Source organism: Myodes glareolus, chromosome X, assembly GCF_982192425.1.
Source record: "Myodes glareolus chromosome X, mMyoGla1.1, whole genome shotgun sequence".
NCBI classification, from domain to species: Eukaryota; Metazoa; Chordata; class Mammalia; order Rodentia; family Cricetidae; genus Myodes; species Myodes glareolus.
The window spans coordinates 124,882,766-124,954,854 of NC_142053.1; the positions used below are offsets into that span (position 1 = coordinate 124,882,766).

The window sequence follows — 72,089 nt, forward strand, 5'->3', positions numbered from 1 at the left end:
GGCTCATCAAGAGACACAATATTCCAGGACATAAAATGCTCCATCTTACAGGAAAGCTTCCTTTAGGAAATAAGGAACTCAATAGCCTTGTAGGGTCCCTGAAACTGACCATATTCACTATGTCTGTCCTTTGCCCAGCATACATAAGGACTGCTGAGAGACATTCACAGATATGCACCTGCCTGAAAGGGACACTTTCTAGTCCATGGAGCTGCCTCCTTTTGGGAGTAGTCATTTATGCTAGGGTGATCTTTGGGTGATATAGCTATCTTGCAGTCACATCTGGTCTAGTAACTAACCTCTTACCTATAGTCCTAAAAATCACTCTGATCAAACTCACTGGTTTAACAAACTAAACTTTGGTGGCATCCTTACTTTGGCTTCTCATTGGTTTTCTATCTGGGATGAGTGGGGGATTCCAGACAAGCCTGAGCCCCAAAGTAAGAGCTTGTCTCACAACAAAGTAAAACAAAACAACAAAACCCAAAGGTCTGCACGTGTGCAGTAGAGATGCAGTATTTTCTGAACATGTCAGAAACGTGGTTGGTAGATTCCACAGCTGTAGAATCCCCAGCTATGAAGGGATGACTGTAGTTTTTTTATACAACTAGGAACAACCTCTGGTATTCCACGTGTGCAGCGTGATGTGAGAAGTCCCGACAGCGGTTCAGCAGTAGCATGATTGGACTAGGTTTCCAGAGGCAGAATGAAAGAGAAAGACACCTGTGGGCCAGAATCTGGCTCGACCATCACTTCTATAGTAGTCACCATGGGCATGTACTGTGAGACTCTGTCACTGCAAGGACAGGGAATTTCCTCTTATCCATTCAATGAAAAGCCACAAAAACTAGGGAAACTTATGGAGGAGTAGAGCGCATTGCCAAATATTCATTTGGACCCTTTCATCACATCTACTTTGAAAGGTATTAAGCCTGTGTTCAAGATAACACTATTCCCAGGGGATACAGGCATGTCTAGGAAGTGAAAAGGTGAGATTTTTCTCTCTATCAATGCTGTCTACTTGATTTCAGGTGCTTTGCTGGAAGTTGCTGAGTAAATGTAGCCACAAACTCTACACAGTGGAAGCCCTTTCTCTTCTACCTCAGCAATGAACTCTCATCCTGGCAACTGGTAGGTCATAGGCATTCTAGCTGAGTTCCCAAAGGCTATCTAGAAGCAGCGGTACATTCCCTTCAGAATGGCCTCTCCTGCTAGAATTTTTCACACCTCATTATGGTAGGGCCTAATGGGATGGATACTATTTGGGGCAAGACCAAACATATCTCTCTGGAAACCAAATTCACTGGAAATGCAGCCACAGCCCATGCTTATAATCCCAGCACTAAGAAAGTTAAAGCGGGAGCACAGTTGTTGAGTCTGAGATCAGCCAAAAACCAAAGCAAAACATTGGGGGTTGGGAGCTGCAGTAAAACCCTTGAAAGTCCAGGCATGAGGACCTGAGTTTGAGCACCAGAACCATATAAAAGAGCTGGGTGTGGCACCGAACACCAGTAATCCCAGTCCCAGGGAGACAGAGACAACAGGATCCCTGGGATTGCTGGCCAGCCAGCCAGCTAATTTAGAGAGTTCCAGGTTCAGGTGGAGAGTGACTGAAGACATTCAACAGTGACTTCAACCTTCCACATGCATGTGCTCACATGTGCATATAAACATATATGCACACAAGCCAAATAAGAATAACAACAATAAAATGTAAGTATGGTCACTCTCATTGAATTAGGCCTATTTTAGCACAATATAACAGCCCTCTATGTCTCTGGATGATTTTAGCCATACAGTAGCCAACTAAGAATCCAACTAAGAATCATGGTGTACTTAAAATGAGGGTTTCTGCCCTAGTCTTATTGTAGCTTATTATGCTGTGTTCAGTTGGTATCTCTGGGAGACCTGCTCTTTTTTTTTTTTTTTGAAGGGAAATGGGAGAAGTGGATCTGGGGAGATGGGAGGTGGAGGGAAGAACTGAGAAGGGTAGAGGGGAGGGAAACTGCCATTGGGATGTAATGTATGAGAGAAAAAAAAGACCCATGCTGTAGAGCTGAATGTTCAGCAGTCGAACTGTATTAAAATCCGTCTCTTCTATTATTATTAATGAATGTTTTTAATGTAACTGTTTAGTCACTTTCTACATAGAAACTCATTTAATGTGTATAACAACCTTATGAGGAAGGTACTATTGACAAAAATTAAACACACCTTTAACAGAGAACGGAGATTTGAGCCCTGGCCTCCCTGACTTCAAAGCCTCCATTCTTTCTGTCATTATCTGAGAGATTCTACTTCCATGTCTCTATCTCATATATCAGGAGCAACACACTGGGCCTGAAATAAATGAACAATGATTTCCAAATGCATGGCACAGGTTACCTTCTCTGAATCTTGAATTATTTTGACATTTTCAGTACCAAATTTTTCACCATAAAGTTTCACAAGTCTCAAGGAAAAATCTGAAAGGTCTGTGAGCTTGGGTTCTTTATTGATGTATTCTTTTCCATCTTCTCCTTCATAAAAAGACTATTAGAAAGGTAAACAAGGTTTTAGTGCTGAGGAGTTTCATCCAGACAGGTGAGTGTGTGCTATTCCGGGGCAGACTGTCCCGGAAGAGAGCACAGCCCACCTACCCCAGCTCCTGCTACAAGGGCTCCTGTGTTCCACTCGATCCTGCCCTGCCCCCACATCCGCCCTTGTTTCTGAGGTATCCTTGGAATACTAGGTATCCCTGTTTCAGTGCTGAGGAGTTTCATCCAGACAGGTGAGTGTGTGCTATCCTGGGGCAGACTGTCCCGCAAGAGAGCACATCTCCCCTACCACAACTCCTGACGCAGGGGCTTCTTTGTTACAAGAACCCTGCCTTCCCCAAGCCTGCCCTATTATCTGCAAGGTCCTTGGCCCAGGAACAGTTCCTGCTCCTGCACTAAGGCTATCCACCCAAAGAGGTGAGTGTCTGCAGGACAGGCAGGCCAGAAGGTCCCCGCAAGGGAGTGCAGGGTACCTTCAGCTTGTGCTGCAGGGTCTTTTGTGTTCCACTCGACACTGCCCTGCCCCCACATTTGCCCTTTTGTCTGCAGTATCCTTGGACTACCAGGAGACCCTGTGTCTGTGCTGAAGATTTCCATCCAGACAGGAACAGTCCCTGCTCCTGCACTGAGGAGATCCACCCAGAGAGTCAGTCACAGCAAACTGGACCAAGACACCAAGATTTTCCAGGCTCCTTTTGAAGGAAGAGACGGGCAGGTGTCAATGCAAGAATTCCTCCAACAACCTGAAAGGCAACATGACATCACCGGAATTCAGGGATCACGAAACAAGAACTGAACACCCTACTCTAGAAGAAATAGAAAAAAATCAACTTTAAATGGAACATTATGAAAATATTAGAGGACCTTAAACAGGAGGTAAAAAAACTGCAATAAAGAAATACAGATGACAAACAAAAAGGTAGAGGAAATCGATAAATCACTCAAAGATACCCAAGAAAAACAAGAAAAAGCAATCAAACAGGTAAGGGAAACAGTTCAAGACATGAAAAATGAAATGAGGGTAATGAAGAAAACACAAAGCAAGGAAAGGCTGGATATGAAAAATCTGGGTAAAAAAACAGGAACTTCAAAGACAAGTATTACCAACAGAATACAAGAGATAGAAGAAAGAATCTCAGACACTGAAGATACTACAAAGGAAATAAGCTCACTGATGAAAGAACAAAACAAATCCAAAAAAAATCTTAACACAAAACATCCAGGAAATCTGGGACAACATGGAAAGACCAAACCTAAGAATAATAGGGGTAGAAGAAGGAGAAGAGTTATAACTCAAAGGCCCAGAAAATATATTCACCAAAATTATAGAAGAAAACTTTGCCAAATTAAAGACGGATATTCCTATGAAGGTACAAAAAGCATACTGAACAACAAAGACAGTGGATCAACTCCCCCCCTCGCCATATAATAATCAAAGCACAAAACATACAGAATAAAGAACAAATATTAAGAGCTGCAAGGGAAAAAGGTCAAGTAACATATAAAGGGAAACATATCACAATTACACCTGACTTCTCAATGGAAACCATGAAAGCCAGAAGGTCTTGGATAGATGTACTGCAGACATTAAGAGCCCATGGATGCAAGTACAGACAACTATATCCAGCAAAGCTTGCATTCACCATCGATGGAGAAAACAAGATATTCCAGGGGAAAAAAACAGATTTAAACAATATTTATTCACAAATCCAGCCTTACAGAAAATACTAGAAAGAAAATCACAAACAAAGGAAACCAACAACACCCATAATAACACAAGCATCTGACAACCCTCAACCAGCACAACTCAAAGAAGGGAAACACACAAACACTACAACCAGGAAAAATGACCAGAATCAACAATCACTAGTCATTAATATCACTTAATATCAATGGACTCAATTCACCTATAAAAAGGCACAGGTTAAGAGATTGGATGAGAAAACAGGATCCAACATTCTGCTGTTTACAAGAAACACTCTTCAACCACAAAGACAGACATCTACTCAGAGTAAAAGATTGGAAAATGGTTTTTCAATCAAACGGACCTAAGAAACAAGCAGGTGTGGCCATTCTAATTTCTATCAAAACTGAATTCAAATTAAAATCAATCAGAAGAGATGGAGATGGATATTTTTTACTCATAACAAGAACAATTCATCAGGAGGAAGGCTCTATCCTGAATATCTATGCCCCTAACATAAAAACACACACTTATGTAAAAGAAACACTACTAGAACTCAAAGCATACATCAACCCAGACACTACAATAGTAGGAGATTTCAACACTTCACTCTCACCAATGGATAGGTCAACCAGACAGAAACTTAACAGAGAAATAAGAGAACTATCAGTTGTTATGAACCAAATGGACCTAGCAGACATCTATAGAAGATTCCACCCAAACAGAGAAGAATACACCTTCTCGACATCACATGGAACTTTCTAAAAAATTGATCACATAATTGGTAACAAAGCAAACATCAATAGATACAAAGTAATTGTACTAACAACCTGTGTACTATCGGATCACAAAGGAATAAAGCTAGAATTAAACAACAATTCTAACCCCAGAAAGCCTACAAACTCATGGAAACTGAGCAGTCAACCACTGAACCACTCCTGGGTCAAGGAAGAAATAAAGAGAGAAACTAAAGTCTTCCTTGAATTCAGCAAAAATAAAGACACAACATACCCAAACCTATGGGACACTATGAAAGCAATGCTTTCATAAAGCAATGCTTTATGTGTGCACTAAGTGCTCACATAAAGGAAACGGAGACAGCACACATTAGAGACTTAACAGCACACCTGAAAGCTCTAGAAAAAAAAAGAAACAGACTCAACCCGGAGGAGTAGAAGACTGGAAATAATCAAGCAGAGGGCTGAAACCAACAAAATTGAAACACAGAAAACAATCCAAAGAATCAATGAAACAAAAAGCTGATTCCTGGAGAAAATCAACAAGATTGACAAACCCATATCCAAACTAATCAAACGGCAGAAAGAGAACACTCAAATTAATAAGATCAGAAATGAAAAAGGGGACATAACCACAGACACAGAGGAAATTCAGAGAATAATTAGATCTTACTACAAAAGCTTGTTTGCCACAAAATTGGAAAATGTGTAAGAAATGGATACTTTTTAAGATAAGTACCATATGCCAAAATTAAATTAAGACCAGGTGAACAGTTTAAACAGACCTGCAAATCGTGAGGAATTAGAAGCTGTCATCAGAAAACTCCCTACCAAAAAAATCTCAGGACCAGATGATTTCAATGCAGAATTCTAGCAGAACTTCCAAGAGGAGCTAATATCTATACTTCTTAATGTGTTTCACAAAATAGAAACAGAGGAGTCATTGCCAAACTCATTTTATGAAGCTACAGTCACCCTGATACCCAAACCACACAATGACTTAACCAAGAAAGAGAATTACAGACCAATCTCACTCATTAACAATGATGCAAAAATTCTCAGTAAAATACTGGCAGACAGAATACTAGAATACATCAAAAAATTATACATTATGATCAAGTAGGCTTCATCCCAGAGATGCAGGGCTGGTACAACATAAGATAATCAATCAACGTAATCCATCAAATAAATAGACTGAAGGAAAAAAAATATGATCATTTCATTAGATGCTGCAAAAGCATTGAACAAAATTCAACACCCATTTATGATAAAGGTGTTGGAGAGATTAAGAATACAAGGTTCATACCTAAATATAATAAAAGCTATTTACAGCAAGCCGACAGCTAATATCAAACTAAATGGAAAGAAACTCAAAGCCATTCCACTAAAATCAGGAACACGACAAGGCTGTCCACTCTCTCCATACTTCTTCAATATAGTGCTTGAAGTTCTAGCAATAGCAATAAGACAACATAAGGGGATCAAGGGGATTCGAATTGGAAAGGAAGAAATTAAACTTTCGTTATTTACAGATGATATGATAGTGTACATAAGCAACCCTAAGAACTCTTCCAAAGAACTCCTACAGCTGATAAACACCTTTAGTAATGTGGCAGGATACAAGATCAACTCCAAAACATCAGTTGCCCTCCTATACACAAAGAACAAAGATAGAGATGGAAATCAGAGAAACATCACCTTTCACAATAGCCACAAATAACATAAAAGATCTTGGGGTTTCTCTAACCAAGAAAGTGAAAGACCTATTTGACAAGAACTTTAAGTCTTTGAAGAAAGAAATTGAAGAGGATACCAGAAATTGGAAGGATCTCCCTTGCTCTTGGATTGGGAGGATCAACATAGTAAAAAGGGCAATTTTATCAAAGGAATCTATAGATTCAATGCAATCCCCATCAATATCCCAACAAAATTCTTCACAGACTTTGAGAGAACAATAATCAACTTTATATGGAAAAACAAAAAACCCAAGATAGCCAAAACAATCCTATACAATAAAAGTACTTCCGGAGGCATTACCATCCCTGACTTCAAACTCTATTAAAGAGCTACAGTATTGAAAACAGCTTGGTATTGGCATAAAAACGAGAAATTGACCTATGGAATCAAATAGAAGACCCGGATATTAACCCACAAACCTATGAACACCTGATTTTCGACAAGGGAGCTAAAAGTATACAATGGAAGAAAGAAACCATCTTCAACAAATGGTGTTGGCATAACTGGATGTCAATCTGTAGAAGAATGAAAATAGAACCATATCTATCACCATGCACAAAACTCAAGTCCAAATGGATTAAAGAGCTCAATATCAATCTGAACACATTGAACCTGACAGAAGAGAAAGTGGAAAGTACTCTGCAATACATGGGCACAGGAGACCACTTCCTACGTATAACCCCAGCAGCACAGACATTAAGGGCAACATTGAATAAATGGGACCTCCTAAAACTGAGAAGCTTCTGTAAAGCAAAGGACACTGTCATTAGGACAAAAAGGCTACCTACTGATTGGGAGAAGATCTTCACCAACCCCGCAACAGACAAAGGTCTGATCTCCAAAGTATATAAAGAACTCTAGAAACTAGACTTTAAAATGCTAATTAACCCAATTAAAAATGGGGCACTGAACTGAACAGAGAATTCTCAACTAAAGAAGTTCAAATGGCCAAGAGACACTTAAGGTCATGCTAAACCTCCTTAGTGATCAGGGAAATGAAAATCAAAACAACTCTGAGATACCATCTTACACTTACAGAATGGCTAAAATCAAAAACACTAATGATAGCCTTTGCTGGAGATGATGTGGAGTAAAGGGTACACTCATCCATTGCTGGTGGGAACGCAAACTTGTGCAGCCACTTTGGAAATCAGTGTGGTGGTTTCTCAGGAAATTTGGGATCAACCTATCCCAGGATCCAGCAATACCACTCTTGGGTATATACCCAAGAGATGCCCAATCATACTACAAAAGCATTTGTTCAAGTATGTTCATAACAACATTATTTTTAATAGCCAGAACCTGGAAACAACCTAGATGCCCTTCAGTGGAAGACTGGGTAAAGAAAGTGTGGAATATATACACATTAGAGTACTACTCAGCGGTAAAAAATCAATGACATCTTGAATTTTGCATGCAAATTGATGAAATAGAAAACACTAATCTTAGTGAGGTAATCCAGACCCAAAAGGATGAATACGGTATGTACTCACTGATAAGTGGATTCTAGCCATAAATAAAGGTCAGTGAGCCTATAATTCGTGATCCTAGAGAAGCTAAATAAGAAGGTGGACCCAAAGAAAAACATATAGATATCCTCGTGGATATTGGAAGTAGACTAGATTGCCAGGCAAAAATTGGGATCTTGGGGTTGGGGGTAGAGTGGGGGTAAGGGAACATTTGGAGAGAAAAGTGAGGAGGGGAGGATGGAGAGACCCTGGGGGAATGGGATGGTTAGGAGGAAGGGTGGATATGGGATCAGGGAAGATATCTTAATTAAGGGAGCCATTTTAGGATTGGCAAGAGACTTGACTCCAGAGGGGTTCCTCGGTGATGTCCCCAGCTAGTTCCTTGGGCAGCTGAGGAGAGGGAGCCTGAAGTGGCCCTATCCTATAGCCACACTGATGAATATCTTGCATATCACCATAGAAGCTTTATCTGGTGATGGACAGAGATAGAGACAGAGACCCACATTGGAGCTCTGGACTGAGCTCCCAAAGTCCAAATGAAGAGCAGAAGGAGGGAGAACATGAGCAAGGAAGTCAGGACCACGAGACAAGGAGTGTGTCCACCCACTGAGACGGTGGGGCTGAGCTAATGGGAGCTCACCAAGGTCAGCTGAACTGGGACTGAAAAAGTATGGGATCAGACAGGACTCTCTGAACGTGGCGGACAATGAGGGCTGACTGAGAAGTCAAGGACAATGGCACTGGGTTTTGATCCTACTGCATGTACTGGCTTTGTGGGAGCCTAGTCTGTTTGGTTGCCCACCTTCCTGGACCTGGATGAAGTGGGGAGGACCTTAGACTTCCCTCAGGGCTGGGAACCCTGACTGCACTTTGGACTGGAGAGGGAGGGAAGGGAGGGAGGGGGAGGGAAGTGAGAGGTAGGGAGGAGGCGGAAATTTTTTAATAATAAAATAAAAAAATAAACAAATCTTACCTGTGGTTTAATCAAATCAGCAAGAGTAGGTGCAATAACAGTTGCCTGCGAGTAGGTGGCGTGTGCACCTGTATCCACGTGCTTGATATTAGATGGCAGAATGAAAGAGGAAAAAAAAATCTGAAAAATATACTCAAATCAAGAAGTTAAAAATCACAGAGCGTGTGGTCTGTTTATGCGTTTCTGCTTCTCAGAAGTTTCTCACTTTGGCAGAGTGGCAGCTGTAGCTGGACCCAAAGCCGGCACTAGGCGCACGCACCTGGAGGTCCGGAGCCCTCAGCTGCCAGGAGCGAGCCCAGAGAAGCCCAGGGGAGCAGCCCACGTCTGCAGCGGACGTGCATGGAGCACGCGAAAGGCTGCTCAATAGTTTATTGCTCTAGCAGAGTGGCAGCTGTGACTGGACCCAAAGCCTGCAGCACGGTCGCGGGCACAGGGCACACATGCCTGGAAGTGCTCGGGTCCGGAGCCAAGGCGGCTGCGTTCGGGCGCCAAGTGTAAGTGACAGCGTATTCGATAAGTACGCTAAAATAACCAGACCTGCTCAAAACAACAGATATAATTTAATAATTGAAAACGGGGAAACTCACGTGACCAGAGAAGATTTGAAGTCCAAACAGGCCAGGCGAGGACAGCGTCCAGAGAGCGTGTGCTCCTATCTCCACCAAATTATCTACCTGGCTCCAGAAGTGATTGGCTGAGCTTCCCCATCAACAAGCAGCAATATTATCTGGGACCAAAAAGCACGGAGGCTGATCCCAGAATTGGAAATCTTGAATGAGGAATGCAGAGCCATTGATGTTCTTTGAGGGCCTGATGCCCATTAGGTGTCACTGCATAAAAATGACAGGGACAGCTGTTGGTGAAAGATGAGGAGGGGAACGAAGTGATCTGCCTGTATTACGCAGAGCTTCTCGTGAGCCCTAAGAAGAATTTAATTTGTGGCAGTCATCCAGGGAGATAGTCTTGGGAAATAAACATTGGTCATCAGGCCCAGCCATGTACTATTTAACTTATTCTTGTAACCTCCTACAGAAACCGAAGCCAAAAATGAGCAATCCAGCTTTCTTTTATAACAAAGTCTGTTCAGGACTGAATGAGGCTGAAGGTAAACATATTTCAAAAAGCCCCATTCTAGTCCATTCACAATTGGAAGCTGCAAAGATAAAAATTATTTTGCCAGTTGAGAGTCCTCCCATCTCAAAACAGGAAGGTCTTACTCTTTCAGAAAAAAAAAAATTCTGCAACGAGAACCGCGACATGGACATAGCACATTGCAACCTGGAAACAGATGACAAAGAAGTGTCAGAGCGTGTTCAAAGGAGTTTAAGGAGTCCCAGGGGAACACGATTTTAAGTAGTCACCTCAGAAAAATCTCCATTTTTTATATGAATTTTGGCCATGCTGTCGAGACAGGTTTTTCTCAGCTCTGGTATGCTGGCATAAGATTTAGCTATGCTATACTGGAGGTCAATCAGCATTTCCAAGTCTTTCTCATGTTCCTTCATTTGGGCAGTGGCCATAAGAACAGTTCTGATCCTCTTGGTCAAATCTTTGACTTCTGTGGGAAAAGCAGTTGCCTAATTTCAAAACAAAACAAAACAAGACCCCTATGTTTAGCAGCCTTATCAATAAGATCTAAGCGTGATCATCCAGTCCTGGGGAACATACTATGGTTTCTATTCCTTGTTAACTGTTCATGGTACTGCATTGGATGTGGCAAGTCTAAAGGGGCTTTAATTAGTTATTTTAAAAAAATATGTAACCAGCTAGGCTTCAAAAGCTTTTGAACTTGAGGGCATTATACTTAAAGCACAATAAAAACATGACCTTTGGAGCCACACTCTCTGACTTTAGATGCTGGCTGCTCCAAAGTATATGCTAGATGTTTATGGTTTACTTATAACAGTAACTGACAGTTATTGAGAGCACATCGGTACCAGGTACTAAGATGGATACATTATATGTTTTAATTTCTACAAGAATCCTATATATATCAAGTAGTCTTTCCATGCACTTCTACCAAAGGGAAAACCGAGGCACAGAGCAGCTGAGAGTTTCAGCCAATGTGTCCCGGTTGGTAAGTCATGGAGACAGAACTTCTATCCAGGTGATCTGGCTCCAGAACTAGTGCTTTACAGGCATTTTTCTGTACTTCTAAGTGTGCCCATCTTGCCCACCGACTATAATGCACACCTCAGTGAAAACCTTGCTGTCAATTTTCCATTTCCACAAATGAGAGGTTGTCAGTTACATCACATTCCAGAGAGATTCAACTCTGAAAGAGTTTCTGACCTCAAGACAGGGATGGAACTTAATATGATTTTAATATATGGTTCTGCCTTTCTGTCTGCTTTAACAAATGTCTGCTTTAAAAATAATTAGTACAATAATTAATACACATGCATCTTAGCCCTTTCTGCTTATTAACAGAAACTCTCCTTCCTGAAGGAAAGGCTTACCTTAATTTACCAGGGTTTGTCAGTAATGGTGACCTTAGCAGATGCAACTAAGTCATTCACAAATGAATCAAGGGAAAGCAAAGGAGATAGTCTCAAGGAGAACTAGCATCAGCCCTATTCAATTGGAAAACGTCACTAGCTACCTGTCTAATATGGCATTGAGCATGGTCACAACTGGGAGGGGCATGAATTATTGGAGCGTGAGTAGAATAGCTGAAATAGTATACATTGCTTCTGTGCTCACGGGATTAGTTGGACTGTATACTGATCCCCTGGGAAACCAGCTTCGATGCTTGAAAAGCAAACTTTCCCAGCCTGTGAGCAGCTGACACAGCTCCATGTTGTCCTCCCTGTAAGCAGCATTCCTATGGGAATGGGGTTTTGGTACACAGATTCCACACATCCCAAGCATCAAGTATGTTGTGACTGAGAGCTTTCAATTTTTTTTCAGATTTTATATAATATTGTCAAATATACTAGAATATAACCTTTCCCAAGAATGAGGACAATTTATCTCCCTGGGAGGATATCAGGACCTGTCCTCCAGGCAACCCAACAAGAGATGCACTTTTACACTGCTCTAGTTTTTAGGCATTTGTGAAAGAGCCATGGTGGTAAGAATCTTCGGTATGATTCTGATGAACTGGTGCTGAAGAATGCCAGCTTTGGATTGTTCCAACAAGTCACACAATCAGTTACCATAACTTTCAAAAGTCATAGAACTGACAAACAATGAAACCCTTTTGTGCCATTTCTCCTCTGCTGTCAGTGGATCTGTTAGCTAATCTGAGATTTTTTTTACATTTCAGTCACAGAATTTATTTAGCCAGTATTACAAATGGTAACAATTGTTAAGAAAGAAAAATACTTGTATCTTCTGAGTAAGTTTAGATGCATAGCAGAGAAAATGACACAGATTCGATTACTACCAGATGCTCATGTGTTTAATCTATTCAGTTAATGCTGAATATAACTGCTAGAAAGCTGGTGGCATGTAAAAGCCAGCATCTCACAAAGCTCACATCCTATACCTTCCATACTAACAATAACTGTGAATTCCATGACGGTTCCATGGTATAAACTCCCTTTGTTAGTTAAAGGGGTTCTTATTCATTATTTTGGTGTTGGGGATCAAACTCAGGACATTCACCATACAAGGTAAGCACACATTCTACCAGTGACTCAAAATCCTGGCCAAAGTGGCTTCAGTTTACTCCATACCTTCATAGGTCTGTCACTGTTTGTAAAATTATTGATAATGAATAAAGACTCCTGAAATCTTGATCTTCCACTTAGCGCAACATCAGCTGTCAGCTGACTTACACCAATTATTATCTGTGGGAAGAAATAAAGATTATTTTTTCAAATGTTTTTTTTTTAAAAAAAATCTTGCTTTGGGAGGTGGGAAGGGAAATCAATATACTGTGTCCAGGCTAGCATCTAACTTCGTCTTCCTGCAGACTTTTGCTGCCATGCCCAACATTTAATTGCTCCTTTGAAAGATTTTGCAAAGGCATGGGTTGTGGTGTTTGCTTTTAATTCCTGTACTCAGGAGGCAGAGGCAGAGAGGAGTAGAGGCATATGCAACAATAGGATCACTGTGAGTTTCAGGGCATCAGGATTATATGATGAAACCCTGTCTTTAAAAATAGAGTGATGAGGATTGCCCTTTTGTCTCTGGTGTCCTTGGACTACCAGGAGACCCCATCTGTTCTGAGTAGTTCTGTCCTGGAAGAGAGCACAGCTCCTGCCTCAGAGTCTTCTGTGTTTCACTTGACCCTGCCTTGTGCTGCCCCCATGATTGCCCTTTTGTCTCTGGTGTCCTTGGACTACCAGCTATCCCTGTTTCAGTGCTGAGGAGTTCCATCCAGAGAGGTAAGTGTGTGCTATCCCTAGGGGACTGTCCTGGAAGACAGCACAGCCACCACCACCCCCAGCTCCTGCTGCAGGGTCTTCTGTGTTCCACTCGACTCACCCTGCCCTGCCCCCATGATTGCCCTTTTGTCTGTGGTGTCCTTGGACTACCAGGAGACCCTGTGTCTGTGCTGAGGAGTTCCATTCAGACAGGAACAGTTCCTGCTTCTACACTGAAGAGATTGACCCAGACAGTCAGTCACAGCAAAGACTGGACCAAGACACTAAGAATCTCCTGGCTCCATGTGAAGGAAGACGTGGACAGGCGCCAAAGCAAGAATTCCTCCAACAACCTGAAAGGCAAGAGGACATCACCAGATTCCAGGGATCACGAAACAAGAAGAATTGAACACCTCAGAAGAAATAGAAGAAATCGACTTTAAACCAAACTACATGAAAATAATAGAGGGACTTATACAGGAGGTGGAAATCCAACATAAAGAAATAAAGATAACAAACAAAAAAAGTAGATGAAATGAATAAAACTCTCAAAGATACCCAAGAAAAACAAGAAAAAGCAATCAAACAGGCAAGGGAAACAGTTCAAGACTTGAAAAATGAAATGGAGGTAATGAAGAAAACTCAAACTGAGGGAAGGATGGATATGGAAAATCTGGGTAAACGAATAGGAACTGCAGAGAAAAGTATTACCAACAGAATACAAGAGATAGAAGAAAGAATCTCAGACACTGAAGATACTATAGGGAAAACAAACACACTGATCAAAGAACAAAACAAATCCAACAAATTCTTAACACAAAACATCCAGGAAATCTGTGACACTGTGGAAAAACCAAACCTAAGAATAATAGATATAGAAGAAGGAGAAGATTTACAGGTCAAAAGCCCAGAAATTATATTCACCAAAATTAATGAAGAAAACTTTCCCAACCTAAAGAAGGATATTCCTATGAAGGTATAAGAAGCATATAGAACATCAAATAGACTGGATCAAAAAGAATCCTCTCACCATATAATAATCAAAGCACAAAACAAACAGAATAAAGAACAAATATTAAGGGGAATAGGTCAAGTAACATATAAAGGGAAACCTATCAGAATTACACCTGACTTCTCTATGGAAACCATGAAAGACAGAAGGCCTTGGATAGATGTGCTGCAGAAACTAAGAGACCAAGAATGCAAGCCCAGACTATTATACCCAGCAAAGCTTGCATTTATCATCAATGGATAAAAAAAGGATATTCCAGGACAAAAACAGATTTAAACAATACATAGTCACAAATCCAGCCTTACAGAAAATACTAGAAGGAAAATCACAAACCAAGGAAGCCAACAACACTCATAAAAACACAAGCAACCATTGTTCTTTAAAAAGATATGATGGTGGGATGCCCCGAGCGGCCTGCAAGACAGGCAGAGGCTGCCGCCAGAGCACTGCAGGGTCCCCGGGCGAGCGGCAGTCAGGCGGCTGGATGCAGTGGATGGCAGAGTAAATGGACATAAGGCTATACATAAAGCTAAACATTTATTACTTAGAGAAGAGGGAGATATTTATTACTTAAAGAAGAGAAAAACAGAGAGACATAAAGAGAAACATAGGGAGAGACAGAGACACGTGTATACACACCAAGAGACAAGGGACAGAGAGAGGGAAGATGGAGACTAGGGAGATCAGAAATGGCTGGGGAGTGGGCGTGGTCAGTTCTTAAAGGCACTGCAAAAGAATAACAGCATCTAACAACCCTCAACCAGCACAACTCAAAGAAGGGAAACACACAAACACTACAACCAGGAAAAATAACCAGAGTCAACAACCACAGGTCATTAATATCACTTAATATCAATGGACTCAATTCACCTATAAAAAGGCACAGGTTAAGAGAATAGATACGAAATCAGGATCCAACATTCTGCTGTTCAAAGAAACACACTTCAACCACAAAGACAGACATCTACTCAGAGTAAAAGATTGGAAAATGGTTTTTCAATCAAACGGACCTAAGAAACAAGCAGGTGTGGCCATTCTAATTTCTATCAAAACTGAATTCAAATTAAAATCAATCAGAAGAGATGGAGATGGATATTTTTTACTCATAACAAGAACAATTCATCAGGAGGAAGGCTCTATCCTGAATATCTATGCCCCTAACATAAAAACACACACTTATGTAAAAGAAACACTACTAGAACACAAAGCATACATCAAACCACACAGTCTCATAGTAGGAGATATCAACACTCCACTCTCACCAATGGATAGGTCAACCAGACAGAAACTTAACAGAGAAATACGAGAACTATCAGATGTAATGAACCAAATGGACCTAACATACATTTATAGAACATTCCACCCTAACAAAAAAGAATTTACCTTCTTCTCAGCATCTCATGGAACTTTCTCAAAAATTGATCACATAATTGGTAACAAAGTAAACATTCAGAGATATAAAGAAATTATAGTAATCACCTGTGTACTATTGGATCACCATGGAATAAAGTTAGAAATCAACAACCATGCTACCCCCAGAAGGCCTACAAACTTATGGAAACTGAGCAGTCAACTAATGAACCATCTCTGAGTCAAGGAAGAAATAAAGAGAGAAATTAAAGTCTTCCTTGAATTCAACAAAAATAAAGACACAACATACCTAAACCTATGGAACATTATGAAAGCAGTGCTAAGAGGAAAGTTCATAGCACTAAGTGCCCACATAAAGGAAACTGAGAAAGCATACATTAGAGACTTAACAGCACACTTGAAAGCTCTAGGAAAGAAAGAAGCAGGTTATTGTATAAAACTGATGGAGAAAGTGGGGTGGTCACTGAAGGGGGCCAATCTCAGGGGTCATTCATGCAGGTTGCATCTGTAGGGGAATATGAAGCTGTGGTTGATACTTCTGCACACACTGTCAACCTCTGTACTATGGCCAGGGAAAGGTCTTGCCATTACCTGAGCCTGGCCCAGGAAAGGCTCTGCTATTCCTATGGGTCTGCATCACTGGGGTCTTTTGACATGCTGTGCTTATGCCATGAATGCTCATACATACAGGGGTGTACTCAATTCCCACAGTTCTTACCGGGGAGCTGGTTTTGTATTGAAGCACACAAGAATTCTAGACTCGCAGAAGGGAACACAAAACAGGTGTACACTATAAATCACATTGTTTGTAAAAGGGCCTAGCAGACTGGCACCAAGAATACAACCTTATCACATAGGGAAAATTTCAAAAGCCCTTCTCTCAGAAGCCAGCCAACATCAGTGTTGCAACAGCCCTTTTTAAATCTGTCATTCTTGGACTGGCTATGTTAACCCTTTCCTGGACAGATTGCACCTGCCTGTAGAGTTTGGAAGATAAACACATTGGGAATTTAAAGATTTTTTTTCTTCATCAAAAAATAAATACCTACAAAATGAAATACCAAAAGGGCAATCGTGGGGGCAGGTCAGGGCAGGATCTAGTGGAACACAGAAGACCCTGAGGCAAGAGCTAGGGGGAAGGAGGGCTGTGCTCTCTTCCAGGACAGAACTCCTCAGCACAGACATGGTCTAATGGTAGTCCAAGGAAACCAGAGACAAAAGGACAATCCTCATCACTCTATTTTTAAAGACAGGGTTCCACCATATAATACCAAGCTGTTAACAATACTGTAGCTCTGTAATAGAGTTTGAAGTCAGGAATGGTAATTCCTCCAGAAGTTTTTTTTATTGTATAAGATTGTTTTGGCCATCCGAGGTTTTTTGTTTTTCCATATAAAGCTGATTATTGTTCTTTCAAGGTCTGTGAAGAATTTTGTTGGGATTTTCATGGGGATTGCATTGAATCTATAGATTGCTTTGGAAGAATTGCCATTTTTACTATGTTGATCCTCCAAATCCAAGAGCAAGGGAGATCTTTCCATTTTCTGGTATCCTCCTCAATTTCTTTCTTCAAAGACTTAAAGATCTTGTCAAATAGGGCTTTCACTTCCTTGGTTAGCGTTACCCCAAGATATTTTATGCTATTTGTGGCTATCGTGAAAGGTGATATTTCTCTGATTTCCCTCTCTGCTTCTTTATCCTTTGTGTATACTAGGGCAGCTGATTTCTTGGAGTTGATCTTGTATCCTGCCACATTACTAAAGGTGTTTATCAGCAGTAGGAGTTCTTTGGTAGAGTTTTTGGGGTCACTTATGTACACTATCATATCATCTGCAGATAACGAAAGTTTAACTTCTTCCTTTCCAATTCGAGTCCCCATGATCCCCTTATGTTGTCTTATTGCTATTGCTAGAACTTCAAGCACTATATTGAAAAGGTATGGAGAGAGTGGACAGCCTTGTCTTGTTCCTGATTTTAATGGAATGGCTTTGAATTTCTCTCCATTCAATTTAATGATAGCTGTCGGCTTGCTGTAAATAGATTTTATTATATTTAGGTATGATCCTTGTATCCCCAATCGCTCCAACACCTTTATCATAAAGGGGTGTTGAATTTTGTCAAATGCTTTTCAGCATCCAATTAAATGATCATATGGTTTTTTCTTTCAATTTATTTATATGATGGATTACAATGATAGATTTGCGTATGTTGAAACAGCCCTTCATCTTTGGGATGAAGCCTACTTATTCATAATGGATAATTTTTTTAATGTGTTCTTGGATTCGGTTTACCAGTATTTTATGAGAATTTTTGCGTCGATATTCATGAGTGAGATTGGCCAGTAATTCTCTTTCTTGGTTGTGTCTTTGTGTGGTTTTGGTATCAGGGTAAGAGTAGTTTCATAAAAAGAGTTTGGCACTGTCTCTTCTGTTTTTTATTTATTTATTTTTATTTTTTAAAAATTTCCACCTCCTCCCCGCCTCCCTTTTCCCTCCCCCTCCTCACCTTCCCCTCCCTCTCTTGCATTAAGAGCAGTCAGGGTTCCCTGCCTCATTGGGAGTCCAAGTTCCTCAGCTCTCTATCCAGGTCTATAAAGGTGAGCATCCAAAAATCCAGGCTCCCACAAAGACAATCCATGCAGTAGAATCAAAACCCAGTGCCATTGTCCTTGGCTTCTCAGTCATCCCTCATAGCCAGCCACGTTCAGAGTGTCCATTTTGATTACATGCTCCACAACTCCCAGTACAGCTGGCCTTGGTGAGCTCCCATTAGATCAGTCCCACTATCTCAGTGGGTAGATGCTCCCCTCGTGATTCTGACTTCCTTCATGTTCTCCCTCCTTCTGCTCCTCATTTAAACTTTGGGAGCTCAGTCCAGTGCTACAGTGTGGGTCTCTGTCTCTATCTCCATCCATCGCCAGATGAAGGTTCTATGGTAATATGCAAGATATTCATCAGTGTGGCAATGGGACAAGGCCAGTTCAGGCACCCTCTCCTCTGCTGCCCAGGGAATAATCTGGGGACCTATCCTTACACCTGGGAACCCCTCTAGAGACAAGTTCCTAGCAAACCCTAAAATGGCTCCCTTAATTAAGATATTTAATTCCCTGCTCCTATATCCACCCTTCCTCCATCCCACCCATCCCATTCCCCCAAGCTTTCTCCAATTCTCCCCTTCTCCCCTCTTTCTACCCATCTCCCCTTACATCACCCCCATGCACCACCCCCATGCACCCAAGTTTTGCCTGGAAATCTTGTCTACTTCCAATATCAAGGAGGGTAACTATATGATTTTCTTTAGGTTAACCTTCAAATTTAGCTTCTCTAGAATCACGAATAATAGGCTCGAAGTCCTTAAATTATGGCTAGAATCCACTTATGAGTGAGTACATACCATATTCCTCTTTTTCGGTCTGGGATACCTTACTCAGTAAAGCGTTTTCTATTTCAATCCATTTGCATGCAAAATTCAAGATGTCATTGTTTTTCACTGCTGAGTAAAACTCTAATGTGTATATGATCTACACCTTCTTTAACCATTCTTCTATTGAGGGGCACCTAGGTTGTTTCCAGGTTCTGGCTATTACAAATAGTGTTGCTGTGAACATAGTTGAACAAATGCTTTTGTAGTATGATAGGGCATCTCTTAGGTATATTCCCAAGAGTAGAATTGCTGGGTCGTGAGATAGGTTGACTTCCAGTGTCCTGAGAAACTGCCACACTGATTTCCACAGTGGCTGCACAAGTTTGCATTCCCACCAACAATGGATGAGAGTTCCCCACTCTCCACATCCTCTCCAGCATAGGTTAGCATTGGTATTTTTGAGTTTAGCTACTCTGACAGGTGTAAGATGGTATCTCAAAGTTGTTTTGATTTGCATTTCCCTGATTGTGAAGGAGGCTGAGCATGACCTTATGTGTCTTTTGGTCATTCGAAGTTCTTCTGTTGAGAATTCTCTGTTCAGTTCAGTACCCCATTTTTTAATTGGGTTAATTAGAGTTTTAGTATCTAGTTTCTTGAGTTCTTTGCATATTTTGGAGATCAGACCTTTGTCTGATGAGGGGTTGGTGAAGATCTTCTCCCAATCAGCGGGTTGCCTTTTGGTCTTAATGACAGTGTCTTTGCTTTACAAAAGCTTCTCAGTTTCAGGAGGTCCCACTTATTCCTTGTTGCCCTTATTGTCTGTGCTACTAGGGTTCTACCGAGGAAGTCCTCTTCTGTGCCCATGTCTGTAAACTACTTCCCATTGACTCTTCGTTCAGGTTCAATGTGGTCAGATTAATGTTGAGGTCTTTAATCCATTTGGACTTGAGGTTTGTGCATGGTGATAGATATGGATCTATTTTCATTCTTCTACAGGTTGACATCCAGTTATGCCAGCACCATTTGTTAAAGATGCTTTCTTTCTTCCATTGTATACTTTTAGCTCCTTTGACGAAAATCAGGTGTTCATAGGTTTGTGGATTAAGTTCTGGGTCTTTGATTCGATACCCTTGGTCAACATCCCTGTTTTTGTGCCAATACCAAGCTGTTTTCAATACTGTAGCTCTTTAATAGAGTTTGAAGTCAGGGATGGTAATGCCTCTGGAAGTACTTTCATTGTATAGTATTGTTTTGGCTATCCTGGGTTTTTTGTTTTGCCATATAAACTTGATTATTGTTCTCTCAGGTCTGGGAAGAATTTCGCTGGGATTTTGACTGGGATTGCACTGAATCTATAGACTGCTTTTAGTAAAATTGCCATTATTACTATGTTGATCCTCCAAATCCAAGATCATGGAAGATTTTTCCATTTTATGGTATCCTCCTCAATTTCTTTCTTCAAAACCTTAATGTTCTTGTCAAATAGATCTTTCACTTTCTTGGTTAAAGTTACCCCAAGATACTTTATACTATTTATGGCTATCGTGAAAGGTGATGTTTCTCTGATTTCCCTCTCTGTATCTTTGTTCTTTGTGTATAGGAGGGCAACTGATTTTTTGGAGTTGATTTTGTATCCTGCCACAGTACTATAGGTGTTTATCAGCTGTAGGAGTTCTTTGGTAGAGTTTTTGGGGTTGCTTCTGTACACTATCATATCAAGTGCAAATAATGAAAATTTGACTTCTGCCTTTCCAATTCGAATCCCCTTGATCTCTTTATGCTGCCTTTTTGCTATTGTTAAAACTTCAAGTACTATATTGAAGAGGTATGGAGAGAGCAGACAGCTTTGTCTTGTTCCAGATTTTCGTGGGATGGCTTTGAGTTTCTCTCCATTTAATTTAATGTTAGCTGTCGGCTTGCTGTATATTGCCTTTATTACATTTAAGAATGAACCTTGTATCTCTGATCTCTTCAACACCTTTATCATAAAGGTGTGTTGAATTTTGTCAAATGCTTTTTCAGCATTTAATGAAATGATCATATGTTTTTTTTCCTTCAGTTTATTTATATGATGGATTATATTGATAGATTTTCGTATGTTGATCCAGCCCTGCCTCTCTGGGATGAATCCTACTTGATCACAATGTATAATTTTTTAGATGTGTTCTTCCATTCTGTTTGCGAGTATTTTATTGAGAACTTTTGCATCAATGTTTATGAGTGAGATTGGTCTGTAATTCTCTTTCTTGGTTAAGTCATTGTATGGTTTGGATATCAGGGTGACTGTAGCTTCATAAAATGAGTTTGGCAATGACTCTTCTGTTTCTATTTTGTGAAACACATTAAGGAGTATAGGTATTAACTCTACTTGGAAGATCTGATAGAATTCTGCATTGAAACCATCTGGGCCAGGGCTTTTTTTGGTAGGGAGGCTTCTGATGACAGCCTCTATTTCTTCGCGACTTACAGGTCTGTTTAAACTGTTCACCTGGTCTTGACTTAATTTTGGTAAATTGTATTTATCTAAAAAAGTGTCCATTTCTTCCACATTTTCCAAATTTGTCGCATACAGGCTTCTGTACTAAGATCTCATGATTCTCTGAATTTACTCTGTGTCTGTGGTTATGTCCCCCTTTTCATTTCTGATCTTATTAATTTGCGTGTTCTTTCTCTGCCGTTTGATTAGTTTGGCTAGGGGTTTGTCAATCTTGTTGATTTTCTACAAGAACCAGTTTTTTGTTTCATTGATTCTTTGGATTGTTTTCTGTGTTTCTATTTTGTTGATTTCAGCTCTCAGTTTGATTATTTCCAGTCTTCTACTCCTCCTGAGTGAATCTGCTTCTTTTTTTCTAGAACTTTCAAGTGTGCTGTTAAGTCTCCAATGTGTGCTTTCTCCGTTTTCTTTAATTGGGCACTTAGTGCTATGAACTTTTTTCTTAGCACTGCTTTCATAGTGTCCCATTGGTTTGAGTATGTTGTGTCTTTATTTTCATTAAATTCAAGGAAGACTTTAATTCTTTATTTAATTTTAAATAAAATTAAATAAATTTAAAGACTTTCTTTCTTTATTTCTTCCTTGACCCAGGGGTGATTCAGTAGTTGTTCAACTTCCATGAGTTTGTTGGCTTCCTGGGGGTAGCATTGTTGTTGAATTCTAACTTTAATCCATGGTGATCTGACAAGACACAGGTGGTTACTAATTTTATTTGGATCTGTGGAAGTTTGATTTGTTACCAAGTATGTGGTCAATTTTCGAGAAGGTTCCATGAGCTGCAGAGAACGTAATTCTTTCCTATTTGGGTGGAATGTTCTATAGATGTCTGTTAAGTCCATTTGATTCAATACCTCCAATAATTCTCTTATTTCTCTGTTAGGTTTCTGTCTGATTGACCTGTCCATTGGTGAGAGAGTTGTGTTGAAGTCTCCTACTATTAGTGTGTGTGGTTTGATGACTGCCTTGAGTTCTAGGAGTGTTTCTTTTACATAAGTGGGTGCCTTTATATTAGGGACATAGATATTCAGGATTGAGACTTCCTCCTGATGAATTGTTCCTATTATGAGTAAAAAATGTCCATCTCCATCTCTTCTGATTGATTCTAATTTGAAGTCAGTTTTGTTAGAAATTAGAATGGCCACACCTGCTTGTTTCTTAGGTCCGTTTGCTTGGAAAACCTTTTCCCAACCCTTTACTCTGAGTAGATGTCTGTCTTTGTGGTTGAGGTGTGTTTCTTGTAAACAGCAGAATGTTGGATCCTATTTTCGTATCCAATCTCTTAGTCTGTGCCTTTTTATAGGTGAATTGAGTTCATTGATTTTAAGTGATAATAATGACCAGTGGTTGTTGACTCTGGTTATTTGGGGGAGGTAGTAGAATTTGTGTGTTTTTTTTTCTTTGAGTTGTGCTGGAGGAGAGTTGTTAGATGTCAGAGATATTGTGGGGGTTTTTGTGTTACCTGGATTGTAATTTTCCTTCTATTACTTTCTGTAGGGCTGGGTTTGATGCTACGTATTGTTTAAACTTGTTTTTATCCTGGAATATTTTGTTTTCTCCATTGATGATGAAGGAAAGCTTGGCTGGCTATAGTAGTCTGGGCTTGCATCCATGGTCCCTTAGTTTCTGCAGCATATATATCAAAGACCTTCTGGCTTTCATGGTTTCTATAGAGAAGTCAGGTGTAATTCTGATATGTTTCTCTTTATATGTTACTTGACCTTTTTCCCTTGCAGCACTTAATATTGTTTCTTTATTTTGTATGTTTTGATTATTTTATGGCAGGGGGAATTTTTTTTTGTTCCATTCTATTCAGTATTCTGTATGCTTCTTGTACCTTACTAGGAATATTTTTCATTAGGTAGGGAAAGTTTTCTTCTATAATTTTGCTGAATATATTTTCTTGGCCTTTGTGCTGTAATTCTTCCCCTTCTTCTATCCCTATTATTCTTAGGTTTGGTCTTTTCACTGTGTCCCAGATTTACTGAATGTTTTGTGTTAAGAATATGTTGGATTTGTTGTGTTCTTTAATCAATGAGTTTATTTCATCTATAGTATCTTCAGTGTCTGAGATTCTTTCTTCTATCTCTTGTATTCTGTTGGTTATTCTTTTCTCTGTAATTTGTGTTCATTTACCCAAATGTTCCATACACAGCTTTCCCTTGGTTTGTGTCTTCAACTGCTTCCATTACCTGTTTGATTGTTTCTTTCTTGGGTTTCTTGCATATCTTTGAGTAATTAATTAATTTATTCTACCTTTTTGTTTGTCTTCTCTGTTTCTTTAAAGCCGTTTTTCACATCCTGTTTAAGGTCCTCTGTTATTTTCATAATGTTACATTTAAAGTCAATTTCTTCTACTTCTTCTGAGGTGTTCAATTCTTCTTGTTGTGTGATCCCTGGATTCTGCTGTTGTCATGTTGCCTTTCAGGTTGTTGGAAGAATTCTTGCATTGGCATCTGCCCATGTCTTCCTTCAAATGCAGCCAGAAGAGTCTTCGCGTCTTGTTCCAATCTATGCTGTGACTGACACTCTGGGTCGATCTCCTCAGTTCAGGAGCAGGAACTGTTCCCCTCTGGGTGGAAAGTCTCAGTGCAGGAGCAGGAATTGTTCCTGGGCCAAGGATCATGCAGAAAATAGGGCAGGCTTGGGGGAGACAGGGTCATGTGGAGCAAAGAAGTCCCTGCAGCAGGAGCTGGAGAAGCCATGTGCTCCCTTCCCTGTCTGTCTGCCCAGGGATGGCACACACTCACCTGTCTGATTTGATCTGCTCAGCACAGGAACAGGGATACCTGGTAGTCCAAGGACCCCAAAGACAAAAGGGACGGGGCTGTGAGTGCAACTGGGCAGGAGGGAGTTCCTTTGTTTTAATAGCCAGCCTGCAGCAAGGTAAGACTGCAGGCAGGGAGATTTCTGGCCAGTAAGGCACTGATCCTGTAGCAGAAGATATGACGGAGGAGTAAGTGTGCTCCTGACCCGCCACAGAAGCCCAGTAAGGGAACACACAATTTTCCCACCACCCTTATCTCCCTGGGTATTTCGAAGGGGTGGCTTCCCACAGCCAAGCCCTCTCTCCTCGTACCCCTTCCATGCTTTCAGCCAGGAACCGCTTCCCTTCCTCCCTCCCTTTTTCAGGTTCAGTGTGGTCAGATTTATATTGAGGTATTTTGAAAATACCTTGGCTTCAAAATTGAAGTCAAAAGGTTTGTTACTTTGGAGAAGAGATTTTGCTTTTGTTTTCACAGAAAATGAGAGGCTATGGATTCATTCTGAGTTAAGAAAAATCCAGTATAATCAAGGAAGGCCACCTGAGAAATCTCCGACAGGAACAGATGGCCCAGATGTCTGAGTTCTTCATCCAGAACAAGTTCAAGACTGCTGCCTGAGATGATCAAGACTCACAGGATACTCCAGTCAGGACTTGATGATAATTCTAAATTTTCTTTAGGTCCCCATATGATTATCAGCGCCCTCAACCAGCAGGAAGTAGCCTGAAATACTACGCCCACATTCCCAACAAATGGACTATGGGTATTTTCCTTTGTTTAAAAAAAAGAGAGAAATGGTGTGGGAGAATTGTCTGTATTCTGTCAATCATGTATTTTAATAAAACGCTGATTGGCCAGGCAGGAAGTATAGGTGGGTCAACCAGACAGGAAGTAGAGGTGGGGCAATGAGAATAGGATAAGACTAGGTAGGAGGAAACTCCCTTAGCCACTCCTGCGCAGACCACTGGAGAGGAAACATGTAAGCTGCCCAGCTGGAAAAGGTACAGAGCCATTATGGCTAACATAGATAATGATAATGGATTAATATAAGTTACAAGGACTAATAATAAGCCTGACCTATTGAGCCAATCAGTTTATAATCTTATGGAGTCTTGTGTGTGATTTTCTTTGGGGTTTACCGGCTGTGGAGTACCGGACGGGACAGATACCCCAACAAGCTGGCCCTCATGTTACAAATGGCGCTAACGTGTGGACAACTGTATCCACATAAAGCCTGAGACAGCTTGGCAAGTAATTCTAGAACAAAATGACAGCATTGTGTGTGGTTTCTTGGTAGCAGCAATTTCTTGGGTCTGCTCTGCTTGCTAGAGGCAAGCAAGCACTCTCATCTAAGAGAGGCTCCCTGACTCAGCTTTAGCTGCAAAAGCCTGCAGCTCATTAAGAGGTCCTGCCACGAAACACTTAAATGGTGTTGGTGAAAAGCTGAATGCATGCTTTTCGGTTTTCAGCCGTAGCAGGAAAAAAAGCGGCGCTGTTTTAAAATGCTGGCTTTCTGGGCTGTCCTGCCAAGGCAATCTCTGACTCTTTCAGGCAGGCAGTCCGACTGAGTGTGGTCTGTGAGCAGAATGCTGCAGCTTGCTTGCTAGCAAGGACCTTGAAACGCCATAGAGTTGTGGCAGTGAACACAGCTCTGGCTGGTATCTCAGCCGTAAGGCTGGAAAGTTAAGAAATGGGCTGGATCTAGCCGTCAAAGTCACAGCTTTAATCTTCTCCTTAAAGACTCATGTAGTCAAAAAAGAGAGAGAGATACAGTAAAGAGAGGTTCAAAGATGAAGAAAACCTCTAAAGAGTTTACAGTGTGTTAAAAATATATACAGGCTAAAGGTTAAAGTCATTAAAAATAAAAAAGAAAGAAAGGGAGAAACAGGGTATGGTGGTACACACCTTTAATCCCAATGCCTGGGAGGCAGAGGTACACTGACCTCTGTGACTTCAAGGGACAGAGGTAGAGATTGACCTCTGTGACTTCAAAGTGTGGTAGCACACGCCTTTAATCCCAATACCCGGGATGCAGAGACAGACAGATCTCTGTGAGTTCAAGGTGTGGTAGCAAACACCTTTAATCCCAGCACTGGGGAGGTAGAGACAGGCAGATCTCTGTGAGTTCAAGGACAGTCTGGTCTACAGAGTTATTCCAGGACAAAGATGTATACAGAGAACCTGTCTCAAAAAGCCAAAAGTTAAAAGTAAAAATAAAAGAAATAGAGGTTGAAATAAAACCGCATAAAGATGGAAAATACACAGAGAATCTTGATACTGTATGCTATTCTGCTCTCTTTGAATTGTTTGAATGCTGAGGAAGGAGCAATGACTGCTAAAAGATATTTGTTTATAAATGCTGCTGAACTAATCCAAGATAGATATTTTGAAAATACCTTGACTTCAGAATTTGGATCTAAGGATATGATACTTTGGAAAGGAGGTCCTTCTTTTGTTTTCACAGAGGATGAGACCCTGTGGATTGCTTCTATCCCAATATGGTATGATAGACCACGTCCTCCTGAAAGGTTGCTGTGAACACCCTCAAGAAATTACTTCACTCAACTGCCAACTGAGATGAACCTGGCAGACAGGTTTTATCATGAAAGACCTGATTAACAGCGCCCCTATTCAGCAGGAAGAAGTTTGGAGAGAAAAGACTACGTCCATATTCCCAGATATTGTTTATAAATTGTTTTACATTTAAAGGGGGCTATGGTATAGATATGAATAATTTTCTTTGTTATGGATTTTAAGGTCAATTTTGTTATATGTATATATATATATATATTTCTGATCTTGATTGATGTATTGTGATTGTATAGTTCATTTAAAAATGCAATGTATAATTAAAAATATAGGTTGTTAATGGATAATTATCGATAATAGTCAAGCTTGTAGTAATGTTAGTTTGGTTTTCTAGAGGTGCATAGATATATTTCAGATAGACATTCATATCTTTCAAAGACTACAGAACATGGCATTTAATGTTTTAATAACTTAGGATTTTTCATGACAATGAGACATGTCTGCTCCTGGCAGCACCAATCTACTTCAAGAGGAAGATGGGCATCGAAGAGGCTCCTTATGGAGTTTGATAGACATTTGGGCAAGAAACTGCTCTTGCCTGGACTGTTGCATAAACTGGACACAAAGAACCTGCAGAGAGAGGACTGCTGAACTTGCCTAAGGGTGAGATGATCTTTCGGGGTTCCTGATTCATGAAGGAGTCTGCGAGACATTCTGCAGGACACAGCAGATAGTGACTGAATTGCCTTTGAAATTTCCTGCTTCATGGAAATGTCTGCTGGATACTATGGGCCTAAAGGCCAAAGATGGATGCCCCAACGGTAGAGAGGAACTTTGGGTGACTGTCCAGGCAACAAGATGTCTCTGTCATTTCTAGAGTTTTGGAAGTTGCTTACTTTTTGTTTACTTAGGTAATATTATATACTTCTGGAGTCTTTAATGAAGTTGAAGAATGGTTAGTTATAGTTATAGTTTTCCTCAGTTATGATAAAAGATAAAATAGATATAGACATTGTAATTACACTTCTTACTTAATAACTGTTTTGTTATGTGTAATTTTACTATGTTAAAATGAAAGCCTTTCTTTTTTGTTTAAACAGAAAAAGGGGAAATGATGGAGGAGGGTTATCTGTCTATTGTGTTATTTTCATTGGTCAATAAAGAGACTGCCTTGGTCCCTTGATAGGACAGAAAATTAGGTAGGCAGAGTAAACAAAACAGAATTCTGGGAAGAGGGCTATGAGGCAGACACCATGGAGCCAGCCACCAGGTCAGACATGCTGAATCTTTCCCGGTAAGCCACACCTTGTGGTGCTATACAGATTATTAAAAATGGGTTAATCAAGATGTGAGAGTTAGTCAGTAACTAACTCTCTAGAGATAATGGGCCAGGCAGTGCTTAAATGAATACAATTTGTGTGTTGTTATTTCCGGGACTAAGCTAGCCATGCGGGAGCTGGGCGGGATGAAAAGCAGGCCTGCCTGCAGCCCCTCGCTACAGTCTTCAATCTATTTGGACTTGAGTTTTGTGCATGGTGATAGATATGGATCAATTTTAATTCTTCTACATGTTGAAATCCAGTTATGCCAGCACCATTTGTTAAAGATGCTTTCTTTATTCCATTGTGTAATTTTAGCTCCTTTGTTGAAAATATGGTGTTCATAGGTTTGTGCATTAAAATTTGGGTCTTCGATTCGATTCCATTGGTCAACATCTCTGTTTTTATGCCGATACCAAGCTGTTTTCATTACTGAAGCACTGTAACAGAGTTTGAAGTCAAGGATGGTAATGCCTCCAGAAGTACTTTTATTGTATAGGATAGTTTTGGCTATCCTTGGCAACTTCATATGTTGTTTTTGTTTTGTTTTGGTTTGGTTTTTATTTTTTGTAACAGGGTTCTCTGTGTAGCTCTGGCTGTCTTAGAACTCATTCTGTGGATCAGGCTGTACTCCAGATCACAGAGATCTGCCTGCCTCTGCCTCCTAAGTTCTAGGATTAAAGGCGTGTGTCAACACTGCCCAGTTTACACCTCCTTATTAGAATGTTTTCGATTCTTCCTTATAATGTCTTTGAGAAGCATGTGACAAGATTCCACACTACATCTGGAAGCCTAAAGCAATTAACTATATTATGTCAGAAAGAGGAGCAAAGATACTGGATTGTCTTGCCCAGCCTTAATACAAAGGGCGGTGCTTAGTTCTACTGCTGCTTGATAAGCCATGCTTTATAGATACCCACGGGAGGCCTGCCCCTTTCTGAACAGAAACAGGGAGGGGAGGATTGGGGTGACAGAGAGGAGACTGGGGTGGGGTGGGGGAATGGAAGGAGAGGAGGGAAGGGAAAATTTGGTTGGGATATAAAATAAATAAAATACATTTATAAAACGAAAGAAGAGGAGAGCAAAACAAACAGCCCAACCAAAACCGCCCAAAATAATCCGTAAGTGAAGAGAGAACAGGTGTGATTTCTGCATTTGGGTTCTCACCAATGCTGTTTACATGATGCTCACATAGTTTTTACTTTCAAAGCACTCCCACGTCTATTATCTTAGTTTCCTCTTCCAGCGAGCCTGCAAGCGAACTTGCTTTTACTTTATTTTACAAATCAAAAGAATAATGATTTGGAAAGAGAAAAAACATCTGAGAAAATCCTGAGCAGCCAGTAAATTTGCCTGGACATTATTCCTATAAGCTATCTTGTTACAATGGGTATTTTGGCTGGCCGATTTTCTCATGATTTCCAGTAAAGATTGCTAGACATTTTAATAAAAACATAAAAGAAAATCCTTCTGCCCTTCCTTCTTTCTCCCACTCCCCCCCTCATATCCTTCCTTTGTCTACACAGCCTTGACTGATCTGTAACTTGCTATATAGATCATGCTACCCTCAGATTTGTGACTACCCTCCCGCCTGTGTTGCCCAAGTCCTGACATTAGGGGCATGTGTCACCATGCCTGACAGAAAACTGATTCTAAAAACAAATATAAAACAATAGAATCTGAGAGGCAGAGGAGGATTAAGGACATTTTAGTCTGAACACTTCACTCTATGGATGACTGAATTTTAGTCATTTCCTAAGGTTTTACCAGAGCACAGTAAAACTTGGCTTGCCACCAGCGTTTCCTTATTGCTCCTACCAGGTTATCTCAAACCAAACTGCCCTGCCTTTGGCACGTAGACACTGCAAATGTTTTCCTCTCAACACCACCAGGTGAACTCAAACTCATCTTTACCTTGAAGCACTGGGTGAAAAATGATATGGTGTCTAGTACTGTCAGGGAAACCTCAGTTGCCATATTGCCTTCCAGAAGTGCCTGGTAGAAAATGTCTGCTTCTTTTGTGGCAGAACCTAGGGTAAGAGAAGCAAATTAAGCCACGCCCAATGTAAACTCCCACAAGGGTACTTAATGATCTCCTCTGGAAGCCTCATGGAGAGTCTTGCTTTCTTAGAAGGAGCCCTCAGCATCAACAGACCTGACGAGCTTCGCTTCGCTGCAGCTATTCCTTACTGAGTCAGGGTCTGGTCTAATCACTGCCGCCTACCTTCCACTCCCGCTATCAGTGCCAAGTGATCTTCAGTATTAGCACCCTGTCAGCAGGTCTGCTTCATGGACTGAGGTGTCCTTTTGTTTGGTGATGTGGTCTCAGTAATGAGCTATGGTGATGTAACTAGGAAGTCATGTGGGAGGCATCTTAGGCCATGCTGCCAACATGGATGGAAAAACGAGAAAGCCTTACAAATCCAGTACCCTCTGCCAGTGACATGATACTTGTTTCTAAAGCCCAGACTCTTTATGGGCTGACAGAAGCGGGCTCATCATACTTGTACAAGAAGCAGGGGCCTTCAACATTTGCAATGACAATGTGTAAAAAGTGCTCAGTCTTCTAGCTCAGGGTCTACCTGCACAAGACCTCGTTTACTATCATTGGGCTTCACAAAGCCAATTTTCCCGGCTTCTTTTTTCTGTGACCTCCGGAAGTCCGTATGAAAACAAGTGTTCTCAGAGTTTTGATTAATATTTGCTTTTGAGAGGGAACTTTCTCTTTATCTAGTCCTGTGACATCCCCAGTTAGGAAAGATTTCTCTCCTTGTCCTCAATGCCTTCTCAATCCTTTACCCTTTTAAATACACTTTCAACCAATAGGATCTAGTACTTGTTATTATTTGGTGCTACTGGGGATAGAACATCAGGTCTCATGCATGCTAGGCAAGCACCCTAGCACTGAGCAAGGTTCCTGGTGGTTCTTGTTCTTCCTTTTTCCTTTTCATTATAAGAGTTGAGATCAAATTTGCTCAGGTAGACCTTGAACTTGTGAACTTCTTGCCTCACCTCCTCAGTAGCTGGGATTACAGGCTTGTACTAGCAAGCCCACCTAGAGTTGATTTACTTCTGCAGTCAGGAGGGGACATCTATGTCATTAGTCATTAAATAAAAAATAGCAACTCTAAATGGATATTATCTATGCTATCCTATTAGGATATTAGTACTTTCTATTAAAATTTAATGGAGCTAAAGAGATGACTCAGTAGTTTGGAGCACTTATTGTTCCTCCAGAGGACCTGGGTTCAATTCCCAGCACCCGCATGGTGACTCACACTCATCTGTAATTCCAGTTCCAGAGTATCAAAGGCCCTCTTCTGGCCTTAGCAGGCACCAGGAACACATACAGTGCAATACATACATTCAGACAAAACACTGATAAACATAAAATAAAATAAATAAATCTAAAGTTATTGAAAAATAAAATTTGACAATCGTGATAAAGGATACCTAATATAAAAATATATTAACAGCAATTTCATAGAAAAATTCCTTAATACATGCCTCCATCGCCGCCCCAGCCGAGGAGGCCCGCGTGGAGCCACTGAGGTGGTGGAGGCCACCGCGCAGCTGCAGGCGCTCAAGTTCGGCAGCTCTGGCCAGGGGCCCGCGGCGCCGATGTCACCTGAGGAGCCCCAGGAAGCCAAGCAGGTGGAGCAGGCCCCGCTGGCAGAGGAGCAGCCGCCAGCCCCAGCGCCGACGCCTAAGCGAGGCCTGTGTCACCAGCCCTGACTCCGCGGAGCCGCCGCCAGCCCTGCAGGCCTCGGACTCATCGGATTCGGACAGTGAAAGGATTCGGATAGTTCAAGTTCCTCCTCTTCATCCTCATCTTCATCTTCTTCCAGTGTCACTTCCTCCAGTGCTGTCAGATGGAGAGGAAGATGTACAAGTTGAAAAGGAAAGCAAGAATTTTCCTGTTAAAACAAAAGATGAGTTGCTGCTTAATATATAGGAAAACTAAAAATTCAGTCATGGCTCTCAGTACTCCAGAGATTGGATCCTACTTTACAACTATATCTGAAAAGTGAAGGCTCACCTAATCGCATCAGGAACGGCCCTCTGTTGAAGAAGTGACTGTTATTCTGCCCGAAGACATTGAACTAAAGCCTCTTGGGAATGTTTCAAGCATTACTGAACAATTAGTAATAATTGAGTCTCTGACTAACATGCCTCCAGTTAATGAGGATACTGTCATTTTCAAAAGTGATCGACAAGCAGCAGGGAAGGTATTTGAGATCTTTGGACCTGTTGCCCATCCTTTTTATGGGTTACGGTTTAATTCTTCAAACCACATTGGGAATAAAGGCATCAAAATAAAGGATACTATGTATTTTGCTCCATCTATGAAAGACTTCACTCAGTATATATTTCTAGAAAAACTCAAACAGGACAGAGGATCGGATGCCTCTCGGAAGAATGATCAGGAACCACCTCCAGAAGCTTTGGATTTTAGTGATGATGAAAAAGAAAAAGAAGGCAAACAAAGGAAAAAGTCTCAGATTCAAGGGCAGAAAAAACTCAAATCCGAATTGAATGAGTCAGGTGAAGATTTTGGTGAAGTGCATCAGAATTGGAATGCTTATGGCTCTCCTTCAGAATATTCAAGGGGATATCACAACAGGGAATTCACAAGAGGCTTTCCCAGGGGCAGATATTCCAGAGGAAACCACAGCAGGCCTCCACTTCAGCAGTTGTATAACTCAGATCAAATGGCATCTCAAGAGACTTTGGGATTTCCACCTCAGAGACAAGATAATCCTGTCATGCCCCACTATCCCTTTCCCCCTCCCATGTTTGATATGCATAACTTTTCACTCCCTCCCCCACCCCCACTCCCACCCCCTTCTGTAAGTATGGGGTGGACTGGACCTAACATGGCCTCTCATCCCTTACTTAATTTACCATACTTCCTACCACCACCACCCCCTCTCCTACCCCCTCCCCCTCCCTCTCCTGGAGAGGGTAATTCTTCTCATTTTGGACCTTACTATTAGGTATTTGCTTGTATTTCAGAAAAATATGGACTGTTAAGATTATATGTTAAAGACTTTTTTAAAAAGGAAAATCTATCATGGAACTAGATTTTTAAAAAGACATTGTAAAATAGTAAGTAATATAAAGACTAGTTATATGTACATATATTTTAAATGACTCTGTTGTAAGTTCATGGTTCATATATATTTGTGACCTTCGTGAAATGCTGTTCATCTCATTCTTAGAGAAAAATCCAATTTATATAATATTTAAGTAAAATGTTGAATCATGTCCTATACTACCCCATCCACCAAACAATATACGTTGTCATGGCTGTTAATATGCCTCTATAATGTGATGAATACTGTCTTCTTAGTATAATCATGAAGTAAGATGTTTAAGTTCTACTAAGTGTCTTTAGAATAAAGTATTTTTATAAACTTGAAATAAAAATTCCTTAATACTAAGAAAAAGATTTACATCACAGTTGTTGAAAAAAATCATGCATGTTATTAAATAGTCATGAATGATGAAATTACAGTATATAAATGAATACATAGCAGAGTTATGCAGAGAATTTCTCTATGCAAGAGAAATTGTGATTTAAGCCAGGATTTAGGATTGAAAATAGGCTTTAGTGAGGACTCAGTGGTACAAGCCCTTGCCATATCACCATGAAGACCAGAGTTTAATCCCCAGAAGCCAACTAAATGCTGAGTGGGTTCAGAGTGTTGCCTGTCAAAAGGCAGAGAGGGGAATCCCTGGTGTAAGCTGGCGACTAAGACTACTCATACCTGGGACTGACTGAGAGATCCTGACTCCAAGACTAAGGTAAGCATATAATTAAGAAAGATCGCTGCTATCAACCCTGGGCCGCCACACACACTTGCACATAGACTTGTGCCCACGTGCATGAACATACATGTGTACACACCACACACACAAACACATGAATTTTTTTTTAAAAAAAAAGATTACACAGCATTACCAGGCTATTTCATCTGGGTCCCCTCTCTCATGTTTACTTACTGTGATTGTGAATGAGCTGTAACAGAGCCTGCATCACTCCTGACCTGTTTCGAAGAGCTGGCAGAGTTTGAGATTTTCGGTCTATTCCAAAGTGCTTTGATACCCAAGCATCATGCATCCTAAAATAAAATTTTAAATCAAGAATTGAAATAAAGCCAGATGGTGGTGGTGGTGGTGGTGGTGCATATCTTTAGTCCTAGCACTCGGGAAGTAGAGGCTTATGGATCTCTGTGAGCAAGACAGGCCTGTTCTACAAAGCAAGTTCTAGGACATCCAGGGCTGTTACACAGAGAAACCTTGTCTGAAAAAACAAACAACAATAACAACAAACAAACAAAAATCTGAAGTGCTCCAATAAAATATTTCATTGTTTGCATATTTTTAACTAAAATGTGGTTTTAGTTGATGTGTTATTTCAGATAAATATAACCTACATAATTTTATATAAAATATAATTTTATAAATATTTTCTTTCCAGATAAATTTAATACTCTGCTCAAGATTCTATTAACTATTACTTGGATTAAATGAGGCCTATAGGAAATTGTGAGCCATCTCTCCATTCCCTAAATTGTACAAAGTTTTAATGAGATTTTAAATACAGCTTATGCTATCATAATAGAACTTGTGCATCTAGAAAGAGCTTCCCACTTCTATACTACTTAAAACCATTGGGGTTAAGTAGATAACACTCCAGTAATAGCCAGTCTTTTGGCTGGAAGTGAGGAAGAAGAAGAGAGAAGACAGACACTGAAAATGGGAAGGGGCTGGCATCAGATAGTCTAGAATGAGTATCAATCCAGTCTCCTGGACTGCTTATAACTGGGTCATATGTAAACTGAGGATGAAAAAGTGTGTTCTCTTATAAGCATGAAGTTGGGGCAACAGAAGCTGAGAGGCTAAGGTCAAAGTCACAGGGAAAGGTGCTGAAACTGGAACTCTTGTCACTCAAGATGCATCACTAGGTCATTCCAGAGAGACAGCAATAAACCCCATCCAAAGGCTTCAATTTGTGGAACTAAGCCAGGTGTGATCACACATTTTATAATCCCAGCCCTTGAGAAGTTGAGGCAAGAGGATCAGGGTCCTTCCTTGAGCTATTGCAAGGTCAAGACAAACTTGGGCTCCATGAGATTCTCTCACCAAAATCAAAAGCATAAAAAGAAAAAGAAATTGCTTTGGATTTTAACTTTGAAACTACACTATATGGAGACATGGCTCAGTGGTGAAAGGTGCTCGCCACCAAACCTAACAACCTGAGTCAGATCCCTGGGACCCACATGGTCGAAGGAGAGAACCCACTCTCACAAATTGTCCTCTGACTTTCATACATTTGCCATGGTAGGCAGCTGTCCAAACATGACACAAAATAAATGCACTTCTAAAAGACTTTTTGATTTCCTTTAGTGGGTAGTTCTACTTAATAGACATACACATTCATAGCTGAAATAAGCAAGAGCTTTCTTTGCCTTAGGGCCCATCAATCATCCCTATTTTTGTCCAGTGTTGGGAATTGAACCCAGGGCTTCACAAGCTAAGAAAGCACCCTGCTGCTAAGCTATATTCTAAGCACAAATTTATTTTCCTTTTCTTCCTCTTCCTCTTCCCCTTCCCCTTCCCCTTCCCCTTCCCCTTCCCCTTCCCCTTCCCCTTCCCCTTCCCCTTCCCCTTCCCCTTCCCCTTCCCCTTCCCCTTCCCCTTCCCCTTCCCCTTCCCCTTCCCCTTCCCCTTCCCCTTCCCCTTCCCCTTCCCCTTCCCCTTCCCCTTCCCCTTCCCCTTCTTCTTCTTCTTCTTCTTCTTCTTCTTCTTCTTCTTCTTCTTTTTCGTGTTTATCAGGACATTGTGCATGCTAAACAAATGCTCCATCACTGAGCTATGCCCCTGAGCTCCTCACATATTTCTTCATAAAGATTTAAGAGGCAAAAGAACAAATAGATAATATATAATGAATGTCCTAATTACTGTTGAATGTTTCTATTCCCCTTAAGTAGTTGGCTACACTGACCTTTTGATTTGATGCCTACCCTTCTATCTAGCTGTTACTTAAGTCCTCCAGGAAATAAAAGAATCTGCTCGAAGTTTAGGGGGATCTCAGAGGAAGAAACCTTCTATATTATTCTAGTCAATGACCTTTTGAAAACGTAGTATTAATTCATATTACTTTTAACCCTGAATTGGGATCCTTTGAATGAATCATGGCCGCCTTCATGTTAACCTAACATCAGTATCTTAGATTTTATATGCCATGGGTGGGACTGCTCTATGTTGGGAAAGCAAGAGGGAAAATGGCAAGTTGTAGGGCTGCAAGGATTACCTTGCTATGTTTCTTTTCCCCAAATAGTGAAAGTGGAACAAACATACTCTGGAAAGGAAAACGACAACGTGTTAGTAATATACTGCTACCTGGTACAATCTAATAACTATTGAGTAGATGTCATATGTTCCGGAGATCAATTTACAAGAACATACATTTCCACAGAAATAAAGGCCCAGGTAACTACTTAAAGGCTGACCATATCCTATCTTTCCATATATATCTGCTATACTTATACCAGCATTAAAAGTCCCATGTCAATATACATGACTTTAATGACAGCTTAAAAAAATAAAAGAAAACTTGCCCATGTCAAACATCCTTTGTGTGCTATACTATGCCATAGCCAAGGTCTCTAACACTCGTTAAGGCAATACATCTTTCTTAATTACAGAAATGTGGACAAATGCTATATTTTTGCACAATGGTATTAAAATACTCTCTATTATCAATAACCATAAACACATGAAGTTAGAAAAAATAACATTTAAATCCCTATGTGCTCACAGCTTCAACAACTGTCATGAACATTCTTGTTTAAGTCCCATGAAAAGCAGGCTAATCTTTCTCCACCCTCCCTTACCTCCTGTCTCTTTTCAAGCAAATTCTCAACATCGGTTGTCTTCAATGGGAAATATGTCCCAGAATATTTACAGTGTTTACTACAGCTGGGGGGACAGATCAGAAAATTAGAAAGAGGACCATGAAAAGGAGAAAAAGGTCTTCGGGGAGGGTTAGTGAAAGAAAAAAAAAGAGAGGGAAAATGAAGCCACATTACGTGAAAGCAGAAATTGGGCTAACAGAGGGAAGAAGGGGTCCAGCCGGAGTGGGAGGCAGTTAGAGGATGAGCCAAGAGAGAGCAACAGAAACAATTTGGATGAAAATGCCATTACAGAAATCTCGTTTTTTATATTAATTTAAAACAAACTAATAAATTCATATATAGAAGAATCCACCTGAAATCTTAACTGCTAGTCATCAAATTTTTTTGTAATTTTTTGAAAAACTTGAAGCAGCTGTACAGATAATGAGCTTTTGATGATGATAACATATATAACTCCTTTCAATCACTGTGGTTGGTTTCCCCACGTCTATTAAAATACTTGTAGATGCATATTTCTATACATATCTGTTATACTACATCTCTCTGTTCCTAAAGTGGGTAGTATTTAGAATTATTCAGCTCTACTTAAGAGTTCAAACTTTAAATTTGAGCTGCCCATTAATTTGGGATCTGTTTCAGTTGAACAATACAGGCCAGTTACCAGCACTCTATTTTCCTAGCTTTCAAGGGCATACTACGACACAGCACATCTGTAAGATTATTGGATAGGAGTTTCGTATGGCCTCATAAGTATTCCACTTCCTTGCTTTTCTTTTATCACTGGGTGAAGAATGCCAGACTCTATATTATTAAGAACATTTAACATTTTCTATCACATTATCCAATGGGTGGCTGAAAACTGAAAAACTGTAACATCTAAAGTCCTTCAACTCAGTTTTTCCAAGTAAGTGGAACATTTAGGAAAATACCGCAACTTACTCTAGAAGTACAACAATGTTTATGAGCTCCTGGGGAGACACTTTATTCCAGTAAGTCAAGAGAGTATCTGAAAATATGAGAAATAAGGCGTTAGATCTGAGAACAAAAACTGAATGACCTAGGATCAACCAACACCATACATTTCATCCCTTTTTCTTCCTACTGCCCAACACCCACACAGGATAGTAAACATTCCAGGCTGGCCTCAGATCCACCTGGAACTAAGGAGCTAAGGATGACTCCTAACCCTCCTGCCTCCACTTCAGAGTGCTGGAATTAAAAGGTCTGCAGCACCAAAGGGCCTTCTCCTTTCTTTTTCTTTAGACAGAATTTCAATACACGACCCAGATTGGCCTTAAATTTACAAGTGCCCAGACTTTCTGCTTCGTGCCCTATCTCCTGAGTGCTGGGATTATAGTATGTTTTATCATACTGTGCTCAACACACACACACACACACACACACACACACACACACACATTTTTCACATTGGTTTCAAATGTATCAAGCAATCTTTACTTTAGTTGATAACCTTCTTTTTCTTTACTTTGTAAATGTCCTTTGGAATGGTTTGCTCCAATCTTCCTATCGTGATTGAAGACAAAATAAGAAAAGTTTGTTGATCCTTTATACCCAAGACTTAGCCAACTCTAACATTTCACGAACAATGGTAGGATTATGAACGTTTTTCTTAAGAGGTGGGTACCTTTACCTGCTTCTCAAAAGGTTCTGTTAACCAAAACATTTAACAACTTTAGAGGAGACAAATTATTTTCTTCCATTTTCCTCTTTTTTATAATAAGGCTGATGTTCTGTCTGCTTCCAAATACTTCAGAAAGAAGAATGTTTAAAATCTAGCTCATGTCTCTTTAACCTATTTCTTTCATTTCTCCAATATGTCTTTTCTGATTTACCTCTGCAGCTCCCTCCCTTTCTCCCTCCCTCCCTACTTATAGGGTTTGTTAGTTTGAGACAGGGTCTCATAGTCCAGGTTGACTTTTAATTCTTGATTCTATTGCCTTCACCTCCCAAGTGATGAGACAAAGGAAATATACCACCCTTGCCCAGCTCTGACTAAATAATAATTAAAAAATTATTAAAATTTTGTTAGTATATAACTTTCTTTGAATATTCCTCTGATATAGCTATCAGTATTGGCTATTCCTATTGTACATGACAAAATCAGTTATTATTAAAAAGTAAATATGTGACTCCCTCTACACCCAAGCCACATGCTTTGGTAGACAGTGATTGAGGAGCCACTGCCGATTTTATGATGGTGTGAGAGAATGAAGGGATTTTGATGTTGTTTCTGCCATGTTATTTCTTTTTTTTCCTTTTATATTTACATTCAAATATTTACACTTCCTTTCCTTCTCCCAATCCCCTCCCACTCCCCCAAACCCCCCCCCCTCCCTCTCCCACATAGCTTGAGAGAGGGCAGGGAACCCTGCCCTGTGGAAAGTCGAAGGCCCTCCCCCCTACATCCAGGCCTACGGAGCTGTGCACCCATATAGACTGGGTCCCAAAATGCCAGAACATGCAATAAAAACAAGTCCCAGTGCCTTTATCAATGGCTTCTCAGTCAGCCCCCATTGTCAGCCACAATCAGAGAGTCCGGTTTGATCACATGTTCATTCAGACCTGGTCCAGCTGGATTTGGTGAACTCCCATTAGAACAGGCACACTGCCTCAGTTGGTGGACCAACCCCTTATGGTCCTGACTTCCTTGCTCGTCTTCTCCCTCCTTCTGCCTTTCAGCTGGACCTTGGGAGCTCAGTCCCTTGATCTGATGAGGGTCTCTGTCTCTATTTCCATCCATCGCTAGACAAAGATTCTATGGTGATATTCGAGATAATCATCAGTGTGATAGTGTAGCAAGGACAGTTCAGACACCCTCTCCTCTGCTGTCCAAGGACCGAGCTAGGGACATCCCAATGGACACCTGGGATCCCCTCTAGAGCCATGTTTCTTGCCAAACCTAAAATGGATCCCTTAATGTAGGTATCTTCTTTCCTGCTCCTATATCTGCCCTTCCCCCATCTCGACACTCCTACTCCACCAAGCTCTTGCCAGTCCTTCCCTTCTCCCTTCCCTCTTCCCTTCTCCCCTTCCCCCAACGTGACCCCCAAACCTGCTCCCCACCCTTTTGCCCACTCACAACTTTTGCCCAGCAATCTTGTCTGCTTCCAATTTCCAGGAGGATCTATATATGTTTTTCGTTGGGTTTATCCTGTTATTTGGCTTCTCTGATGTAGGAAGCCACCTGGAGGCACAGGTGGTCCTGCAGTTTGGAGGTATACAGGTCCATACCTGGCTTAGCCACGTGGGGCTGAGCACCCTTGCCTGCACCCTTGCTTGCACATGCTCAGAACAGCAGAATGGCATTAACCAATCAGGACAGCGTTCAAGCCTCTCCACCATTTAAAAGCAGCTGCCTCGGGGCTCTACTTCCTCTCTCTAAGCTTTCTCTCGTCCCGGCTCTATCTTCCCTTCCCCCAATTTTCCTCAATCAAAGGGCTCCGAATAAAGATGTGACCAGGGAAGGAATTCTCGTTTTTAGTGGCGTTCATTCCTGCTGGTCAGGATGCGCGTCGCAACTGGTGCTCGAAACCCCGGGACGCCGAGGGACCCTGACAACTATGCCGGGGGACCCTGAGAAGGAAGCGCCCAGCAACAGGTGCTGAAAGCCCGGGGAGAAAAAGCCGAGATCAGACACCAGGACACAGAGAGCCGTGAATTTCAGAACTCTAAACACGTGGAGCGGTGAGTGATGTCAGTTAAATCCTCCAGAAAGGGGAGGAAAAAGAATGGAAAAAATATAGGCCTAAAAAGAAAAGAAAATAAAAAAAGTCAAAGTTAAGGTATCTGAAAGAAGGTACAGAAAGCAACGGGGAAGAAAAATTCCTTAAGTTCAGTGCAGGAGGAGTGTGAAAAAACAGCAGCCAAAAAAGTGAGGTAACTAAGGCGGGACTATGAGGACGGTGGGGTACGGGAGACCGCAGCTTCCGCTCCCTCTCCGTCCACCTGCATACTCGCTGTTAGAGACTCGGGGCAACAGTCTCGTAGGGAGGCGGGCTTGATCATGCTTGAAGACTGCCTTTCCTGTTCTTAAAGAGCCACAGAGCTTTTGGAGGTGATTTTCGCCTAATTTTGATAAGAGAGCTCAGTCTCTGGCTCTCAAGTACAGAAAACTTTAATTTTGATTGAGGAAGTAGCCGGCGTGGTGGCGCACGCCTTTAATCCCAGCACTTGAGCTCTGAGCACAAACTCTGAACCGCGTTTCCATAGCAACATGGGCGGGCGGAGGAAGCTCACGGGGCCACGTGCTGAGTGCTCGTCACTCCCCGGCCCCTGGGAAGGTCTGAGACTGGGGCCCCCCGCGGCCCTAACCGAGCCCTCCGCGCGCGTGGGCAGACCGGGCAGGAGAGGCCCCCCCTCGCCGGAGCTTGAAAAAGACTCACAGCCGGCGGTGCGAGTTCATTGCCTGAGGTGAAACGGCGAGCCCGCGCACGACCCGGGACAGGGCCATGTCTTTGTTTGGGCCGCGCCTCAGAGGCGGAGCTGCTGCTGCCGCCGCTCACAGCCACGGCCGCCAAAAATTCAGTCAGATAAAAACATTTGTTGCCAAAAAATTCAGTCAGATAAAAACATTTATCCCCTCAAAAAATGTGCATCGTCCCGTCGTCAGCAGGAAGTAGTCAGATCGATTGTCGACGCCCATTTTCCCTCAAAGAACTGGTCGTAATTATCATAATAAAGGCGTGTCAACCTGGTTACCCTTTACGGACCTATTGCCTCAGGCAACGGGTGGAATAAAACAATGCTATCTAGAGGTTTTTTCATTTGAATGCAGGCTGGAGAGATGGCTCAGAGGTTAAGAGCACTGCCTGCTCTTCCAAAGGTCATGAGTTCAATTCCCAGTGACAACTGTTTTGGTTTTAGACAATAGAGGGGGACTACCAGTGACAGCTTCCCCCAGAGAAAGGATTTCTCTTGCATTCTTTACATTTAATTTTTAATTCAAAATTTTGCTGGAAAAACAGCAACAGACAGAGACGCTCTGTTTGAAAGCAATTCCATCTAATTCTAAGGCCTGCTTTAATGGCACAGGCAAACAAGATTTGCTCTTTGGAGCAGAGACCTGCAAGTCTCTAAGTTCAAAACCAGCCTACTTCCAGTACTGATTGTGCTGAATTTTTACACTGAGAGTTTTTAATACTCTTAAATGTTAATTTGGGAGGAGAGTTTTGTTTATGTTTTTCTAGGAATGCTGACATACATCTGGATGCCAGCGAGACTGACAAGAGAAATAAAGAAGAAAGATGATCCAGTGGATGCTGAGTGTCCTGCTGTGGAAGATTCATGCGGAGGCAGCAGAGATGACCTTCTGGGCAGTGTCAAGAGCAGCTGTTTCACATCATCGACTTGAGCAACACCCTATGCAACCTCTTATCTCTTAACAATTTTCTGACTGACTCTATTTTGCCTTTTCCTTCCTTAGGAATGGGTGGGAACAGAGATATTCTTGGCATGCTGTGTATAGGTGGAAGTGCTGTATGTCTTTGATTGGTGTGCTACCTGCTAGCCGAAGTGAGGAGGGACAAGGTCTTTGTAGCACAGGCCTTGGCAGCCTTGGTATGTGTATCCTCACCCCAAGTTTGACTCTCAGCTTCAAAAGAGCTCATAGGCAATTAGCCATGCATAGCCTTTGTACCCTCAAGGGACCAGATAGTCCCATTGCACTGAGGAAGATATGCATTGGCGGAGGGTGTGTCTTGTTTTTCTTTTCTTTAATCTGTCCACACATCATGAGGTGGGAACCAGATTGGAAAACAGTTTTGCCTTATTGCTTTTATTTACAGTAGAAGGGGGAGATGTAGGAAGCCACCTGGAGGCACAGGTGTTCCTGAAGTTTGGAGGTATACAGGTCCATACCTGGCTTAGCCATGTGGGGCTGAGCACCCTTGCCTGCACTCTTGCTTGCACATGCTCAGAACAGCAGAATGGCATTAACCAATCAGGACAGCGTTCAAGCCTCTCCACCATTTAAAAGCAGCTGCCTCGGGGCTCTACTTCCTCTCTCTAAGCTTTCTCTCGTCCCGGCTCTATCTTCCCTTCCCCCAATTTTCCTCAATCAAATGCTCCGAATAAAGACGTGACCAGGGAAGGAATTCTCGTTTTTAGTGGTGTTCATTCCTGCTGGTCAGGATGTGCGTCGCACTCTGAGGTTGTGAACTATAGGCTTAATAATCTTGGTTTATGGCTAGAGTCGACAAATGAGTGAGGACATACCATATTCATCTTTTTGGGTCTGGGTTATATCACTCAGGATAGTGTTTTCTATTTCCATCCATTTGCATGCAAAATTCAAGATATCGTCCTTTTACCACTGAGCAGTACTCCAATGCATATATATTCCACACTTTCTTTATCCATTCTTCCAATGAGGGGCACTTAGGTGGTTTCCAGGTTATGGCTATTACAAATAATGCTGCTATGAACAGAGTTGAACAAATGCTTTTGTAGTATGATTGGGCGTCTCTTGGGTATATTCCCAAGAGTGGTATTGCCGGATCCTGAGGTAGGTTGATTCCCAATTTTCAGAGAAACCACCACACTGATTTCCAAAGTGGTTGCACAAGTTTGCATTCCCACCAGCAATGGATGAGTATACACCTTACTCCACATCCTCTCCAGCATAGGCTATCATTTGGTGTTTTTGAGTTTAGCTATTCTGACAGGTGTAAGACGGTATCTCAAAGTTGTTTTGATTTGCATTTCCCTGATTGCTAAGGAAGTTAAACATGACCTTATGTGTCTCTTGGCCATTTGAACTTCTTCTGTTGAGAATTCCCTGTTCAGTTCAATGCCCCATTTTTTAATTGGGTTAATTAGAATTTTAAAGTCTAGTTTCTTGAGGTTTTTTTTATATTTTGGAGATCAGACCTTTGTCTGATGAGGGGTTGGTGAAGATCTTCTCCCAATCAGTAGATTGCCTTTTTATCTTAATGACAGTGTCCTTTGCTTTACAGAAGCTTCTCAGTTTTAGAAGGTCCCACTTATTCAATGCTGCCTTTATTGTCTGTGCTACTTGGGTTATATGTTAGGAAGTGATCTCCTGTGCCCATGTGTTGAAGTCTACTTCTCACTTTCTCTTCTATCAGGTTCAGTGTGGTCAGATTTATATTGAGGTCTTTAATCCATTTGGACTTGAGTTTTGTGCATGGTGATAGATATGGATAAATTTTCATTCTTCTACAGGTTGACTTTCAGTTATGCCAGCACCGTTTATTGAAGATGCTTTCCTTCTTCCATTGTATAATTTTAGATTCTTTGTGGAAAATAAGGTGTTTGTATGTTTTTGGGTTGCTATCCAGGTCTTTGATTCGATTCCATTGGTCGATGTCTCTGTTTTAATGCTATTTTCATTACTGTAGCTCTGTAATAGAGTTTGAAGTCAGGGATGGTAATGCCTCCAGAAGTTCCTTTATTCTATAGGATTGTTTTGGCTATTCTGGGTATTTTGTTTTGCCATATAAAGTTGATTATTGTTCTCTCAAGTTCTGTGAAGAATTTTGTTGGGATTTTGATGGGGATTGCGTTGAAATTATAGATTGCCTTTGGTAGAATTGCCATTGTTACCATGTTGATCATACCCATCCAAGAGCATGGAAGATCCTTTCATTTTCTGGTGTCTTCTTCAATTTCTTTCTTCAGTGCCTTAAAGTTCTTGTCAAATAGATCTTTCACTTTCTTGATTAGAGTTACCCCAAGATTCTTTATGCTATTTGTGGCTATCGTAAAAGGTGAAGTTTCTCTGATTTTCCTCTCTGCTTCTCTATCCTTTGTGTATGCTGCGTCAGCACGGCAACTGTCATTCTTCTGAATGAGGGACATCAAGAGTAACACACAACACAACTTCAGGTTCTGCAGACAAGCCTTCATTCCACTTTCTCACACAGTATATATAGCCCTCAGCAGGGGAAGACAAGCCAGCAAAACAAGGAAGCTCATCACCATAACTTAGGGATGAACATGTTAGGCTTAGGGATAAACATCCTTAGAAATATTGCGGAAAACAACAAATTATTGATGTTTTTGTTCCTGTTTTCAATCAACCACAAGAGTGCAAAACAGAACAAGTGGGGGTGCAAATGCCTATCCTCTAGGGATCCAACATGTGTATAGGACGGCTACTTATTTTTTGAGTTGATCTTGTAACCTGCCACATCACTGAAGGTATTTATTAGCTGTAGGAGTTCTTTGGTAGAGTTTGGGGGGGTCACTAATACATACTATCATATCATCTGCAAATTACAAAAGTTTGACTTCTTCCTTTCCAATTCTAATCTAATCTTAAGAGTGGCAAAGGAAAAAGGTCATGTAACTTATAAAGGTAAACCTATCAGAATTACACCTGACTTCTCTATGGAAAACATGAAAGCCAGAACGACCTGGATAGGTATGCTACAGAAACTAAGAGACCATGGATGCAAGCCCAGACTACTATACCCAGCCAAACTTTCATTCCCCATCAATGGAGAAAACAAGATATTCCAGGAAATAACCAAATTTAAATAATACATAGCCACAAATCCAGCTTTACAGAAAGTAATTAAAGAAAAATTATAACCCAAGGAACCCAACAATGCCCACAATAACTCAAACATCCAACAACCCTTTACCAGCACAACTCAAAGAAGGGAAACACACAAACTCTACCACCAAAAAATAATAATAATAACTGGAGTTAACAATCACTGGTCATTAATATCACTTAATATCAATGGACTCAATTCACTTATAAAAAGGCATAGGTTAAGAGATTGGATGCGAAAACAGAATCCAACATTCTGCTGTTTACAAGAAACACACTTCAACCACAAAGACAGACGTCTACTCGGAGTAAAATGTTGAGAAAAGGTTTTTCAATCAAATGGACCTAAGAAACAAACAGGTGTTCCTACACTAATATCTAACAAAATTGACTTCAAACTAAAATCAATCAGAAGAGATGGAGATGGACACTTTATACTCATAATAGGAACAATTCATCAGGATGAAGTCTCAGTTCTAAATATCAATGCCCCTAGTATAAAAGCAACCACATGGTAAAAGAAGCATTACTAGAACTCAAGGCACCCATCAAACCCCACACACTACTAATAGTAGGAGACTTCAACACTCCTCTCTCACCAATGGACAGGTCAATCAGACAGAAACCTAACAGAGAAATACGTGAACTAACAGAGGTAATGAATCAAATGGACTTAACAGACATCTATAGAACATTCCACCCAAATAGGAAAGAACATATCCTCTTCTCAGCATCTCAAGAAACCTTCTCGAAAACTGATTACATACTTGGTAACAATACTAACTTCCACAGATACCAAAAAATTTTGGTAACCACCTGTGTCTTATCGGATCACCATGGAATAATGTTAGATTTTAACAATAATTCTACCCCCAGAAATCCTACACACTCGGCTGGCTCCACCCTGCTAGCTTCCCGCCAGCCATTCCTGCTTCCATCCAGAGGGCCTTCCGAGTGGTGAGTTGATTCGGGCCACGGCAGGGGCCCCGGCAAGGGGGAGCTAGGACTTTCCCCGACCCCATAGACTCCCAGGTCAGCCTGCCCTGCTGGCTCCACCCTGCTAGCTTCCCGCCAGCCATCCCAGCTTCCATCCAGAGGGCCTTCCGAGTGGTGAGTTGATTCGGGCCACGGCAGGGGCCCCGGCGAGGAGGAGCTAGGACTTTCCCCGACCCCATAGACTCCCAGGTCAGCCTGCAGTGCTGTGTCCACACTGCTAGGCTCTCCCGCCTGCCATCCCAGCTTCCATCCAGGTACAAATTTCTATATTTCTCCCCTCCCACTGAGGCCATAAAATTTCCCCAGTTCAGCTGCCTTGCACACTGGGCCTGCTCTGTAGGGGCATCCCGGAAAGAGGGAGTGCCTGTGCTTCAATACCCTGCCTGGGGAAAGGTAGGCATTCTATCAGTGAACTCCCTGCCCAACAAGGGAACCTGACCCGATACCAGAAGCTCCAATAGAGAGCATTGGATCGAAGAGATGGGCAGACGCCAAGGCAAGACCTCCTCCAACAATCTGAAAAACAACATGAAAATATCAGATCCCAACGACCCTACAACAGAAGGATTTGAACACTCTAACCCAGATGAAGTGGAAAAAAGTGCCATTATGAAAGCAATAGAGTCCCTTAAACAGGATATGAATAACTCCCTTAAGGAACTGGTCGAGAAGTATAACAAAAAGTTTGAAGAAATGAGTATAGAAATGGATGAGAAATATAACAAAAAGTTTGAAGAAATAAGTAAATCCGTGAGTGATACCCTGAGAAACCAAGAAAAAACAATCAAACAAGTAAAGGAAACAGTCCAAGAATTGAAAACTGAAATGGAGGCAATGAAGAAAACACAAAACAAGAACCGGCTGGATATGGAAAACCTAGGTAAACGAACGGAGACTACAGAATCAAGCATAACCAATAGAATACAAGAGATAGAAGAACGAATCTCAGATTCTGAAGATACCATAGAGAAAATAAATGCTCTGGTCAGAGAAAACGGCAAATCCAACAAATTCTCTTCACAAAACATTCAGAAAATCTGGGACACAATAAAAAAAACCAAATCTAAGAATAATAGGGATTGAAGAAGGAGAAGAACTGCAGATCAAAGGACCAGAAAATATATTCAACAAAATTATAGAAGAAAACTTTCCCAACCTAAAGAACGATATTCCTATGAAGGTTCAAGAAGCATACAGAACACCGAATAGATTGGATCAGAAAAAAACATCCCCGCGTCATATAATAATCAAAACACAAAACATAAATATTAAAGAAAAAATTTTAAGAGCTGCAAAGGAAAAAGGTCAAGTAACTTATAAAGGTAAACCTATCAGGCTTACACCGGATTTCTCTATGGAAACCATGAAAGCCAGAAGATCCTGGATAGAGGTACTGCAGAAACTAAGAGACCATGGATGCAAACCCAGACTAATATACCCTGCCAAGCTACTGTTCACTATCAACGGAGAAAACAAAATATTCCAGGATAAAAACAAATTTAAGCAATACGTAGCTACTAATCCAGCCTTACAGAGAATATTAGAAGGAAAATCACTACCGAAGGAATCCAACATTCCCAACACGGCCTACAATAACTCGAACATCTAGCGACCATTCACAAGCACAAATTAAAGAAGAAAAACACATATACTCTACTACCTAACAAAAAAAAAAATGACCGGAGTCAACAACCACTGGTCATTAATATCACTTAATATCAATGGACTCAATTCACCTATAAAGAGGCACAGACTTAGAGATTGGATACGAAAACAGGATCCAACATTCTGCTGTTTACAAGAAACACACCTCAACCACAAAGACAGACACCTACTCAGAGTAAAGGGTTGGGAAAAGGTTTTCCAAGCAAATGGGCCTAAGAAACAAGCAGGCGTGGCCATTCTAATATCTAACAAAATCGACTTCAAACTAAAATCAATCAGAAGAAATGGAGATGGACATTTCATACTCATAACTGGAACAATTCATCAGGAGGAAGTCTCAATCCTGAATATCTATGCTCCTAATATAAAGGCACCCACATATGTAAAAGAAACTCTTCTAGAACTCAAGGCGGTCATCAAACCACACACGCTAATAGTAGGAGACTTCAACACTCCTCTCTCACCAATGGACAGGTCAATCAGACAGAAACCAAACAGAGAATTGAGAGACCTATTGGAGGTATTGAATCAAATGGACTTAACAGACATCTATAGAACACTCCACCCAAATAGGAAAGAATATACCTTTTTCTCTGCAGCTCATGGAACCTTCTCGAAAATTGACCACATACTGGGTAACAAAGTAAACTTCCACAGATACAAAAAAATATTAGTAACTACCTGTGTCTTGTCAGATCACCATGGACTAAAATTAGAATTCAACAACAAGGCTCCCCCCAGGAAGCCAACAAACTCATGGAAACTGAACAGTCAACTACTAAATCACCCCTGGGTCAAGGAAGAAATAAAGAAAGAAATTAAACTCTTCCTTGAATTTAATGAAAACAAAGACACAACATACTCAAACCTATGGGACACTATGAAAGCAGTGCTAAGAGGAAAGTTCATAGCACTAAGTGCCCAATTAAAGAAAACAGAGAAAGCACACATTGGAGAATTAACAGCACAATTGAAAGATCTAGAAAAAAAAGAAGCTGATTCACCCAGGAGGTCTAGAAGACTGGAAATAATCAAACTGAGGGCTGAAATCAACAAAATAGAAACAGAGAAAACAATCCAAAGAATCAATGAATCAAAAAGCTGGTTCTTGGAGAAAATCAACAAGATTGACAAACCCCTAGCCAAGTTAATCAAACGGCAGAGAGAGAACATGCAAATTAATAAGATCAGAAATGAAAAGGGGGACATAACCACAGACACAGAGGAAATTCAGAGAATCATTAGATCTTACTATGAAAGTTTATATGCCACAAAGTTGGAAAATGTAAAAGAAATGGACATTTTTTTAGATAAGTACCATATACCAAAGTTGAACCAAGAACAGGTGAACAACCTAAATAGACCTGTTAGTCGCGAAGAATTAGAAGCTGTTATCAAAAATCTCCCTACCAAAAAAAGCCCAGGACCAGATGGTTTCAATGCAGAATTCTACCAGAACTTCCAGGAAGAGCTAATACCTATACTCCTTAACGTATTCCACAATATAGAAACAGAAGAGTCATTGCCTAACTCCTTTTATGAAGCTACAGTTACCCTAATACCAAAACCACACAAAGACACAACCAAGAAAGAGAATTACAGGCCAATCTCACTCATGAACATCGACGCGAAAATTCTCAATAAAATACTGGCAAACAGAATCCAAGAGCACATTAGAAAAATTATCCATTATGATCAAGTCGGCTTCATTCCAGAGATGCAGGGCTGGTTCAACATACGCAAATCTATCAATGTAATCCATCATATAAATAAACTGAAAGAAAAAAACCATATGATCATCTCACTAGATGCTGAAAAAGCATTTGACAAAATTCAACACCCATTTATGATAAAGGTGTTGGAGAGACTGGGGATACAAGGATCATACCTAAATATAATAAAAGCAATATACAGCAAGCCGACAGCTAACATCAAACTGAATGGAGAGAAACTCAAAGCCTTTCCATAAAATCAGGAACGCGACAAGGCTGTCCACTCTCTCCATACCTCTTCAATATAGTGCTTGAAGTTCTAGCAATAGCAATAAGACAACATAAGGAGATCAAGGGGATTCGAATTGGAAAGGATGAAGTTAAACTTTCGTTATTTGCTGACGATATGATAGTTTACATAAGTGACCCCAAAAACTCTACCAAAGAACTCCTACAGCTGATAAACACCTTTAGTAACGTGGCAGGATACAAGATCAACTCCAAAAAATCAGTGGCCCTCCTATACACAAAGGATAAAGAAGCAGAGAGGGAAATCAGAGAAGCATCACCTTTCATGATAGCCACAAATAGCATAAAATATCTTGGGGTTACTCTAACCAAGGAAGTGAAAGACCTATTTGACAAAAACTTTAAGTCTTTGAAGAAAGAAATTGAGGAGGATACCAGAAAATGGAAAGACCTCCCCTGCTCTTGGATTGGGAGAATCAACATAGTAAAAATGGCAATTCTACCAAAAGCAATCTATAGATTCAATGCAATCCCCATCAAAATCCCATCAAACTTCTTCACAGACCTTGAGAGAACAATAATCAAGTTTATATGGCAAAACAAAAAACCCAGGATAGCCAAAACAATCTTATATAATAAAAGAACTTCTGGAGGCATTACCATCCCTGACTTCAAACTCTATTATAGAGCTACAGTATTGAAAACAGCTTGGTATTGGCATAAGAACAGAGAAGTCGACCTATGGAATCAAATAGAAGACCCAGATATTAACCCACAAACTTATGAACACCTAATTTTCGACAAGGGAGCTAAAGGTATACAATGGAAGAAGGACAGCATCTTTAACAAATTTTGCTGGCATAACTGGATGTCAACCTGTAAAAAAATGAAAGTAGATCCATATCTATCACCATGCACAAAAATCAAGTCCAAATGGATTAAAGACATCAACATTAATCCGTCCACTTTGAACCTGATAGAAGAGAAAGTGGGAAGTAGTCTACAAGATTTAGGCACAGGAGGCCTCTTCCTAAGCAGGACCCCAGCAGCACAGACAATAAGAGAAACAATGAATAAATGGGATCTACTGAAACTGGGAAGCTTCTGTAAAGCAAAGGACACTGTCAGTAGGACAAAAAGGCTGCCTTCTGACTGGGAGAAGATCTTCACCAACCCCTCATCAGACAAAGGTCTGATCTCCAAAATATGCAAAGAACTCAAGAAACTAGGCACTAAAACTCTAATTAACCCAATTAAAAAATGGGGTACTGAACTTAACAGAGAATTCACAACAGATGAAATTTGAATGGCCAGAAGACACTTAAGGTCATGCTCAACCTCCTTAGCGATCAGGGAAATGCAAATCAAAACCACTTTGAGATACCATCTTACACCTGTCAGAATAACTAAAGTCAAAAACACCAATGATATCCTATGCTGGAGAGGATGTGGGGTGAGGGGAACACTCATCCATTGTTGGTGGGAATGCAAACTCGTGCAGCCACTGTGGAAATCAGTGTGGCGGTTTCTCAGGAAACTGGGAGTCAACCTCCCTCAGGACCCAGCAATTCCACTCTTGGGAATATACCCTAAAGATTCCCGATCATACTACAAAAGCATTTGTTCTACTATGTTCATAGCAGCACTATTTGTAATAGCCAGAACCTGGAAACAGCCTAGGTGCCCCTCAATAGAAGAATGGTTAAAAAAGGTGTGGAACATATACACATTAGAGTTTTACTCAGCGGTAAAAAACAATGACATCTTGAATTTTGCATGCAAATGGATGGAAATAGAAAACGCTTTACTGAGTGAGGTAAGCCAGACCCAAAAAGAGGAACACGGTATGTATTCACTCATAAGTGGATTCTAACCATAATTAAAGGTCTTTGAGCCTATTATTCGTGATCCTAGAGAAGCTAAATAAGAAGATGAACCTGATGAAGATTATTTAGCTATCCACCAGGAGGTAGGAAATAGACAAGAGTCCCAGGTAACCTCGGGTGCATGGGGGGGAGGGAGGGTCGATGGAAGGGGAGAAGGTTAGAGAGAAGGGAGTAGGGGAAGAAAGGGGAAAGCTTGGTGGCCTGGGATGGGGGGGAGGGAGGAAGGATGAACAAGGGATCAGGGAAGATTATATTTCAACTAAGGGACCCATTTTAGGGTTTACAGGAGACTTGAGTATATATGGGATCCCAGGTCCAAGGAGAGATCCCCCAGATTGCTCTCTGGACAGAGGAGTGGGTGCCTGAATCGGCCGTGGCCCATGTCCATACTGATGTATATTTTGCTTATCACCATAGATCCTGCATCTGACGAAGGATGGCGATACAGTCGGAAACCCACATTGCAGCACGGGACTGAGCCCCCCGAGGTCCAAATGAGGAGCAGAAGGAGGAAGAACATGAAAAACGAAGTCAGTACTGCGAGGGATGCCATCACCCACTGATACAAGGGAACGGATCTGATGAGAGTTTACCAAGGCCAGTTGGACTGGGACTGAAAGAGGACGTGATCTAACCAGACTCTCCGAATTTGGCCGGATTCTCTGACTGTGGCTGACCCGAAGTCTTTCTGAAAAGCCATTGACTATGACACTGGGACCTGTTTCCTCTACATATAATGGATTTTGGGGATCCAGTCTGTTTGGACACTCACCTTCCTGGACCTGGAGGGAGGGGGAAGGAACTGGAACTTCCCACAGGGCAGGAAACCCTGACCGCCCTGGGGGACGAAGAGGGAGGAGGAGGGGGAGTAGGGGGAGTGGGAGGGTGTTGGGAGGGGGGGTGGAAATGGAAACTTTTATAATTTAATAAAATTTACTAAAAAAAATAAAAATAAAAAATAAAAAAAAAAAAAAGAAATCCTACACACTCATGGAAACTGAAGAGACAATTACTGAATCACCCCTGGGTCAAGGAAGAAATAAAGAAAGAAATTAACGTCTTCCTTGATTTCAACAAAAATAAAGACACAACATACCCAAACCTATGGAACACTATAAAAGCAGTGCTAAGAGGAAAGTTCATAGCACTAAGTGCCCAATTAAAGAAAATGGAGAAAGCACACATTAGAGACTTAACAGCACACCTGAAAGCTCTAGAAGAAATAGAAGCAGATTAACCCAGGAGCAGTAGAAGACTGTAAATAATCAAACTGAGGGTTGAAATCAACAAAATAGAAATACACAAAACAATCCAAAGTGTCAATGAAACAAAGAGCTGGTTCTTTGAGAAAGTCAACAAGATTGACAAACCTTTATCCAAACTAATCAAAAGGCAGAAAGAGAACACGCAAATTAACAAGATCAGAAATGAAAAGGGGGACATAACAACAGGCACTGAGGAAATTCAAAGAATCATTAGGTCTTACTACAAAAGTTTATATGCCATAAAGTTGGAAAATGTAAAAGAAATGGACTTATTTTTAGATAAATACCTCTTACCAAAATTAAATCAAGACCAGGTGAACAATTTAAATACACCTATAAGTCTTGAGGAAATGGAAGCTGTCATAAAAAACCTCCCAAACAAAAAAAGCCCAGGACCAGATGGTTTTAATGCAGAATTTTATCAGAACTTCCAAGAGCTGATACCTATACTCCTTAATGTGTTTCACATAATAGAAACAGAATAGTCATTGCCAAACTCTTTTTCTGAAGCTACAGTCACCCTGATTCCAAAACCACATGAAGACCCAACCAAGAAAGAGAATTACAGACCAATCTCACTCATGAACATCAATGCAAAAATTCTCAATAGAATTGTCGCTAACCAAATCCAAGAACACATCTAAAAAATTATCCATTATGATCAAGTAGGCTCCATCCCAGAGGTGCAGGGTTGGTTCAACATATGAAAATCCATCAGTGTAATCAATCATATACATAAACTGAAAGAAAAAAAAACATATAATCATTTCATTAGATGCTGAAAAAGCATTTGACAAAATTCAACACCCCTTTATGATAAAGGTCTTGGAGAGGTTAGGGACACAAAGATCATACCTAAATATAATAAAAGCAATATATAGCAAGCCAACAGCTAATATCAAATTAAATGGAGAGAAATTCAAACCATTCCACTAAAATCAGGAACAAAACAAGGCTGTCCACTCTCACCATATCTCTTCAACATAGTTCTTGAAGTTCTAGCAATAGCAATAACACAACATAAGGAGATCAAGGGGATTCGAATTGGAAAGGAAGAAATCAAGCTTCTCCCATTTTTAATACTTTCTTTTCTGATACTGGGATCAAACCTAGTACTCTATAGGTGCTAGGAAAGTGCTCTACCATGGCGCTATATTACCAGTTCTTTTGAAAAGTATTTTTTTACAATTATATTTATTATCGCATTTATGGTATGGGAGCATATTTAAGCTGCAACGCTTGTAGAAATTTGAGGACTACTTACAAGTTGAGTGCTCTGTTTCCACATATGGGCCTCATGGATCAGTTGTCCTTGCCACTGCCAGGTAGCTCCCTGGCCCAGTGTAAAGGTGGGGTGCTGTTATGTAGCCCAGGTTGGCCTTAGCTCTCCATTCCCCTGCCTCTGCCTCCCAAATGCTGACATTATAAAGCATTTTCTAAATTTTATTTTTAAACTGGGGTCTACCATCTAAGGAAATTGTAGAGTCAGGTCTCAAACCCACAATCTTCTTCTGTCAGTCTTCCAGAGTAACTGGGAATACAGCATGGGTCACTGTCCTCAGCTTACTCTCAAATTTCTTTTTTTAATAAAAGCAAAAATATTAACAGTTTCAATGATTTTCCAATATTAATCATCAATAATCAAAATGGTTTTGTTATAATTTGTTCTAAAATACGATTTGTTTTAAAAGATTAAGCTGATAGCAATTTCTGTCCTCCCCTGCTGTGCCTGGCCTTTTGGTATCTCCTGGAAAAAAAAGTAAACCAGTAGGGGGTGTGGTCGCTCACGGGCAAACACCCTGAACCTGTGGAGGCGTGGTTGCGCATGCGCATGTTCCCTAAACCAGCAGGGGGCCTGGTTGCGCATGTGCAGGCTTCCTCAACAGTCCCGGGCTTTCAGCCTGGCCTCAGGCCTCAGAGGGTTGTGGCGCCATTTTGGAAGGCTGTGGCCATCGCGCTCTGTTTTTCTTTCACCCCTAACAAAAATGTTTTGACTTTTTTCTAGGAAAAAGAAATTGGGCCTTTCTGTTCGTCCTCCACTCCACGGGCTCCTCTGGACTTCTGGGCAGGTCTGTAAAAGAGCAGGCTGGGCGAAGCCTTTGAGACCGCGCCTGCCGCCTCTGGGAAGGGCTGCAGGAGCTAGTGTTCCAGTCAGTGGACCTGTCCCCTCAGAGGTTCCTCTGCCATTTAGTCATTGGCACCGCCAGGCCACTGGCCCCGGCTCCATAGTAAGAGATAGGCCAGCGGGTCTGCGGGTCGCTAGGCAGTGACAAGTTTTCCCTCTTTGTCCATTCCTTCCGTGGCCTCGTCAAGCCCAAACACTTCTTGCTTGGTTCCCAGTTAATGAAAGGAGATGCAGGCTGTCAGTAGTAGCAGCAGCGAAGACAGAGGAGGTGGTAGGAGAGCCTCAAGGGCAGGCCAAGCTAAGCTTAGTGTAAGAGATCTGATGTCTGATGATTTTAAAAAGGCATGGTTATCACTGAAAGACATCCATGATAAAGAACTTCACCGTTTACAGATGAAATTGGGCAGTATGAGGAAAGCGAGGTTGATGGAGGGAAGGCGGCATGGCCCTGTAGCAAAGAATAAACGAGGGACAGAGACACAGAACACCCCTGATTCAGAATTGTGTGAGCGCTGTATAATAAAAAAAACATACAGCAATATGCTACAGCAAGAATTTAGTAACATGCACCAAAAAAGTCTAGTGCAGATTGCTGAGCTCACCGTAGAAAATAACAAATTAAAAGAAGAAAATATAAAGCTTTCTGAAAAACTCAAAGCAAAGCAGCCACGTATTCCTCTGTGTTTTTTGGATAGCGATGATGATGATTTCATGCCTGGTATTCAGTTTGAAAGGAACCAGGTTTATACAGTAAAGGAGCCTTCCCATCCAGTACAGTTGCCTGCTAGACAGGTTATGGAACCCCGTAGGGAAGAGACAAGATCTTTATGTATTCTGGACATAGAACCAAGTCCAGATGATAATCCACCTCCACTCAGTAGTCAGGAAACAACCATCCAGTTTCGAGAGACTCCTTTTCTGGACTCTGCCTCTGTTAAGGATAATCTTGCCAAATAGATCTTTCACTTCCTTGGTTATAGTTACCCCAAGATACTTTATGCTATTTGTGGCTATCGTGAAAGGCGATGTTTCTCTGATTTCCCTCTCTGCTTCTTTGTTCTTTGTGTATAGGAGGGCAACTGAGTTTTTGGAGTTGATCTTGTATCCTGCCACATTACTAAAGGTGTAGGAGTTCTTTGGTAGAGTTTTTGGGGTCACTTATGTACACTATCATATCAAGTGCAAATAACAAAAGTTTAACTTCTTCCTTTCCAATTTGAATCCCCTTGATCTCTATATGCTGTCTTATTGCTATTGCTAGAACTTCAAGCACTATATTGAAGAGGTATGGAGAGAGTGGACAACCTTGTCTTGTTCCTGATTTTAGTGGGATGGCTTTGAGTTTCTCTCTACTTAATTTAATGTTAGCTGCCGGCTTGCTGTATAATGCTTTTATTATATTTAGGAAGGAACCTTGTGTCCCTAATCCCTCCAAGACCTTTATCATAAAGGGGTGTTGAATTTTGTCAAATGCTTTTTCAGCATCTAATGAAATGATCATATGATTTTTTCCCTTAATCTTGCTAAAGAGGCCAATGACTTACCCTCATGTACAGCTTATTCTTTACCAACTGCATTGGAAACCTGAAATATAGATAACATGATTAGTATCTCAGGCCTCTTTAATGGGAAGGAAAAGTCCTCCACACAAAAACAGGGAAAAATACCTTTATTTGGAGTGTTTCCAGCATTTCCTCTGGAGAACCTATAATAATGTCTGAAACCTCAGAGGAAAACATGTCTTGTAATTCTAACAAAGTTTTACCACCATTGACAAAGAGAAATGAATTAAATAGTACACAGTTTCCTGTGGACTATAGTTCCAAATATATTCCGCAAAATAAATCAGCACTCCATGGGTTCAGTTACAAAAATGACATTTTAGTGAAATCTGGTTCCCTTACCTTCCAAGGTAAACATTGCAGAGAGTGCTGGTGAATCTGAAAATGTAAGAACTTGTGAAAAGAGGCCTAAAAGTAATTCTGAGGGAGTTACTTTGGTGTCTGTGTTGAAAAGAAAAATCAGCCAATAGAAGGGAAGAATTTGCAGTTTTTTCTTAAAAGGAAAATATTTTTTTTTCCAATAAGATAGTGTTGCTGTAAATTGAGACTTTGGAACTAATAATGAATAACACAATGACTTGAAACTCTTAGTCAAATGCCCTTTAGGACCCTAATATAGTGAATTGCTGTTAGTAAAATGTAGAGGACAGAGAAGGAAACACTTCAGAACACCCCTGCCCCGCAAACAACAATGTGTACAAGTAGAACAGAAGTTTACATTAAATTTACTAAGGTCATAACAAAATGTAAAAAACCATGAACACCTGGATGATAGGAACTTGTTGTAGCTCAACATTTGCATGGATATAGAATAATGAAAATGCAATTTACTAGAAAAGATACGGTCCCTAGAACCAACCTATTGAAAAGGATCTAGAAGTAATCATTATTTAGAAGAAAATGAGTATGAGTTTATGGAATGCAGTGTGACTTTTAACATACAAAAGATAAAGAGGCTTGATATAGACAACATATGAGTTATTGAAAATGTCCTCTCTTAAACCATAAAGCAAGAACAGAAGAACAACCTAATTAACAAGGGCAAAATGTTTGGCAGACTAAGCAAATCTATATTTGTAAGAACTATTAAGTTCATAAAAAAGTCATGGTTTTACTGTTTCATCAAAACAAGCATTCAGACTCCTGTGATTGGATTTTTTTTTATTGCTGGCTCTTGAAATAGATGAATGAATGGTATAGGAGTATTTTGTTAATTCATACAAAAAAAAAGAATATTTTCATACCATATTTTTTCATTCCAAGAATCAACAATACAGTATTTCTTCTAACATTATAAAACTATTATAATTGTGATGAAATGTTTTAGAATATTCATGGCTCTAACTAAGAAACCCTGTAAACACCACAATCAGTTTCCATAGTCTCCCATTTTTATCGTTGTGGGAAGGTAAAAAGCATGAATTGTGGTTGCTTTTAGGTAATCTATTATTTCCTGAAATGAACCTCTTGTTTTAAGAATTATTTTACTTCTTTTCCAAAACACGGAGGCCCATCACAGAGCTTCAATCTAATTTTGACAGTTTAATCTTAAGTTGTATATTCCTGAAAACAGTAGGTTGCAGAATTATTTGTATTGTTTTTCAGTATGCAATGGTAGAATCCCATCCCTTAGGAAGCTGATTAGCCTGTGCTACATAGTGAGTTCCAGACCAAACTAGGCTAAATAATGAGATTCCATCTCAAAAAGAAAAAAAAACCTATTTTTTGAGTTGTATTAATATATTTTCACAGCTTTTATTCATATGTGGCTAATGGTTTTAATATTTCTACAGTTAATTGGCTATCAAATTATCTGTTAATCTGTATTTGCATTTTTGTACTGAATAATTTTATATTGTAGTATTATTTGTGTAATTTGTATTATCTATATTATTTATATAACTTTGTACTATCACAAAAAAGCAAGTAATGCTTACTAAAATTTGATAAAGATATTCTGGGGGTATAGCTCATGTTCCAATCTCTAGGTTTCATTCCATCACCGGAAAAAAAAAATTAAAACGAAAAATAGTTGAGCATGCTAGCATGTGTCTCTAGTACCAACATCTGGAAGATAGACAAGAAGACCATCCTTGACTATGAAAAAAACAACTGTTGTATTGGTGTACTATAGAATTTGTTATTCATATCTGAGTAATCTGTTTTAATGTTTATTTGTCACAAAAGTAAAGTATGTAGTAGTTAATAAAATGGATAAAATATGCTGGAGGTATATAGCTCATGTGTTAGACCCTGGGTTCATAACTCTAGTAACAAAAAAAAGTTAAAAAATATGGCCAACGTATTCATCATGGCAGGGAAGCACTTGTATATACGAATGTACAAGACCCTGGGTTTGCCATCTGACAACAAGGAGATAAAAGAAGCAGCCAAGTGTGATGGGAAAAAAGTGAAACAGCCAAGTGTGGTGTGTACCCTTGTAATTCTAACACTCAAGAGCCTAAAGCAAGAGGATCAGGAGATGCCATCTTTGGATAAATAGTGAGACACTGTCTCCAAAAAATTACATAAATTGGGGCTGGAAAGATGACTCAGCAGGAGAGAGTACTTTTTGTTCTCACAGAGGACCTGTGTTCAATTCCCAGCACCCACGTAGTGGCTTATAACCATCTGTAACTCCAGTTCCATGGGAACTCATGCTCTCTTTTGACCTCTGCAAGCACCAGGCATACATGTGGTACCCATACACACACAAAAAGAAAAGAAAAGAAAAGAAGCAGGGCATGGTGGCGCATGCTTTTAAATCCCAGCACTTGAGAGACAGAGGATAGCCTCGTCTACATGGCAAGTTTGAGGTCACTTACGGTTACAAAAATGAGACTCTTTCAAAAAACAAAAATAAATAAATAAGCAAAAAAATTAAAAATATAAAAATACTAAAGAAATTTTAATTACAGAATAGTTACATGATTATGATGATTAGAATCCAGGTATCTTTTGAATATATTTTAAATTTACTTACTGATTTTTGAAGTGCTGACACATTTTTTTTCTTTTTTATACTGCTAGGAATTGAACCCACGGTCTCAAATATGCTAGCCATGTGTTCTACCATTGAGCACTCCTCTAGTTTATATTTACTTTGCTAATTGTACATATTTATGAGGGAGATGTAACCTGTGAACACTGTATAATGACCACTTAATGTGGATTTTATGTTCTTTAGACTTGTACATTATTTGAGCAAAATATTGAGAAATGGAAGAAGAGACTGGGAATTGTATAATAGTTGTGGCATTTGAGAGAAAGGTAATTTTATTTTAACTTCTGAAGACGTAGTTAATCTCTTGTTTCTAGATAGTCATTTAGTATAAAAGAGAAACTAATAATGTTAGCAGATAAGAAAGATACCATTCTTTTCCAAGAAGAAAAGCAATCTGACAGCCTGACTCCAGCTAATACCAGTGATGCTCCAGAGACAATGACTCCGGGTAACACCAGTGATGCTGAGGAGACAAGGACTCCAGACAATATCAGTGATGTTGCAGAGTCAGTGACTCCAGACAATGCCAGCGTTGCTGTGAAGACAGTGACTCCAGACAGTGCCAGCATTGCCGCAGAGACAATGACTGACTCCAGACAATGCCAATGGTGCTGTGGAGATAATGGTGGCATCCTCTACCTTCAGAAAACCCTGTTTTTTGTTTCTGTTTTTATGTTTTTCAAGTAAAAGCTAAAGTGTTAATTTTGTACTGTGATTATTTCTTTCTACTCAACATATTTTATGCCTTGCATAAAAATCCTTTAAAATTGTTGCGTAATTTTTATAAATTAATCAATAGTTATTTTTAAATTATATCAAACACTCAAATCCACAGGAACTTATTTTATTGTTCATCTTAAAGTATATATTATGACTTACATCTTTAAAGATCTGTTTCTAACATGCATGTTCTTGATTTACAGGCCTGACCCTATGGGAGGGGGTGTCTAGTAGAATTCCTGCTGAATATGCTCATTTCTCACCTTCAGAAATCATCTTTACAATATATAAGTAGTATATCAATAGGTTTTTTATTTCATACTGATCCAGACAATTATACTGGGATACACTACTTCTTGAAGAACTCTGTCTGGTCTGTAAGATAAAAGAGAGGAGATTTAGGGAACAATATCACAATTTTACATGGCCTTAAACTCAATTATTTTTTAACTATTTGTCCTATTTGGGAAAACTATAAATACAAATTTTATGGTATATTGACAGATAAATGGGCTAGTCTTCATTGCTACAGTACCTAGTAATATCACTGGAAATGACTTTGGGATCTTCATAAAACATAGCCATTAATTATGTTTACTCCCATATGCTTGTGTTGTAATAGTAAAAATTTAAACTACTCACATATAACTTTCAGAAAGAATAGATTTTATGTGGAGGAGGGTTTAAGGTATTTGAATGTGTGACAAATATTTTAGGACTAGGGCTAAAGCTCAGAAGTAGATCACAAGTTCCTGGGGAACCATTGCGGCCTCAAAATTACACTTTTAAATTTGAATCCCTACTTAGAATGTATTAATAATACCCAATCCCCAACCATCAAATTATCTATTTTAAATGGACAAATTATACAATAATTAAAATAAGGAGGATCAGGTAATATTTCCAAATTATATCAAAGTAGTAATGTTCCTATTACTTCATGGGGTCTGTTTAATACCAAATCATGACAAGATGTCATTTATTTGAGGTTCTTTATAAATAGACTAACAACAATGCAAAGCCTAACTTAGCTCAGCTCAGAGTACTGAGTAGCTACTCTGAGCTGAGCTAACAGGGTACATAGAATTAAGGTAGGACTTACTAAGAACTTTGAATTGGAGTGGAACTTAAGTTCTAATTGTCAGTCATGTCACTTCCAGTAAGGTATTTAATTGCTCTGAACTTATCTGTGACAGTATCATCAAAATTCAAAATAGCATGAGATGGGAGCCTTTGGGAATAAATGCCTTTTTACCCATAGTCTCAAAAATGTATAGTCCATTGGTTAAGGGGTGCTTCCCAACCAGCAGAAGCGATATCACCTGAGGAGTTAGAATACAAGTTAGCAGGCCCTGTTTCAGACCTACTGAACCTCTCTATGGTGAGGCACAGCCATTCATTTTTCGTTTCCCCCCAGGTGACTGATGCACACCGAACATGCCACAAAATAGGAAAATTGCTGATGTCTAAACATGGGGTCAGGTGTGACTGGCTTACTTCAAAATCCCAGTTTCAATTAAAAACAGGAATGGGAGTTTAATATTTTTAAAAAATATTCCACAGATCCTCCTAAGTAATATATGATTTTACATAGTGTCACGGAACTTTACTGTCTAAAATGTGGTATTTGGGCCTCAAGGCAGGCACATTTTACATTTTAATCTTAGGCTTAAAACAATATGATATAAGAGTTAGAGGGCTCTAAGACTTAAGTAGTTCTGGAACTCTGAAACTATCAACTTGAGGACCTTAAGTTTCTCTCAAGTTAAATATTATTTTTATTTTGGGAACTTATTCCCCATGCTGGGTTGGTTGCCTTGCCCAGCCATGATACAGGGGAAGGAGCTTGGTCCTGTCTCAGCTTGGTGTGCCATGCTTTGTGCCCATGGGAGGTCTGTCCCTTCTGAACAGAGGTGGAGAGGTGGATGGGGAGGAGTAAATGGGAGGGGGAAATAGATGGGAGGTGTGGGGCAATGGAATGAGAGGAGGTAGGGGAAACTGGTCGATATGTATAATAAATGAAAATTTTTAATTAATAAAAATGTTATTTTCTAAAAGGAAAGATTGAATCAGCCCTGCACTGATATGCTGTGATTAAAATGCAAGGCATTTGAGAAATTTTAAACTGGAACCTACCCTCTAGGTTACAGTAAAGAGTTAGACTGCTCAAGAATAATTGCCTTACTCCCTATAGGTAAACTGGGCATTGTGATATTTGCCTGTCATTGTAATTACTCAAGAGGATAAGACGGGAAGATTGCTTGAGGCCAGAAATTTGAGATCAGCCTGAGCAACTTAATTAGACCCCAATTGAAAAGCAGTAAATTGGTGGTGGAAGCAGGAGACTGTGAGTTCAAGACTAGCCTGGGTGACATAAGGAGCTTGAGGCATGCTTGAACTGTGTAGCAAAACCTTGTCTCAATTTCCACTCAAAAACTGATGCTAACTGTGCTTAAGAGGGGAAAAGGCATTCAAGTAGCAACTGCAGGGATAGGAAGGTACTACTAGTATTCAAGAATTGTGGGATGCATTTTACAGATCCAAAATAGACTATAGGAGATCAGATACCTGCATGCTTATTTTGAAAGATTTTGGTAGTATAGTCATCAGGTTATCCTATAGGTTTAGGTTCTTACATTTCCACCGGTGTTGCTAGGATCTGGGAATCGTGTTACTCCTTCCAGGATGAGGGAACCTCTTGAATCCTACCTCTTAATTCCATGACCATCGTGAAAAGATCCATAGGCTGGAAAAAAGTTCAAGTTCTTGTTAGCAACAGGAAGAACCATCAATATAATTTTAAAACTAAGTACTACATTATATTAAGTAAATATGTAGTACAGCGAATAGATCCTGGTCCTCCACTGTGAAATTCATAAATCAAAACACCACAAGAAAACAAGTAAAGGTGAAGTGATTTTCCCCTCTCAAAACAATTTGCTAGGCAATTCAGTTCCTTGGAAGTCATATAATAAAACCAGGTAATTCACAAGACAGCTTATCTGTATTATAGGTAAATAAACACAAACCTAGAAAAGAAAGTGTCTTACCCAATATTGATGAAAGTTAAGAGGAAAGGAAATCACAAGTTTTGTTTGTTTGTTTTTGTTTTTATCTTCAGTACTACACTTAGCCATTTTGAGCATGCTCAGACAAACTAGAAAATGTGGCTACCTGTGTGAGTCATATTTTAACTAAAGTTCAGGGAAGATCAGGCTATGAATAGTTTTGTAATGAAATATTTCAAAAAGAACAGAGGTACATTTCTTATCCTCATGTTATGCATAATCTTTAAAGAGATTAATTACCTGTGTCTTTGTCAGTGGTCAGGTTCCCTCTGCTTGTCAGTGAAACAAAGCCACATGGAAACTCATCCCTGGACGCCTGTAACAGAATGTGATGCCTGAGTCATTTAACCAGTTTTTAAACTGGGGCAAGACATCTGAATTAGACTGCACCCTGCTTTTAAACACAGCTCACTGGGAAATTACAGAGGTGCTCTTAGTATTTAAGTAGCAGGTTTAAAAAAACGGCTGCTAGTGTTATTCCATTGGGACACTTTAAGAACTAAACAAGCCCATCCCAGCCACTTTTGACCCTCCCCCCGCCGCCATCTTCTCTCTCTCTCTCTCTCTCTCTCTCTCTCGCGCGCGCGCGCATGTGTCTTTTTCCTATGTTTGTCTATGTTTTCCTTTCTTTAAGTAATAAATGTCTAGCTTTATGTATAGCCTTATGTCTATTTATTCTGTATCAAGCCGTTTGACTCTGCCACTCGCCACGGTACCCTGACTCCTCCCACCTCACGGCGCTGCCACTTGCAGCTGCTCCGAGAGCTGTCTGGGACATCCGCTCATGGTATTTTTAAAAGAACAATAGCTAGCCTTTTGTAGTAATCATAATAACCGCTGACCAAATGATATAATTAGATGGCTGCAATTGGTATAATCTAAACATTGTTCAGTTCTGTTCCTTGGAACCAGGGACAGTGCTAGAAGTTGAAGTGTAATGAAGTCTCTAAGTGAACATGTGCTGCAAAAGAAAGAACAGAGAGTCAAACCTTTCCAAATATCACTGTCAAATGTGTGCAGTGAACATGACTGCTGTGTGGAGAAAGACCAATGGGACATCCAGTGACATTACAGCCACACTCCACTCATTAACACGATCAAGTGCCACAAGCAAGAGAGCTACCAGACAAGCTGAAAAGTGGCTTTTCCATCCAGTGATGATGGTGCATGCCAGTAAGCCTAGCATTCAGGACATTGAATCAGGTGAATTGTTCCAAGTTCCAAGTCAGCCTAGACTTAGTCATAGTGAGATGATCTCAGAAAACAAACAAATGGGACTGGAGAGATGACTCAGCAATTATGAGTGCCTAATTGCTCTTGACCAGAATTCAGTTCCCAGCACCCCTGGTGACTGCCCATTAACTCCAGCTCAAGGGCATATGACACTTTTCTGGTCTCCACAGGCACCTGTACTCATGTACAAATCCACACTCTGACATATGCATAAACATATAATTTAAAATTAAAAATATACGTACTATTGATAAAAGGGTTGAATTTAATAGGAAGCTATTACAATCGCCTAAGATCAGAAAAAATTACATGAAACAAATTCCCAGAGATACAATAGGCAATTCAAAAAAATAATTTGAGATTTCAATAACTGCATTCAGTAGCAGTTAGTACACTAGAGAGAATTTAACAGTGAGATAAAAGACTTGATCAACACTAAGAAGCAAATAGTCTACCAAGAGTAGCAGCACAGACTTTCTTCTCAGGTCAATGTGTTGGGTCCAGGGGGTCACGCAAAGAACACCACCAAGTCTAATAAACCAGAAGCAAACTTTATTCCAGAAACCAGATCCTAGGAAAACCAGAAGCAAACTTAAAAATAAAAAAATAAAACTAAAACACCGCGGGGCACAGAAACTTATCAGCTAGCTGAGACCACAGCCAGAGATGGTGTTTGTTAGGCTGTGGCCCCCAAAAGGCCGGTTTCTGAACTTACTTTTTATAGTAGGGGCACCAGGCATTATCTCTGAACAAGAGAAGTTTTACAACCTTGCCCTGACCCTTGAGTTGATCAGCGGAGACCCTAAAGAGGGGAGTGAGTGCTAATGTCAATGAATAATTAGGCAGTCATCACGAAATACGTTTCAGGGGAGATTACAACGAAAGTCACTAATTGCGAGAAAACAGGTATCTTTAGCAATTAGTCAGAAAAGGGGCTGCTTGTAATACTAGAAGGTTAATAAATTAGGATTAACTGGTTCTTGGGCTGAGAACTTAGAAGAAAAGCCTTTTACACTGTTTCCAGGTTAATCTTCAGATACTGACTGCCATGCTTTACTACCTCCATTATCAGAGCTCATTAATTAAACCTTTGTATTTATCCACTGTCTCCTGGTACCTCCGGGTGTAAACTGGAGTCTTATGTCTCTCCTCTGGTGGCACCAGTTTCCCATAACAGAGACAATGTCTAACCCAGAGGTCACATATCTCTGTCTCCTAAAGGTTAACTCAGTTCATATCTGTCGTTTATCAAGGGTCAGGACACTGCTCTCAATTTGTAGAGAGATACTCTGGCCTTGTAAATAAAACAGCCAGTTGTAAAATGACCTACGCTTCCCAAGCATCTGAGAAAATAACTCACTGTGAATGAATGATCCTTAATCTGTTGAGAAAGCTGCTGATAGTCTGTTCTCATTTTCCTTGATTTATAACTTTATATTTCTTTATTTCTACATTCTTATTTTTGGAATCTACATTTTTATTTTCTTATGCCTGGACTCTTCAAATATAGAACATTTTCCATGTTAGATCAAACACTGAAAGAAGAAGAAGAAAAGAAAGTGTAGAATTACATGCACATTTTAACCACAGTGGAATGGAATTTGAAATCGATAACAAGGAAATTTATAGAATTTAGAAAATTAGAATATATCGAAACTAAATACTATGATAATGTGTAAAAGAAGAAATTAAAAAGAGAAATTAGAATATATATTGAAAACACAACAAATGGTGATGAAGGCCTACAACCCCAGCCACTTGAACTACTGAGGCGGGAAAGTTGAAAGTTCAACTACAGAGAGATATGGGAAATGAAAATACAAATGAAGATAAAATATATGAATATCTATGCCATTACTAAGTAAGTGCTTAGTGAAAATTTTAAACTATGAATGCCTGTGCAAAAACCAAGTAAAGGGTACTAGAGAGATGGTTAAAAAACCTTGCTGTTCTTGCGAAGGACACAGTTTGGGGCCTGTAAGCCAAATTCAGGAGTCACAATCATCTGTAACTCTAGCTTCAAGGAATGTGATCCCTCCTGTGCTCTTCAAACACCCATATACACATGCTCATACAAAGAAAGACAAACACACACACACACGCACACACACACACACACACACACACATTTAAAGAAAGATATCAGCTCAGTAACATGGCTTTTTGGCTCAAGACACTGGGATAAAGGAATAAATAAATCTAAACCAAACGAAAACTATATTGTAATGGAGATTTGAATGATAATTAATAGGAATAGGAATAAAATAGGAAAACAGTACATGAAATCGATTTATCCCTTATCCAATGGTGGAAAACATTTTTTTTAGAACAACACGTGTAGTGTGTCACCCTGCAGCCAAGTTTTACCTTTCAAATGAATGACCTCCTCTGCTGGGCAGATATTCTGCCTAGGCTGACCTCTCCTTGTGGGGTGATCTTTCCCAAGAAAAGATCCTATATTTTCAGAGTTACCCCGCTCAAATGAGTAACCCTCCTCTGCAGGGTAACGTTTTCTGAGGCGACATCTGCACTTGTGGTGATTTTTTCCCAGGAGAGGGTCTTCTCTTTTCAGAGTTACGCATTTCAGATGAATGACCCTCCTCTGCAGGGCAGATTTGGATGGGATGACCTCTCCCTATAGGATGATTTCCACTTGTAGAGGGTCTTGTCCCTGCCAAGTTACCTATCCTGGCCAGCGGACTACGAACGGGGGTCCCTGATAAACCTAGTGGAGAGGAATGAAAGGAGACAAGAGACAGGAGAAATGATGGTAAGACAGGATTTCTGATCAAGCAGTCTCAGTTTATTTGCTCAGAAGCTGTTATATAGCAAAAGGGCAAAAGGGGGAAGGGAAGGGTGTCAGGAAACTCGGGTCTGCTGGAATTCAGGTCAGGAGGCATTCCCAGTTAATAGGTAAACACTGAGGGTCTGTGATTATTGACTAACAAAGGAAAATGCTAATGAGTTCCCAGAACCTGGTTCCTGCAGGTCTCTGCTAGGAGATAAGATGCCAGGTTGATTTTCTAGACCCTGCAGGGGGGAGAGGTAAATATTTTTCTTAACCTGCGAGCTTAAGATGGCTGTAAACAAAATGCAGATCTCAAAATACAGGTCTTTGCTTCCAGCAGTTACTCCTCTCAAATGAGTAGGATTCCTCTGCAGTACACCTTTTTCTGAAGCTAAGCTTCTCTGTAAGGTGACATTTCACAGGACAAGATCCTCAATTTGCAGTGTTAACCCTTTTCAGATTAATTACCCTTCTCGCAATGACAGCTTTTGATGGGGTGACCTTCACCAACAGAGTGTACTATACTGCTGAGGTACCCTTTCAACTGAGTATTTAAATTCCCACCAATAATGTGTAGTAAGTTTCCTACAATCTAGTTAACATTGCATGGCATCAGTAATTTTTTATTGATTTTCATTGAGCTCTACATTTTCTCTGCTCTCCTCACTATTAGGCCTACAATTTATAGTTTATATATTTTCCCAGTTTTTTTAAACTTTCAGTCTATGTGTTTTTTTTGTGATACACAGATAAATAGATGAATTTATCATCCTTACATTTTCAGGGGGGAATGGACTCATGCCATGAGCAATATGAGCTCATTGCCATGTTCAGAGTATTACCAAATATGGAGGTAATGTAAAAAGAGAGATTGAAAAGAAACCTATTCTTGCTCAGTGAAGATAGGCTGGAGATGACATCCTTTTGTTTTTCACCCACTGAACTGTAGCACCCTTAAGTTGAGAGCTGCTCCACACCCTTGCACTCAGGATTGAAGAATTGGGACCAAGTGATTTAGGTATAGAAAGAGTCAGAGGAAGTAGGACATATTAATCAAGAGAGATATTCAGGGCATGCAGGCTTTAATGGTAGCACTAGAGAAACACTAACTTGGGGATCTGTGTGTGCTTAAGTACAACCTGGTCTTTAAAAAAACACTTCCACCCCCACACATGTCACCACTGTGACATCAGAGTAGTATTCCAATCATTTGACTATGGAACATAGGATAATTTGCATAGGACTACCGATTGGCCAAAGGACATAAGTCTGCCTCCAAAATGATGTTTGTGTACAGATAGTTTCCAGAGAAACCTTACTTAGTGCTGGTGGTTGGACATGGAGATTGCAGCTTTTGTTCTTTTAAAAAGAATATGATGATGGGATGTCCCAGGTGGCTCGCAGAGTCGGGCAAGGATGGCCGTGATTTCCTGCAACGCCATGTGGCCGGGGGAGTCAGGTGGGCAGTTACAGATAAAAGGCTCACAAGACATAGTAAATAAACATAAGGGTAAACATTAATTACTTAAAAATAAATAGAAAAACAGAGAGACAGAGATAAACAAATATAAAGACATAAAGACACAGACACAGAGAGAAACGTGTGCACATGACAGGAGACAACCACACAAGAGAGAGAGAAAGATGGCGAAGGGGGAGGTCAGAAGTGTCTGGGTGGGCGTGGTTAGTTCTTAAAGTGGCAGCAGAAGACTAACATTCCCGGATCCTTTTTATAATAAAAACTAGAAGGTTAGACATTACAGCTTGAAGGAATTGGGGCGGTGAATTCTCAAGACTGCTTCCAGCTGATTTGTGGGCGTCGTCTTTGGGGGGATGTGGGGGTGAGGGAGATCCGAGAGAGGCTGGATGTTGGTCACATCCTGGCATAGCTGGTCTCTGCTCCCAACAGGACAAGTGTCTGTGGCATGGAAATGTCCCTTGTACCTGGTTAGGGTGTTGACAGAACAGAGGACAAAGTTAAATTGAGAAAAAAATTTAGGAACAGGGAATTGAGAGGTTTGTATCTGACCTGTTTACGGTGGGTTTCTTAATTCGGCTCCCTGGAACTTATAAGAAAAACAGAAGTTTTAGACATATACATTGTATTAAGAACTCCTTGGGTTTGTAAAAACAGAAATTATAATGAAAAGTATTTTTATTTGGTGAGACAACCTGGCAAAACCTCTCAGCTATCAGACTGTCAGAGATCTTTGAGAAGGATAAGATTTTACTTGAGTTACTAATTAAAAAATGACAGAGAACTTACTTGATTGGCATCTAGAGCTACTCTTTGGTCCTCCCTGGTCGCTGAAGGTTGCATTTGACCTTTGTTGTTTAATGTAGAGCTGCCAGGCTTTTGAAGACCCTGTGGATCAAGAAATCTTTAGGAAGACAGGCCTACCTTGACCCTGGGCAGCTAGGCTATCGATTCCAGTGATCCTGTCCACGTTTGGAGGTCTCCAGTTTAGGTGATAGGGAGATTTTGCCCAATGGTCAGCGCTTGGCAGTCGAAGCAAACTGCAGATGAACGTTGGTCTTCTGTCTTCTCGGAGGAAGCAGAGTGCTTGCTAGGAGCCAACCTGTCTCTTTTTGTTATGAAAAGTTTTTGAAATAATTAAACATTTCAATATTGCATTCCCCAGATCTCTGAGCAGTTGAGGGCTGATTATTAGGTATAGCTGCAGTATAGAATCTATCTGGAAGATTGGGTTTGAGTTTGACTGTATTGACTCTTAATAGGTAAGATCCACATTTGTAAAAAGACAGACAGAAAGAAAAAAAACTGTTTGTAACATTAAGATTAGTGGCAGAACTGACAATGGTAAAAAAAAACAGCTTAAAAGTACATACCAGTTTATGATTTTGTAGTCTGAAATGAGATGAAATGAACAATCATTATACATAGAGAACCGGAATTAGGCAAAGTGTATGTTTCTGATGGGCCCTATCAGAAAGCACGTCACTATGCAAAACACCTGTAATCAGAGTTAATGAGAACACCGAAGAGAGGGAGAGGAAAGGCAGGACATACATAAGAATGAGAAAGCTTGGTCGCGTGATCTGGCTCTCATTGAATCTAGCGATAAAGTCACCTGACCCCAAAGAACATGGCAGCGGCCACGTGTTGTGGCTTGAATGGGAAAGTCGTGGGAATTTTAAAAGCCGGGGGCTGCCTGGTTGTTGTGCAGAGTCTGAATCGTGAAAAACCTGTAAAACAGACAATTTAAGGCATATTTAGGCTGGTACGACTTGCTTTTCCAGGTCAAGACCATGAAAAACCTGCAAGAAACCGTGGCATCTCGAGCCTATGGGGAACGGCTCCCCATTTAGGTGAGATGCAAATCGACCACCCAGGACATGTGGGTGAGCATCCTCAATCCACATGTGGGGGGTATAGGCCGAACCGGATCAGCCAATTACATCCACGAGAAAGGTTGGAAGGAAGAAAAGACTGAAATAAAGAGGAAGAAACCTGGGAACCCTGGGTCCCCAGGTGCGGGAATGCATGGGCTTAACAGAGGACACAAGCCATAATGGATGCCAGCGAAGGGGCGGAGAAGTACCCCCTGAGCCCAGAAACACCGGGAGGACCGGTCAATCCTGGGTTAAAAAGGCTCAGATAAGCTGGCTGGAGTGAGGAAACTTATAATTAGAAGCCGGTGTTGTTTGTAGGAATGAGTTCGGGCAGTTGGTGGTGTTGAGAAGGCCCTCGGTTTGATTCAATCCCGGAAGTTGTCAGAGTCCCGGACGAAAGGTGAAGCTGGAACTCTGGCCTTTGGTGGGTGAATCTCTCGAGTCTGCGGCACCAAATTTTGTTCTTTAAAAAAGAATATGATGATGGGATGTCCCAGGCGGCTCGCAGAGTCCGGCAAGGATGGCCGTGAGTCCCTGCAAGGCCATGTGGCCGGGGGAGTCAGGCAGACAGTTACGGCGGATAAACGGCTATTTACAAAAGACATAGTAAATAAACATAAGGGTAAACATTTATTACTTAAAAAAATAGAAAAACAGAGATAGACAAATATAAAGACATAAAGACACAGAGACAGAGAA

At 40.5% G+C, this 72,089-nt stretch overlaps 2 pseudogenes; both read left to right on the forward strand.

Annotated features, from left to right (window-relative positions):
• Positions 1-9,476: 9,476 nt before the first annotated feature.
• LOC148117476 (H/ACA ribonucleoprotein complex non-core subunit NAF1-like) lies at positions 9,477-33,297 on the forward strand (annotated as a pseudogene).
• Positions 33,298-41,465: 8,168 nt separating this feature from the next.
• LOC148117477 (Nuclear RNase P) lies at positions 41,466-41,676 on the forward strand (annotated as a pseudogene).
• The last annotated feature ends 30,413 nt before the right edge of the window (positions 41,677-72,089 follow it).